General features: G+C 46.2%; 2 protein-coding genes and 1 non-coding gene across 4 annotated transcripts; 2 read left to right on the top strand and 1 right to left on the bottom strand.

The window, feature by feature from the left end:
- The first annotated feature begins 14,729 nt into the window (after window positions 1-14,729).
- On the top strand, window positions 14,730-14,802 carry Trnaa-ggc (transfer RNA alanine (anticodon GGC)). Its single transcript has one exon. It is a non-coding gene; the product is annotated as a tRNA-Ala (tRNA).
- Window positions 14,803-24,617: 9,815 nt separating this feature from the next.
- On the top strand, window positions 24,618-27,735 carry LOC135392229 (uncharacterized). The gene is made up of 2 exons (XM_064622950.1): window positions 24,618-24,761; window positions 25,738-27,735. Exons 1-2 carry the CDS (start codon window positions 24,618-24,620, stop codon window positions 27,733-27,735), a joined length of 2,142 nt encoding a protein of 713 aa, XP_064479020.1.
- A 5,933-nt stretch (window positions 27,736-33,668) lies between these two features.
- On the bottom strand, window positions 33,669-63,204 carry LOC135391362 (serine hydroxymethyltransferase-like). 2 transcript variants are annotated; one of them, XM_064621613.1, is made up of 8 exons: window positions 63,096-63,204; window positions 57,346-57,555; window positions 51,657-52,015; window positions 48,822-49,034; window positions 46,063-46,176; window positions 45,845-45,967; window positions 41,499-41,726; window positions 33,669-34,287 (listed from the first exon to the last, which is right to left on the bottom strand). In XM_064621613.1, the coding sequence occupies exons 2-8, from the start codon at window positions 57,540-57,542 to the stop codon at window positions 34,121-34,123; spliced, it is 1,401 nt and encodes a 466-aa protein (XP_064477683.1). In that variant the 5' UTR covers window positions 57,543-57,555; window positions 63,096-63,204; the 3' UTR covers window positions 33,669-34,120. The 2 variants fall into 2 exon arrangements, with proteins under 2 accessions (XP_064477683.1, XP_064477682.1); XM_064621612.1 differs by having other exon boundaries at window positions 57,346-57,550.
- Between the last annotated feature and the right edge of the window lie 6,553 nt (window positions 63,205-69,757).

The raw sequence follows: 69,757 nt of genomic DNA, 5'->3' as shown, positions 1-69,757 counted from the left end.
CAACCAAATATATTATTACTAGTAAAAACATCAGGATCCGCACTTCGATACCCAGAAAGTATCGATTACGTAAACGGCGTTACGTACAACACTGTTCCCGCTCGTGTATCATCGTCGTCTTTTCCCCCTCTTCCCACTTTTCTCGCGGCTGTGTGCAAGTGAGTGGTCGTGCACATGGACAAAAACTGTCGTTGTTGTTGCCCAACCAGCAATATTAATTACTAGTAAAAGTATCAGGATCAGCACTTCGATACCCAGAAAATATCGATTACGGAAACGGCGTTAGTACAACACTGCTCCCTCTCGTGTGTCATCGTCGTCTTTTCCCCCGCTTCCCACTTTTCTCGCGGGTGTGTGTGAGTGTGCGGTCGTGCACATGGACAAAAACTCTCGTTGTTGTTGCCGAACCAACAATATTAATTACTAGTAAAAGTATCAGGATCCGCACTTCGATACCGAGAAAGTATCGATTAGGGAAACGACATTACGTACAACACTGTTCCCGCTCGTGTATCATCGTCGTCTTTCCCCACTCTTCCCACTTTTCTCGCGGGTGTGTGCGAGTGTGCGGTCGTGCACATGGACAAAAACTGTCGTTGTTGTTGCCCAACCAGCAATATTATTTACTAGTAAAAGTATCAGGATCCGCACTTCGATACCCAGAAAGTATCGATTACGGAAACGGCGTTACGTACAATACTGCTCCCTCTCGTGTATCATCGTCGTCTTTTCCCCCTCTTCCCGCTTTTCTCGCGGGTGTGTTAGAGTGTGCGGTCGTGCACCTGGACAAAAACTATCGTTGTTGTTGTCCAATCAAATATATTATTACTAGTAAAAACATCAGGATCCGCACTTCGATACCCAGAAAGTATCGATTACGTAAACGGCGTTACGTACAACACTGTTCCCGCTCGTGTATCATCGTCGTCTTTTCCTCCTCTTCCCACTTTTCTCGCGGGTGTGTGCAAGTGAGTGGTCGTGCACATGGACAAAAACTGTCATTGTTGTTGCCATCCCAGCAATATTAATTACTAGTAAAAGTATCAGGATCAGCACTTCGATACCCAGAAAATATCGATTACGGAAACGGCGTTACGTACAACACTGCTCCCTCTCGTGTATCAACGTCGTCTTTTCCCCCTCTTCCCGCATTTCTGGAGGCTGTGTGAGTGTGCGGTCGTGCACATGGACAAAAACTGTCGTTGTTGTTGCCGAACCAACAATATTAATTACTAGTAAAAGTATCAGGATCAGCACTTCAATACCCAGAAAATATCGATTACGGAAACGGCGTTACGTACAACACTGTTCCCGCTCGTGTATCATCGTCGTCTTTTCCCCCTCTTCCCGCTTTTCTCGCGGGTGTGTGCGAGTGTGCGGTCGTGCACATGGACAAAAACTTTCGTTGTTGTTGCCCAACCAACAATATTAATTACTAGTAAAAATATCGGGATCCGCACTTCGATACCGATAAAGTATCGATTACGGAAACGGCGTTACGTACAACACTGCTCCCTCTGGTGTATCATCGTCGTCTTTTCCCCCTCTTCCCGCTTTTCTCGCGGGTGTGTGTGAGTGTGCGGTCGTGCACATCGACAAAAACTGTCGTTGTTGTTGCCCAACCAACAATATTAATTACTAGTAAAAGTATCAGGATCCGCACTTCGATACCCAGAAAGTATCAATTACGGAAACGGCGTTACGTATAACACTGCTCCCTCTCGTGTATCATCGTCGTCTTTTCCCCTTCTTCCCGCTTTTCTCGCGGGTGTGTGCGAGTGTGCGGTCGTGCACATTGACAAAAACTGTCGTTGTTGTTGCCCAACCAAATATATTATTACTAGTAAAAGTATCAGGATCCGCACTTCGATACCCAGAAAGTATCGATTACGGAAACGGCGTTACGTACAACACTGCTCCCTCTCGTGTATCATCGTTGTCTTTTCCCCCTCTTCCCGTTTTTCTCGCGGGTGTGTCTGAGTGTGCCGTCGTGCACATGGACAAAAACTCTCGTTGTTGTTGCCCAACTAACAACATTAATTACTAGTAAAAGTATCTGGATCCGCACTTCGATACCCAGAAAGTATCGATTACAGTAACGGCGTTACGTACAACACTGCTCCTTCTCATGTATCATCGTCGTCTTTTCCCCCTCTTCCCGCATTTCTCAAGGCTGTGTGCGAGTGTGCGGTCGTGCACATGGACAAAAACTTTCGTTGTTGTTGCCCAACCAACAATAGTAATTACTAGTAAAAATATCGGGATCCGCACTTCGATACCGAGAAAGTATCGATTACGGAAACGGCGTTACGTGCAACACTGCTCCCTCTCGTCTATTATCGTCGTCTTTTCCTTTCTTCCCGCTTTTCTCGCGGGTGTGTGTGAGTGTGCGGTCGTGCACCTGGACAAAAACTGTCGTTGTTGTTGCCCAACCAACAATAGTATTTGCTAGTAAAAATATCGGGAACCGCACTTCGATAACGAGAAAGTATCGATTACGGAAACGGCGTTACGTACAACACTGCTCCCTCTCGTGTATCATCGTCGTCTTTTCCCCCTCTTCCCGCATTTCTGGAGGCTGTGTGTGAGTGTGCGGTCGTGCACCTGGACAAAAACTTTCGTTGTTGTTGCCCAACCAACAACATTAATTACTAGTAAAAGTATCAGGATCCGCACTTCGATACCCAGAAAGTATCGATTACGGAAACGGCGTTACGTACAACACTGTTCCCTCTCGTGTATCATCGTCGTCTTTTCCCCCTCTTCCCACTTTTCTCGCGGGTGTGTGCAAGTTAGTGGTCGTGCACATGGATAAAAACTGTCGTTGTTGTTGCCCAACCAGCAATATTAATTACTAGTAAAAGTTTCAGGATCAGCACTTCAATACTAAGAAAATATCGATTACGGAAACGGCGTTACGTACAACACTGCTCCCTCTCCTGTGTCATCGTCGTCTTTTCCCCCTCTTCCCGTTTTTCTCGCGGGTGTGTGCGAGTGTGCCTTCGTGCACATAGACAAAAACTTTCGTTGTTGTTGCCCAACCAACAACATTAATTACTAGTAAAAGTATCAGGATCCGCACTTCGATACCCAGAAAGTATCGATTACGGAAACGGCGTTACGTACAACACTGTTCCCTCTCGTGTATCATCGTCGTCTTTTCCCCCTCTTCCCACTTTTCTCGCGGGTGTGTGCAAGTTAGTGGTCGTGCACATGGACAAAAACTGTCGTTGTTGTTGCCCAACCAGCAATATTAATTACTAGTAAAAGTTTCAGGATCAGCACTTCAATACTAAGAAAATATCGATTACGGAAACGGCGTTACGTACAACACTGCTCCCTCTCCTGTGTCATCGTCGTCTTTTCCCCCTCTTCCCGCTTTTCTGGCGGGTGTGTGCGAGTGTGCCTTCGTGCACATAGACAAAAACTTTCGTTGTTGTTGCCCAACCAACAATATTAATAACTAGTAAAAATATCGGGATCAGCACTTCGATACCGAGAAAGTATCGATTACGAAAACGGCGTTACGTGCAACACTGCTCCCTCTCGTGTATCATCGTCGTCTTTCCCCCTCTTCCCGCTTTTCTCGCGGGTGTGTGTGAGTGTGCGGTCGTGCACCTGGACAAAAACTGTCGTTGTTGCCCAACCAGCAATATTAATTACTAGTAAAAGTATCAGGATCAGCACTTCGATACCCAGAAAATATCGATTACGGAAACGGCGTTAGTACAACACTGCTCCCTCTCGTGTGTCATCGTCGTCTTTTCCCCAGCTTCCCACTTTTCTCGCGGGTGTGTGTGAGTGTGCGGTCGTGCACATGGACAAAAACTCTCGTTGTTGTTGCTGAACCAACAATATTCATTACTAGTAAAAGTATCAGGATCCGCACTTCGATACCCAGGAAGTATCGATTACGGAAACGGCGTTACGTACAACACTGCTCCCTATCGTGTATCATCGTCGTCTTTCCCCCTTCCCGCTTTTCTGGCGGGTGTGTGTGAGTGCGCGGTCGTACACATGGACAAAAACTGTCGTTGTTGTTGTCCAACCAAATATATTATTACTAGTAAAAACATCAGGATCCGCACTTCGATACCCAGAAAGTATCGATTACGTAAACGGCGTTACGTACAACACTGTTCCCGCTCGTGTATCATCGTCGTCTTTTCCCCCTCTTCCCACTTTTCTCGCGGCTGTGTGCAAGTGAGTGGTCGTGCACATGGACAAAAACTGTCGTTGTTGTTGCCCAACCAGCAATATTAATTACTAGTAAAAGTATCAGGATCAGCACTTCGATACCCAGAAAATATCGATTACGGAAACGGCGTTAGTACAACACTGCTCCCTCTCGTGTGTCATCGTCGTCTTTTCCCCCGCTTCCCACTTTTCTCGCGGGTGTGTGTGAGTGTGCGGTCGTGCACATGGACAAAAACTCTCGTTGTTGTTGCCGAACCAACAATATTAATTACTAGTAAAAGTATCAGGATCCGCACTTCGATACCGAGAAAGTATCGATTAGGGAAACGACATTACGTACAACACTGTTCCCGCTCGTGTATCATCGTCGTCTTTCCCCACTCTTCCCACTTTTCTCGCGGGTGTGTGCGAGTGTGCGGTCGTGCACATGGACAAAAACTGTCGTTGTTGTTGCCCAACCAGCAATATTATTTACTAGTAAAAGTATCAGGATCCGCACTTCGATACCCAGAAAGTATCGATTACGGAAACGGCGTTACGTACAATACTGCTCCCTCTCGTGTATCATCGTCGTCTTTTCCCCCTCTTCCCGCTTTTCTCGCGGGTGTGTTAGAGTGTGCGGTCGTGCACCTGGACAAAAACTATCGTTGTTGTTGTCCAATCAAATATATTATTACTAGTAAAAACATCAGGATCCGCACTTCGATACCCAGAAAGTATCGATTACGTAAACGGCGTTACGTACAACACTGTTCCCGCTCGTGTATCATCGTCGTCTTTTCCTCCTCTTCCCACTTTTCTCGCGGGTGTGTGCAAGTGAGTGGTCGTGCACATGGACAAAAACTGTCATTGTTGTTGCCATCCCAGCAATATTAATTACTAGTAAAAGTATCAGGATCAGCACTTCGATACCCAGAAAATATCGATTACGGAAACGGCGTTAGTACAACACTGCTCCCTCTCGTGTGTCATCGTCGTCTTTTCCCCCGCTTCCCACTTTTCTCGCGGGTGTGTGTGAGTGTGCGGTCGTGCACATGGACAAAAACTCTCGTTGTTGTTGCCAAACCAACAATATTAATTACTAGTAAGAGTATCAGGATCAGCACTTCGATACCGAGAAAATATCGATTACAGAAACGGCGTTACGTACAACACTGCTCCCTCTCTTGTATCATCGTCGTCTTTTCCCCCTCTTCCCGCTTTTCTCGCGTGTGAGTGTGAGTGCGCGGTCGTGCACATGGACAAAAACTGTCGTTGTTGTTGCCCAACCAAATATATTATTACTAGTAAAAGTATCAGGATCCGCACTTCGGTACCCAGGAAGTATCGATTACGGAAACGGCGTTACGTACAACACTGCTCCCTCTCGTGTATCATCGTCGTCTTTTCCCCCTCTTCCCGCTTTCCTCGCGGATGTGTGTGAGTGTGCGGTCGTGCACCTGGATAAAAACTGTCGTTGTTGTTGCCCAACCAACAATAGTAATTACTAGTAAAAATATCGGGATCCGCACTTCGATACCCAGAAAGTATCGATTACGGAAACGGCGTTACGTACAACACTGCTCCCTCTCGTGTATCATCGTCGTCTTTTCCCCCTCTTCCCGCTTTTCTCGCGGGTGTGTGTGAGGGTGCGGGCGTGCAGATGGACAAAAACTGTCGTTGTTGTTGCCCAACCAACAATAGTAATTACTAGTAAAAATATCGGGATCCGCACTTCGATACCGAGAAAGTATCGATTAGGGAAACGACATTACGTACAACACTGCTCCCTCTCGTGTATCATCGTCGTCTTTTCCCCCTCTTCCCGCTTTTCTCGCGGGTGTGTGCGAGTGTGCGGTCGTGCAGATGGACAAAAACTGTCGTTGTTGTTGCCCAACCAAATCTATTATTACTAGTAAAAGTATCAGGATCCGCACTTCGATACCCAGAAAGAATCGATTTCGGAAACGGCGTTACGTACAACACTGTTCCCGCTCGTGTATCATCGTCGTCTTTCCCCCCTCTTCCCACTTTTCTCGCGGGTGTGTGCGAGTATGTGGTCGTGCACATGGACAAAAACTGTCGTTGTTGTTGCCCAACCAGCAATATTATTTACTAGTAAAAGTATTAGGATCCGCACTTCGATACCCAGAAAGTATCGATTACGGAAACGGCGTTACGTACAATACTGCTCCCTCTCGTGTATCATCGTCGTCTTTTCCCCCTCTTCCCGCTTTTCTCGCGGGTGTGTTAGAGTGTGCGGTCGTGCACCTGGACAAAAACTATCGTTGTTGTTGTCCAATCAAATATATTATTACTAGTAAAAACATCAGGATCCGCACTTCGATACCCAGAAAGTATCGATTACGTAAACGGCGTTACGTACAACACTGTTCCCGCTCGTGTATCATCGTCGTCTTTTCCTCCTCTTCCCACTTTTCTCGCGGGTGTGTGCAAGTGAGTGGTCGTGCACATGGACAAAAACTGTCGTTGTTGTTGCCCAACCAGCAATATTAATTACTAGTAAAAGTATCAGGATCAGCACTTCGATACCCAGAAAATATCGATTACGGAAACGGCGTTAGTACAACACTGCTCCCTCTCGTGTGTCATCGTCGTCTTTTCCCCCGCTTCCCACTTTTCTCGCGGGTGTGTGTGAGTGTGCGGTCGTGCACATGGACAAAAACTCTCGTTGTTGTTGCCGAACCAACAATATTAATTACTAGTAAGAGTATCAGGATCAGCACTTCGATACCGAGAAAATATCGATTACAGAAACGGCGTTACGTACAACACTGCTCCCTCTCTTGTATCATCGTCGTCTTTTCCCCCTCTTCCCGCTTTTCTCGCGTGTGAGTGTGAGTGCGCGGTCGTGCACATGGACAAAAACTGTCGTTGTTGTTGCCCAACCAAATATATTATTACTAGTAAAAGTATCAGGATCCGCACTTCGGTACCCAGGAACTATCGATTACGGAAACGGCGTTACGTACAACACTGCTCCCTCTCGTGTATCATCGTCGTCTTTTCCCCCTCTTCCCGCTTTCCTCGCGGATGTGTGTGAGTGTGCGGTCGTGCACCTGGATAAAAACTGTCGTTGTTGTTGCCCAACCAACAATAGTAATTACTAGTAAAAATATCGGGATCCGCACTTCGATACCCAGAAAGTATCGATTACGGAAACGGCGTTACGTACAACACCGCTCCCTCTCGTGTATCATCGTCGTCTTTTCCCCCTCTTCCCGCTTTTCTCGCGGGTGTGTGTGAGGGTGCGGGCGTGCAGATGGACAAAAACTGTCGTTGTTGTTGCCCAACCAACAATAGTAATTACTAGTGAAAATATCGGGATCCGCACTTCGATACCGAGAATGTATCGATTAGGGAAACGACATTACGTACACACTGCTCCCTCTCGTGTATCATCGTCGTCTTTTCCCCCTCTTCCCGCTTTTCTCGCGGGTGTGTGCGAGTGTGCGGTCGTGCACATGGACAAAAACTCTCGTTGTTGTTGCCGAACCAACAATATTAATTACTAGTAAAAGTATCAGGATCCGCACTTCGATACCGAGAAAGTATCGATTAGGGAAACGACATTACGTACAACACTGTTCCCGCTCGTGTATCATCGTCGTCTTTCCCCACTCTTCCCACTTTTCTCGCGGGTGTGTGCGAGTGTGCGGTCGTGCACATGGACAAAAACTGTCGTTGTTGTTGCCCAACCAGCAATATTATTTACTAGTAAAAGTATCAGGATCCGCACTTCGATACCCAGAAAGTATCGATTACGGAAACGGCGTTACGTACAATACTGCTCCCTCTCGTGTATCATCGTCGTCTTTTCCCCCTCTTCCCGCTTTTCTCGCGGGTGTGTTAGAGTGTGCGGTCGTGCACCTGGACAAAAACTATCGTTGTTGTTGTCCAATCAAATATATTATTACTAGTAAAAACATCAGGATCCGCACTTCGATACCCAGAAAGTATCGATTACGTAAACGGCGTTACGTACAACACTGTTCCCGCTCGTGTATCATCGTCGTCTTTTCCTCCTCTTCCCACTTTTCTCGCGGGTGTGTGCAAGTGAGTGGTCGTGCACATGGACAAAAACTGTCATTGTTGTTGCCATCCCAGCAATATTAATTACTAGTAAAAGTATCAGGATCAGCACTTCGATACCCAGAAAATATCGATTACGGAAACGGCGTTAGTACAACACTGCTCCCTCTCGTGTGTCATCGTCGTCTTTTCCCCCGCTTCCCACTTTTCTCGCGGGTGTGTGTGAGTGTGCGGTCGTGCACATGGACAAAAACTCTCGTTGTTGTTGCCAAACCAACAATATTAATTACTAGTAAGAGTATCAGGATCAGCACTTCGATACCGAGAAAATATCGATTACAGAAACGGCGTTACGTACAACACTGCTCCCTCTCTTGTATCATCGTCGTCTTTTCCCCCTCTTCCCGCTTTTCTCGCGTGTGAGTGTGAGTGCGCGGTCGTGCACATGGACAAAAACTGTCGTTGTTGTTGCCCAACCAAATATATTATTACTAGTAAAAGTATCAGGATCCGCACTTCGGTACCCAGGAAGTATCGATTACGGAAACGGCGTTACGTACAACACTGCTCCCTCTCGTGTATCATCGTCGTCTTTTCCCCCTCTTCCCGCTTTCCTCGCGGATGTGTGTGAGTGTGCGGTCGTGCACCTGGATAAAAACTGTCGTTGTTGTTGCCCAACCAACAATAGTAATTACTAGTAAAAATATCGGGATCCGCACTTCGATACCCAGAAAGTATCGATTACGGAAACGGCGTTACGTACAACACTGCTCCCTCTCGTGTATCATCGTCGTCTTTTCCCCCTCTTCCCGCTTTTCTCGCGGGTGTGTGTGAGGGTGCGGGCGTGCAGATGGACAAAAACTGTCGTTGTTGTTGCCCAACCAACAATAGTAATTACTAGTAAAAATATCGGGATCCGCACTTCGATACCGAGAAAGTATCGATTAGGGAAACGACATTACGTACAACACTGCTCCCTCTCGTGTATCATCGTCGTCTTTTCCCCCTCTTCCCGCTTTTCTCGCGGGTGTGTGCGAGTGTGCGGTCGTGCAGATGGACAAAAACTGTCGTTGTTGTTGCCCAACCAAATCTATTATTACTAGTAAAAGTATCAGGATCCGCACTTCGATACCCAGAAAGAATCGATTTCGGAAACGGCGTTACGTACAACACTGTTCCCGCTCGTGTATCATCGTCGTCTTTCCCCCCTCTTCCCACTTTTCTCGCGGGTGTGTGCGAGTATGTGGTCGTGCACATGGACAAAAACTGTCGTTGTTGTTGCCCAACCAGCAATATTATTTACTAGTAAAAGTATTAGGATCCGCACTTCGATACCCAGAAAGTATCGATTACGGAAACGGCGTTACGTACAATACTGCTCCCTCTCGTGTATCATCGTCGTCTTTTCCCCCTCTTCCCGCTTTTCTCGCGGGTGTGTTAGAGTGTGCGGTCGTGCACCTGGACAAAAACTATCGTTGTTGTTGTCCAATCAAATATATTATTACTAGTAAAAACATCAGGATCCGCACTTCGATACCCAGAAAGTATCGATTACGTAAACGGCGTTACGTACAACACTGTTCCCGCTCGTGTATCATCGTCGTCTTTTCCTCCTCTTCCCACTTTTCTCGCGGGTGTGTGCAAGTGAGTGGTCGTGCACATGGACAAAAACTGTCGTTGTTGTTGCCCAACCAGCAATATTAATTACTAGTAAAAGTATCAGGATCAGCACTTCGATACCCAGAAAATATCGATTACGGAAACGGCGTTAGTACAACACTGCTCCCTCTCGTGTGTCATCGTCGTCTTTTCCCCCGCTTCCCACTTTTCTCGCGGGTGTGTGTGAGTGTGCGGTCGTGCACATGGACAAAAACTCTCGTTGTTGTTGCCGAACCAACAATATTAATTACTAGTAAGAGTATCAGGATCAGCACTTCGATACCGAGAAAATATCGATTACAGAAACGGCGTTACGTACAACACTGCTCCCTCTCTTGTATCATCGTCGTCTTTTCCCCCTCTTCCCGCTTTTCTCGCGTGTGAGTGTGAGTGCGCGGTCGTGCACATGGACAAAAACTGTCGTTGTTGTTGCCCAACCAAATATATTATTACTAGTAAAAGTATCAGGATCCGCACTTCGGTACCCAGGAAGTATCGATTACGGAAACGGCGTTACGTACAACACTGCTCCCTCTCGTGTATCATCGTCGTCTTTTCCCCCTCTTCCCGCTTTCCTCGCGGATGTGTGTGAGTGTGCGGTCGTGCACCTGGATAAAAACTGTCGTTGTTGTTGCCCAACCAACAATAGTAATTACTAGTAAAAATATCGGGATCCGCACTTCGATACCCAGAAAGTATCGATTACGGAAACGGCGTTACGTACAACACCGCTCCCTCTCGTGTATCATCGTCGTCTTTTCCCCCTCTTCCCGCTTTTCTCGCGGGTGTGTGTGAGGGTGCGGGCGTGCAGATGGACAAAAACTGTCGTTGTTGTTGCCCAACCAACAATAGTAATTACTAGTGAAAATATCGGGATCCGCACTTCGATACCGAGAATGTATCGATTAGGGAAACGACATTACGTACACACTGCTCCCTCTCGTGTATCATCGTCGTCTTTTCCCCCTCTTCCCGCTTTTCTCGCGGGTGTGTGCGAGTGTGCGGTCGTGCACATGGACAAAAACTGTCGTTGTTGTTGCCCAACCAAATCTATTATTACTAGTAAAAGTATCAGGATCCGCACTTCGATACCCAGAAAGAATCGATTTCGGAAACGGCGTTAGGTACAATACTGCTCCCTCTCGTGTATCATCGTCGTCTTTTCCCCCTCTTCCCGCTTTTCTCGCGGGTGTGTGTGAGTGTGCGGTCGTGCACCTGGACAAAAACTGTCGTTGTTGTTGCCCAACCAATAATAGTAATTACTAGTAAAAATATCGGGATCCGCACTTCGATACCGAGAAAGTATCGATTACGGAAACGGCGTTACGTGCAACACTGCTCCCTCTCGTGTATGATCGTCGTCTTTTCCCCTTCTTCCCGCTTTTCTCGCGGGTGTGTGTGAGTGTACGCTCGTGCATATGGACAAAAACTGTCGTTGTTGTTGCCGAACCAAATCTATTATTACTAGTAAAAGTATCAGGATCCGCACTTCGATACCCAGAAAGAATCGATTTCGGAAACGGCGTTACGTACAACACTGTTCCCGCTCGTGTATCATCGTCGTCTTTTCCCCCTCTTCCCACTTTTCTCGCGGGTGTGTGCGAGTGTGTGGTCGTGCACATGGACAAAAACTGTCGTTGTTGTTGCCCAACCAGCAATATTAATGACTAGTAAAAGTATCAGGATCCGCACTTCGATACCCAGAAAGTATCGATTACGGAAACGGCGTTATGTACAGTACTGCTCCCTCTCGTGTATCATCGTCGTCTTTTCCCCCTCTTCCCGCTTTTCTCGCGGGTGTGTGTGAGTGTGCGGTCGTGCACCTGGACAAAAACTGTCGTTGTTGTTGCCCAACCAATAATAGTAATTACTAGTAAAAATATCGGGATCCGCACTTCGATACCGAGAAAGTATCGATTAGGGAAACGACATTACGTACAACACTGCTCCCTCTCGTGTATCATCGTCGTCTTTTCCCCCTCTTCCCGCTTTTCTCGCGGGTGTGTCTGAGTGTGCGGTCGTGCACATGGACAAAAACTGTCGTTGTTGTTGCCCAACTGACAACATTAATTACCTTCGCCGGCTTGGTTTCTTGTTATTATGAGAGTCTATGGCTCCATGACGTGGCACGCGCGTGCACGCGCATCACGGACTAGAAACACCGATGCACGAGCTGAAACGACGTTCGCTGGTTAGCGCCGAAGCAAGAAAGAGTTCGATATAATTTCTATTGTTGATCCGTAACGGAATCAAAATTTTGAATTGTGATAAAAAGGTCGAAATTGACATAGTGTGTAACGTAATTTCAAGTAAACTTGTTTCTGCATTTTAGTGCCCCTTTAAAGTCTCATAACTTAAAAAACCGAGACTGGGGGACAAAAAACGGCAACACAGACAAGGTCTCAACCTTGAGACCTCAACACTTTTGAGTCCTTGTCTGTGTTGTTGTTTTTTTATATGAATCTATACCACTAGCTCGCTTGCTACCTCTCTATCCTCTTTAAAGGGACCATGAATTGTTTTTCCCTCACTATCGTATACACATCGACTTTTAACCGTATTCAGTACAACAGGGGCGCAGTTATCAGACAAAAATAGCAGGGCGCGTGACCGCTGGATATATACCTTCGAAGCGGGCTTACGTCATCGCCATCCAATTCTCTCAGCCAACTGTGAACGACGAGGACACACCCCGCGGGACCTTGTGGGTGCATGGTTTTGGTTTGGACAACAACGACGTCGTATATCCGCCGTCGAAATCACTTGAAATATGGCAAAAGGCGAATTGTTAACAATGGAGGAAGAGATTGTGCGACACACACAGCGTCTATTGATCATTCGGTACTCAATAGCTCGTAAAATGTCACCGACGGAGGTATGTTCCGACGAAGAAGTTCAAAGAGGAAAACGTGCTCCGGTAACCATGCTGACAGTCAACGGCTATATTACGTTTCTCGTAGGATTCTGTGTCAACGGTTAGATACAATCTTGTCTCCAGGTCAAATAAAGTCATATTTCATGGCGAAGTATGCAAGCTTGTTCGAAAATTTTGCTGTTTGCTCGCAAAAGCCCGTCCACGAATCGGCAATATGTTCTGTGTATGATGTCACGGCCAGTTCGCCTCGGAGGCAGGCCGTAGCAGCTGCCGTTCACGCCCGTGGTTAATATACGAATATATTCGCTATTTGAACCATTTTCAACTTCATATTTCACAGGGTGAATGCTTTAGCACAGGGACACAAATTAAAAATGATGGTGGGCTTGTCAAATATCCTTTCATGGTCCCTTTAAAGTCTGTCCACTTCTTCTTCTGCAAAGAGAGACGCAGTGATGTGCTCCGAAGCCCTTTGTTTGTTTTGGGTTCCTTCTGTATCGCCAGTGGCGTCGATAGTGTTTGTTTGTTTCGTACCCTTCCAGATGGTGTGGGGAGACGCCAGATCAATGGTGGTTGTGCATGCGGTCCTGAACGACGCTCTTAACGGAAAAGTAAGTGGATTGAGAGGTGTCATAGAGCACGGCATGGGAAAGATAAAGAAATATGTGTGTGAAAGATAAAGAACGTTGAGGAGAACGCGTGCGTGACAATGTGCACGATACCGGACGTCACGAGACAACGGATAGGTACAGAAGGGATGGTGGTTGAAGCTAATCCGATAATTAAAGAGCTATGTGGCAACCTGTGGTATGAGGTATGTGACGATTAGATAGAGCAGCGCATCAGGGCCACAGAGGGCAGCCGTGCTCCGGGGGGGGGGTATGCCCGATAGGAAGTAGGCTCGGACGCAGGGCCGTAGCTTTTCCGGGGGCTCCACGTGCTCTCCGAGCCACAGGATAGACCAGGAGGCAAGTAGCGGTGCAATTCTGCGGCTAGATAAGTAATTAATGGAGCGACAGCAATGTTGAAAATATCCGAGGGGGATCAAGTGGCGGGGAAGTGAAACAAAGGCACAGGAGAAGAAAGGGGCGAGGTAATGACCGTATAGGTTTCTTGAACGTGCAGGGGGGAAGATATAAGGCAAAGCGGGAGGAACTGTATGAAACACTCGAAAAAGATTGCATAAGCATCTTCGGGGTCATGGAAACTCATCTACGGGAAGGGGAGCAACCACCGTGTAACCCATTGTATGTATGGGAGGGGTGCAATAGAATACCAGAAGAACGAAAGTGGAGAGGAATTGGAACACTAGTACATAAAGACCTGGATCTAAAAAGGGCACGGACGCAATGCAGCGAACACGTTTGGCTTGAAGGGCAATGGCGATCCAAAAGAATAGCCATAGCACCCAAGCAGCACAATGTACTGAAAGTCGAGTGCAATAGGGGTGGACGGGTAAGTGGAAGGCCTTGAAGAGACTCTTGAACCTAAAGAACTTTGATAAGACACATACTGTCCACCCCTATTGCACTTGACTTTCAGTACATTGTGCTGCTTGGGCAGTAGTGTACATGTGGACGGAAAAAAACGCAGCAGAAAAGAATGCGTCATTGCTCGAGTGCCGAGCCGGGATGTAGAAGTGCGTGGTCGTGATCGAGAACTGATACTAGTGGGCGATATGAATGCACGCGTCAAGGAGCTCGATGGTCGCACTGACAATGCAAGCAGATTGCTTTTGGATTTTTGCAATAGACACGCGCTGGTCATAGTAAATATGAAAGAATATGAATGTTCCAGCCTCGGAACATCAGTTCTTTCATATTCAACAGTTGCCGCCTGCGTCGACCCCGTCGTATGAATGTGTATATGAGTGAGCAAAAATGTAAGAGTGAAAGGAGGATGAGTGAGAGAGAGTGGCTGGTTTGTCCCTTCAGATGACGCACCCTGGAAGTCGCTGAGAAGGTGTGTTAGCTTAGCTCAGTTGGTAGAGCCCTGGACCGGCAATCCAGAAGGTGTGGGTTCGAGTCCTACAGCTGGCTAACCTTTTCAGTGACTTTCTTCTTTCATCATAGTAAATGCCTCCTCAAAGTGCGAAGGCGAAATCACGTGGGAAATGGGCAACTCCCATTCTTCTATCGATTACTGTCTAATGGTCGGATTCACAACCAAGTTCGTAAGATTCGCTACGATGTCGTAGTCTGCAAACGTCTGCAAGACATCGTAGCAAATCGCAGGGTTCAGTATTCACGAAAGGATCGTGAGGGAGAGGGAGGTTCATGATGGGCAGAACGAGCCAGAAAGAGCAGCTGACGTGCTTCCTGAAATGTGTTCTGAAGTTGACATGGAAGACACTCATTGGACCTCAAAGCGTGTCCACCGGCATAATTTTACGAAGCGGGAGATAGAGACCCTCGTTGAAAGGTATGAAACAAACAAAAACACCATCGACGCCACTGCCGATGGAGCAGAAGGAGCCCAAGACAACCAAAGGGCTTCTGGGCACATCTCTGCGTCGCTCTTCGCGGTTTCGGGAACTACACGAAACTTTGAGAAGTACAGAAGTAGAAGTGGACAGACTTGAAAAGTTCGAGCAAATGAGAGGTAAGGTGTGGAAGTACGCAGGAACAGCACAATGGCATGGTTTCTTGGGAATTACGATAGTTGTTAGGGTGGATATTACAGAGAGGAAAGGCAAGGTCGGATAAGAAATTTCATAACATTCACACATATATTGATTTCAAACATCAGGAGCAAGTCTAGGCCGCAGCGCAGCCAGGACCGGTGATGATTCCCCGGATGTGCCACCAGTGACGCCACTGGAGGAAAGAGCGGTTGGGGCCATTTTCCGAGCTGCTGTCCATGATATTCCTGGCAGTTTCGGTACTGGTTTGTGTGTGTGGGGGGGGGGGAATGACCCGAACAACATTCTCACCACAAATTTGTGCCACTTAATTCGCTGAGAATGTTGTGCTTAGCTCTGGCTCTGCACAGGAACTCAGCAATCCAGGCCTATCGACCAGGTCGAACGACGACTCTTTCAGGGGATACGCTTTCTCCCATGTGTGTACCACTGATCTCTATCTATAAAGGCTGGATGGCGCATGGGAGAGGGGCTCGCGGGGGAGAGGCGTGCATTCGGGCCGCCACGTTGGGAGGCCCTAAAGCCATGGAGGTAAGAAACTAAGGAGATGCCCTAAGCGCCTCTCCCAATGCAAGCGAGCGTGCTGTGACCCGCGCATGGCATTGTGGTTAGTTGCCCACACACGTGACCCATAAACGTCACGGCAAGACGTCATGAAACATGGCGTCCTCCATGTCCGCGGCGTATCTTACCTGAATACAGAGACGAGCTGCGGCCGAATAACTTGTTTCCGCTTTCATAACATCTTAGAAGTTATCACACCCGTTGAAACACAAGATAGATCATCTCAGTGTGGAAGGAATGGATCACAAATCGCTAGAAGACGTACGTACGTCATCGTGACATTGCCTGGCTTCTCTTCTGTTTTGCTCAACTTTTGTTGTGATTTATCACGCGGCAAATGTTGAAACAACCCATAACCTTCAAAGTATTGTGCGAATGGACTCCTTGAAGGTAAGACGTTTGCTGAAGATGAGGTTTGCTAAACTTCCAATCCTCCGAGCAGACCGCCATAACGCCGAAACATGTGGGGATCACGTGACCGGGCAACTAGATGGGCGTGGTATTGCCAGGAGCGACCGCTAGAGGGGTCCCACGGCCCTCCGATCTCCGATCTTATAGCCCTCTCCTTAGTTTCTTACCTCTGTAGAGGAGGTGGAGTTCCTCTACCTGAGCCCCGACCGGCGATGATGGTATGCCACGGAGAGGCGATGACGGTGGCCTATCTCCATGGCCGCGCCGGTGGAACTGAGGCAGGTGCTCCAGGCGCGTGGCCATCTTCGTCGTTGTCCACGGCCCGCTACATGGCTCCCCCCTCAGACGCGGAGCGGCGATAAGAAAGATGGAAGAATCACGTCTATACCGGAGGGAGAGAGCTAAAGTGACCGTGGACGACGCGCACTACTGGACGTATTCGTGGAATGGCACAATACCCGTTACGAGAAGCTCTCGATGAGCGGGCAGATGAAGGGCGAATCGTTGGGCGTCAGAGTCGTGGCCTGGGGTGCCGGAACCGGCACGGGAGCGTGAGCTCATAGGGTCCCAGGAAGTGATGCTGCGTACCCGTGAGGACTGCTGTGAAAACTGCCGAGACGCCGGCTAATGCGGGCCGTGGCGTCGGCGGCCGCAACTGCCGAAACCGGCAGGCGAGCACTTTGCTCTGTTGTCGCGGCCGGCTGCGAATGAGCGTCGAGAGGCGGAAGGGAAGTGGCGGGTAGTGAGTGTGCCGGGGTCCGTGCACAGCGCAGGGCGGTCCCCGGGATCCGTCAACCGATGGTCGGTTAGAGGATCGTATGACCAGTGACCGGTCGGAGCGTTGCATGGTCGTCCAAATCGGTACGGTGGAGGGTGACGGTACGTGAGCTTCGGCGCGTCAGTTGACAGGAGAAGGGCAGTCGTGATGCTGTCGTCGTGAGCCGGACGGTGAAATGCTGCACGGCTGAAGAGGTGGGCGGGGCCGTGCTGGACGGTGAGGCCGCAGGTGGAAAGGCGCCGGGTACGTTAACGGCGAGGTTTGCTGGCGGTGGGTCCATGTATAGAGCGCTGTGTTAGTGCTCGTCGAAGGCGTCGTCAGGAATTTGGGATAGTAAAGAGCCGAATTGCTCCGAACATGGTGTTCGTTGTTCGGGTCACCAGGCGCGTGGCCATCTTCGTCGTTGTCCACGGCCCGCTACACCAGGCTCCAACAGCTCCCCATAGAGCCCATAGTTTGAGATAATTCACACAACACTGGGCACACGACCAATGAAATTGCGACGTGGTGGATATTATGCACAACCAGTCGGCCAATCAGGAGCCTCCATGTCTGGCCGGCTTTTCGGTCGGTCCTGGCTAGCATCGACTTCTACTGGATTTCATACCTGCCGCCGTTACTCGGTATTCAAAATAACTAAAGCGATTTTGGGGTAAAATAGATTTATTTGATACAAAGCACTAATTCAAAGATCTGATACATGGGTGCACTGTGCGTACAAAGCCCACTGCGTTGCTGACACACTGGGTCAAAGTTCGAACATGAAGCAGAACGAACACACCGTTCAACTCCTAATACCGAGGCAGTCTCATGAGTGCGTACCATTTCATGATGAGCACCTTCTTTCGCTGCCTGCGGTGCATCCATTATAGCGAAGCGAAAAGCGCTTGTGTGGCACGTAATCCTGTCTTTGTTGGCAGTCCTCGAAGTCCAACGGCGCTCGAACTTGTTCTTCACGCTCCAACTCATGAAGCATTCCGGTACCGCAGTCGACAAATTGTTCGTGGGATAACAATTGTGTCCACAAACAGCACAACACGCGTCGACTCACAAGGACGAACCAATAAACCCGCGAACATATTTCTGCAAACTGTTCTGTCGATTGACACCACCGAACACAGGAGGACGATATGCCGGGCATGCTATTTCGAAACTATGCTGAAACGCTGAAACGGCCGAGACGTTGTACGCACATGCGCGCTACAAAATGCGATTTCAAAACGTTCTCGGCCAATCGGAGCGCGCGCACAGTCTAGGCCAATGGGCTTGCAACATGGTGTATGGGCGCAGTGGTACATACTCTACAGCCGCGTCCGCGGGTACCTGAGGAGGACTGGCTACACCTCCATGCCTAAAGCGCAGTGTGCGCCCATAGAAAACAATGGGAGGCAACGGAGATTGTGAGTATTTATAGCGCTGCAGGCGTTGATCGTTGCTTGTCATCACACAATTTTGTAAGGTGCCAGTATACTGATGTATCCTAACAGTGTTTCACAGGTGTCCTGCCGTTCGATTCTTAATTACGTTATGTTTTGCATTCCGAAACTAGACCGTCACAGCAGTGCAGCGCTGGGGATTGTACTACAGTACGTTTCCCAGCCAATATTTCAACAAGAAACGATGTGAGGTTAACAACCACCATGTATGTAATATCCCGTGCTGCGTTCTGGAAAAAAATTGTTCCATGAAGAATGGTCCGGGAAATGATATACTCGCATGGCAGAAAGAGATCGTTCTGTAGAATCACTGCCGTTGTTTTAGCCGTGTATCGGATTCGTATGATTTATATCAAGCACCGCCGCAGGAAGTGTCTTTTAGTGAACGACTGCGGTGCTTTGCCTCGCAAATATGGACATACCGAAGCAGCCCAAATACGTTGTGAGCGTAATTTCATTGCTTCACGCAATTAGAACACGCTCGTTAGGACAGTTAATCAGGTAGTGATGTAAGCTTAATCAATTAAGTTACTTAAAAGTGGTAACACCTCCTTGAGACACAAGATTTACCTCTTTTTGAAGTACAGCCCTTCTATGTTTGTTTGTTTCTTCCTTCATTTGTTCTGATTATTTGCAGGCGCGGTTGTGCCAAACTGAATGTCCTTCTCGAGTACTCACATGCTTTTGCTGAATACAACTGCAGCGTGAGCAAAGCTGCTTAGGAACGGGAGCCTGCTATCCAGTGCTGACTTTGTCATGCTTGTTATGTGGAGCACGTTCGAAAAAATGCAGCTGCACATCTGAAACTCCAATGAGTATCATCGTCATCTAAACGAGAGCGTCGTAGCACCGTTGTGAGACCAGACACGCTTTCTGAATATCTACTATGGCACCTTCCGCAGTTTGCACAATTTTGTTCAGCATCGAAGTCTCTCATAGGAACCACTTTGCATTAACTGTGACTCCCATCTTACATTTTGATGTGCAAGGGCCTTCTTGCACTACACACGTATGGTCTGCAACAGGATAATTGCAGCAGGACGATTTAAAGCTTGAAACAGTTGTGATTTTGTCATTTTGGCCCTCGTGTACCCCGTCTGTGAAACGTAAACAAAAAAAAATCTAACACGATATGCTTTTGTAAAGAAGGTCACTGATGGTGAGTAAAGACAATATACAAGTTCAAGTTTATTCAACATTTTATATCAAGTTTATACAACATCAAGTTTATTCAAGTTATTTCTTGCACTTATGCGTTTCAGGATACAATGAACGAGACTACATTTATTGTTTTATGACCTTGCTACAATGACAATATATATTTTAGGAATGACAATGGACAGGTACTCTCTCTAAATTTGTAGCACTCAATTTTAGGTTAGAATGAGCAATGAATAGCAACTTCCCTCCTGATATTTTCTCATATATGATGAATTTTGAATTTAATGTGATCAAATATGTGTTAATATAATAATATATATAAGAATATAATATGTGATAAATGAATGTGATCAACAGTAGATGTAAACAACGCCAGTAGCCAGAGAAGTGCATTCTCAAGAAATAATTTTCTTCTTATAGCATATATGTGCATGCCTATTAACTGAAACAATTATCACGGTTTTAATTTCTGAGAGTGTTCTGTAGAGACGGCTTAGATCTACAACAGTTAATACAAGGTATTATATACTGTGAATACATTTAAAAATCCCATGTGACACATACTTTCTGGAGGTGCTGTGGTAATCAAAGTTTGTGGGCATTACGCAGGTTCTGCACCCATTTCTTGAGTATGTCGAGGCAGCTGTGAAGTAACCTGCATTGATGATGATTATTCCAATTTTTATGGTGCATCGACAACAAAGAAAATAATACATCAGAACATTGGTTTGGGTGCAACCAGTTAAAAATGAATATGTTGTTTAATAAATGCATTGGACAAATGTTAAAACATCAGTTTAAAACATGGTTTACAATCCCTGTATCTTCTAAAAATTGAAAAGATGAAAAACTATTCTAAAAAGAATATGGGGAACTCTTCTAAAAAGAATTATAATCTCTAATTATTATATTGCTGGGTGAAGGAGCCTAAAGTGTAAGGTGTGTTTCTGACGTGAACATGTAAGAAAATATGCAAAACTGAGAGAGGCTAACCACAGTGCGTGCACTGAGGTTGTTCCTTCCTGTAAAGTAGAAACCAGTGGATGAGGAACGTGATACTTACCTGTACACCCAGCCGTATCACACTACACAGATTATTCACTGGGTAGCCCTCATGACGAAACCTGTATTGAGAGACCACTTTTGCCTTAAAAACTGCTTCAAATAGCACGGCACGCCACAAATTATTACTATCGTAACAAGCTGACGATACAGCTCAGACAAAGGCGTTATTCAAGTCGCGCCACACCACCGTTACGTGGGATTCTTTGTCACAAATCAAACCAAGGCACAAAACAATACCAATACATGAAAAAAGGTGACAGTCTTGGTCTCATTATTTATGACGTAATACCGAACTTGTGCGCGAAGGTAATTCAAAGAAATGAATGTGGCACTTGCTTCCGCAGAGAACACCGTGTACCACGCTAGCAATGCATGCAAAAAAGCGCTCGAGTGCTTGCACATATATTGATGACAACACTACCTGTGTAGTGTAACGTGTTCTTTCAAGCATATTATGCACTCAAACTGTATTTGCCGCCGGGTAAAATGCAAGTGTGCTCGATTGAACGTCGGAAGAGCGATCAAGCAACCTGCATCCAGTGCTCGTTTTGGGCAAAAAAACACTTCATAATGGTCAACTAAATATACAGAATGAACGCCTATTTATTCCTCGATAAAGAGTGACTCACCTGTATAAATTTAGACCCTGTAACCTTGCCAGTACGGTTGGTACGACCGTAATTGCAAGAAGTTGCCATGATCGCTGCGGCGGCTGTTGTGGGCACCGTAAGATGGCGGCCGGTTTCTTCACGCTCGCGCTCCCTATCCGCTATCCAGCCTTTTACAATCGAGATCAGTGGTGTGTACTTACCTTCAGAGAAAGCAATTGTTAATTACATCTATGTATTATCTGCTCAGCAGCCTCAGGCATCCTCCTCATGGTCAAGGGAGGACTCATGTTGGAGCAAGGGCATTCGGGGTAGAACCACGAGGCAGAGGTACACAAGCAGACTGTACCTCCTTAGGCTTCCTCACGTGCATTCACAGTCTACATTCAATCATCCTCCGCCTGTCTTCTCAGATTAGTATATTCATGGCATATCATGACGGCGTCAAGATGACAGCTGCAGTGGAGCAGAGGAAGTTTTGGAGACTCACAAGAAAATTGAGAAACATTTAGTAGGCCTGTTTATTGTGCAAAGGCGAATGCTACCCATGAAGCAGTATAAGTATGGGATGTCTATGGGGTGTATGTATGGGGTGTATAAGTATGTCGAATTTTCATTTAAGAGGGGTGTTCAAGTCAAACCGGGACTTTTCATTTTTCGCAAAAGTAAATGAACTTACAGGCGAGAAATTAGTTTTATTTTTCAACATAATCTCCAGCTTCACATTTGTCCCAGCGTTTCACGAGGGCACACTCTGTGTCTGTGTTTCACGAGGGCTTAGATGCCAGCAGCATAGAAATCCTTACCGGAGCGTATAGCAGCCATGGTCGGACCGCATTCTTGGCCTCGTCGTCGCAGCTGAAGTGGCGGTCCCCAAGGAACGCCTTCAGTGGCAATCTGCGCCAATCTGTGGCAATCTGCGAGTGGAAATCTCTGGGGGCGAGGTCTGGACTGTAAGGGTGATGTGGCAGCAACTCCCAGCCAAGTTACTGCAAGGTGCATGTCGTGAGATGCGCGGTATGCGGGCGTGCATTGTCCTCTAGGAGGAGGACTCTTTTGGTGATGAGGCCCTGCCGCTTTTGCTTCAGCGCCCTATGCCCATCCCTGAGAACCTGGCAGTAATATGCACTATTGATGATGGTGCCACTGGGCGGAAAATCAACATGAACGACGCCAGCCTTGTCCCAGAAAACCGTGGCCAAGACCTTACCCGCAGACGGGGTGCTTCGGAACATCTTGGGAGCTGGCGAACCCGGGTGCTTCCACTGTTTTGATGCGTGTTCAGACTCAGGAGTCAAATTTCATAGCCGGACTTGCTTTTCCTTTCTGTAATATCCACCCTAACAACTATCGTAATTCCCAATAAAGTATGTCATTTTGCTGTTCCTGCGCGCGTACGTCCACACCTTACCACTCTATTGCTCGAACTTTTAAAGCCTGCCCACTTCTACTTCTGCAAAGTTCCGTGTAATTCCCGAAACCGCGAAGGGGGGCGCAGTGATGTGCTCCGAAGTCTTTTCCTTGTGTTGAGCTTCCTCTGCTCCATCGCCGATGGCGTCGATAGCGTTTTTGTTTGTTTCGTACCATTCCCAAAGGGTCTTCCCCTTCGGCCGGTGGGCATGTTTTCAAGCCCGATGAGTGTCTTCCATATCAACTTCAAAACACACTTCTGAAAATACCACGCGGTTTTGTTGACAAACACCGTGGCATGTTCCACAGGATACAACGGGTCCCATTGGTTGAGATGACGTCGTTGCCATAACAATAACATACCCTCGGGTCCCCTCGCTCACGAATCTCACGGTCACATTTCAAGAAGCGCGTCAGCCGCTCTTTCTTGTTCGTTCTGCACATCATGAACCTCTCTCTCGTGAATACTGAACCCTGCGATTTGCGACGATGTCTTACGACGGTTGTAGACTACGACATCGTAGCGAATCTTACGAACTTGGTTGTGAATCCAACCCCCGACCCCCGGTCACAACAGTTGCGTGAAACCAGTGCCATGCATTAAAAGGGATTCTGGCCATTAATGGGACCTGCATATACCTGAGGCTCCACCCACTTTTTTAGGTATCTACCCAATCACAGGTTGAAATACAGTTCCGTATTTTACAGGACATCCAGTAGTTATACCTCTACCTTATGTACTGGGTGCCACCATTTTGGAGAAACTAGGTTAATTTGATTTGAAACGGATATTACTGGTGACAGACCATACGACAGATTTTGCACCCTCTTTTATCAACGCCATCTGCATGGAGAGAGGCATGTTGGGAAGACTCAGCACTGCAGAAATTGTTGCTTGTACTTTACTGTTTGTGTTTACTGTTACTTGTACTTTTGATCACGCAATTAACATAAGTAGATGGAATCAAAAATGCCCAAAGATGTATGTATAGATAAAATTCAATTATATAATGCAAAATCTTACGCATCAGTGGAGTCTTTCGTGCTATTTCATTGAGATCGCGGTCTTCACTTGGCCTAACGGTAGTGACGAAACACATCATTTTTGTGGAGCAAAAATTGAAGCCAATTTTGCAGCTATAGTTACAATTAAACTTGGGCGCATTTAATTGGTTGTCGTTTTCCACATGGGCCGCAATGACACCAAAATTTCTCAAAAATGGATCATGGTGCTTGGAGCGGCGAGGCGGAGATTTCGTGACTTTTTTTTTTTTTCATAAACTGCTCTAATTTTATTCTGTGAGTATACAACCTCTTGACAGATGAAAGAAGGAAGTCACTGAAAATGTTATCCAGCTGTTAGCCAACTGTCCTACAACTGACTAACCGTTTCAGTGACTTCCTTCCGTCATCATTAATTTCTTATAGGCACTTGAGGCTTTGTATGTACTTGTCCTTTCTATGTGTTCCATCCTCAGAACATTAATAGAGTTGCCCAAGAGCTACGTCATTGTGACGTGATCTGCCTACTGATGGGCAAAACAAACGCACGTGATTATATACGCCAGCACACGCGAATAGTTCTACGTGCGACCGACGCCCACCACTGTGACGCTTCAGTCGCTGCATTGTTTACATAACACGGGGAGGTCTTTTGCCATCATGTTAATTGACAGGTCAAGCCTCTTAGGCTCCTCCTAATGGCCAGACTCCCTTGTAATACCGGGCACTGCAAACCCTCTCATCACCTCAGCCGCACGGGCGCAGCGCCCTGGCAGTCATGGTCATTCCAGTCATTCCAGCGTGCGCACTCGCTGAATGCAATGCTCCGAAGACACAGCAACAGTGGCAACAGTACCACAGCACGTTGTGCGGGGCACGCCTGCGACCTCTGGCGCGATTTGTACATGCTGCGCGCAGTGAGGTGTGCGTGGATCATGTCGTATTGATGCGCGGACGTCAATAGGGAGTCACTTTTACTGTACACCTACGGAGCAGGTGGATTAGGGACTGGACTCACGAAGCAGCAAACAAGCGGCCTATACTTACCAGAGAAAGAAAATCTTGGTCAACCTTTGTGTTTATGAATCCTCCCCTGCTTTCCTGGGAACCGTAATACTTCCTACCAGTCTTCAGAATTTTGTGCTTGCATGTGATTTGCGAGATTTTACAACCCGTGATTGGATGGCATCTTCACACGTCAGTTTTTGGCGATGTGATTGACACAGAACTTGAGAAAGTGATTTTGTCCCCAATTTGTGATGTCACTATATGTGTGCCGGACATGATATACTTTCCGTCATGGTGCCTTTAAATGGAGAAACTTGGCTTTATGTAAATACTCTGGATCTCAACTTGAAGTCTAGTCTAAATTGCTGTCTACATCGATCCTCGGCTGACTCTTCGTTGACCACGTCCACATCGGAACCTGTCCGGAACTGGTGCTGACATCATCTGGGTCCATCCACAATCGTAGGGCCACAACACTACGGGCAACTTCATCATCATCATTCTTCATTCACCTGTATTTCTTCAGCGCCTTACGCGATTCTTTCGCGTTTTTGTGCCTAGGGGTGAGCAAATCATGCGAGTAAATACGGTTCTTTAGTCCGGGGATTGTCCCCTCCCAGTGTGATGTACACCATCCCCCCCTTTTTTTTTATTTGCAACACCCCGTGAAATTTCTGAGATTGCACAATACAGCTCCGCTACAAATACATATACCAATATACAAACACATCAACCCCAGAGGTCCATTTGTGAGGAAATTACTGATTCGATCATATCAAACAAAGTAAAAACATACAGGTCCGGACAAAAGGTTACGGAACATTGGAGTGGTGTTACAGGAAGGAAACTCGGAAACCCGCTGTCATGAATATGGTCCCATTTTATTCCAGAGGGGCGGAACCAAACTGCCTGAACGAAGGTACAGCCCCGAGTGCGCGCCCCACAGCGCCGTCGTCGCAACTCTGCAAGAATCTGGTGCAGGCGCCCGAGCCGTCTCCTGGGTCCGGGACTTCCTATCTGATCGCACCCTTTTTGTGCGCACTGCCCACGGCGACACAGCTCCCTTCCCGGTAAGCCGCGGGGTGCCACAGGGCAGTGTGTTGAGTCCATTGCTGTTCAACCTTGTCATCGCCTCACTCCCCGCACACCTACCTGCCAACGTCAAGATCACCATTTACGCAGACGATGTCTGTATTTGGACTTCAGGCACCCGGAGAGACGCGATTCAGCGGCGCCTGCAGCAAGCCCTCGACGTCATTGAGATATATCTCGCCGACAGAGGCCTACGTGTCTCCACAAGCAAAACAGTCGCCATGACGTTCACCAACCGCTCATTTAAAAACTACCCACTCTACGTCGCGGGAACGCCACTTGATTTCGTCACCCGCTACAAATATCTCGGGGTCATCGTAGACAAACGGCTGTCATGGTTCCAGCACATCAAGGCCCTCTCTACCAAGACGAAGAAATTCGTGAACGTGCTACGGCGCATCTCTGGAGCGTCGTGGGGTCCCTCGTGCAGTGACCTCCGACACGTCCATAACGCACTTGTGCTGGGGCTACTACGGTACCACCTCCCAGCGCTCCACGGGATCAGTAGGACGGGTGAGCGAGACCTCCTCAATGCCCAAGCGCGCGGCCTCCGGGTATGCCTTGGACTGCCACGCACGGCTGAAACCTACACCGTACTTGCGGAGGCGCAAGAGACGCCCGTGCATATTCTACGGGACCGAGAGACGCTCCGCATCTTTGCGCGCTTCGTCACGCAGCACCCTTGCCACTACCTGCTGTCCATTGAGGATGCCCGCCCCGCATCGGCCTTTGGCGGAGCCGTCCGCCGTCTTAAGGCTATCCTCCCGGATCGCTCCTCAGGTGTATCCTACGCCCCTCCTTTATGGGCCCTTGCCAAGCCCCAGGTATTGACCAGCGTCCCTGGCCTAGGCCGAAAGAGGGAGACGCCGTTAGCCGTTGCGCGTCAGCTCGTCCTCGAATACCTATCGACGCATCATCAACACCGTCAAGCGATCTATACAGACGGATCCGTAACACTTGATGGGGCCACTGCAGCCATCTACGTTCCTCAAGGTAACATCGAGCAAGCTTTCAGGCTCTCCCATACCACCTCCTCCGCCGAAGCCGAGCTCTTCGCAATCCACGCGGCCCTCCGGCACATCACGACATCGCCCCCAGGAACCTGGACGATCCTGTCGGACAGCAAGGCGGCACTGGAGACACTCGACTCATACTGCACCAAAACAACGGACGACCTGCACACAATGGCAATGTCCCTAACCAACACCGCCCTTGCTTCTGGGCACAATATATGTCTGCAGTGGATACCCAGCCACATTGGCCTCGGCGGGAACGATCGAGCAGATGCTGCGGCCAGGCGCGCACACGAACAACCCGACGCCGCGGCGCGCATACCGCTGACCCCTTCGGCTTGCCGCATCCAGATCCGCCGCTGGGCCGCCCAAGAGGCGCAGAGATTCATTCGAGAATCCGCCCGTTCCAATGACTTCCTTCGCTCCATCGACCCGGCGGTGGAGTTCTCCCCACCACGACGTCTCCAAAGACCACAAGAGACACTCCTCCACCGACTGCGCCTCAACTTGGCATACACGCCACCGGTCCAGCGCATGATGGGGAGGCAGATCTCGGCCCTCTGCGATGCTTGCGAAGTGGTTGCGGACACATCACACCTCCTGCTGACCTGCCCCAAGTACACCAACCATCGCGATACCCTTTTCCGCTGCCTCGAACGTTTCGGGCACAACCAGCTCACGCTGGCCGCACTTCTTGGCCCTGTGCCTCAGCACCAACAGTGGGCCGTCACAACCGCCTTACTGCACTTTCTGAAGTGCACTGGCCTGGCCTCTAAGCTCTGAGCTGCGCGCTCCAGGAGCCTCACCTTCGTTTTCTTTCTTCTTCTTTTTTTTCTTCTCTTTCTTCTTTCTCCGTTGCTATTTTTTTTTTCCTTCCCTTCTTTCTTTTCGTTTTTGTTTTTCCTCCTTTTACGGAGACTCACCTTTTCTTCGTCCTTTCCTTTCTATTTATTCTTCGTTTTCTTTTTATTTTTTTAATGGAATAGCATGCCGACCTTGGTCTGGCAGACCTTTCCTTTCAATAAATATATATTCCCCCCCCCCCCGAGTGCCGCGCTCGCTATTCCTCCTTCTCTTTCGGTACTCGCGTGGATCTTGTCACTCGCGGTGTGTCCGCTCAGCGACTCGCCGCTGAACCCCTATGGTGGCACGGCCCACACTGGCTCACCATGCAGGCAGACTCCTGGCCTTCTCGGCCCTCTTTAACCTTCACTCCAGTCCCCCAAGATGAAGAACGCGTCACGTAGACCACTGTCTGCCCCGCTCCCTCGCTCAGTTTACCGTCTATTTTCGATTTGGACCGCTACGGCAATCTAAGCACGGTTCTCCGGATCACCGCTTGGGTACGCCGCTTCGTCGCTAACGCTCGCCACATGGCGTCGCCGATACGCGGTCCCCTAACCGCACGCGAGCTTGATCAGGCAGAAATCTACTGGCTTCGGCAGTCGCAAGGTGACGTCTTTGTCGGCGAGATTTCAGTGCTTCAGCACGGCGAGCAGCTCGCTCGATCATCAGCCATCAGACTCTTCCGACCTATACTGGACGGTGACGGCATTCTCCGTGTCGGTGGTCGCCTTGAAGCCCTTCCCGACCCAAGTGACCTAAAACACCCTATCCTGCTTCCAAGCCATCACCGCTTCACGGCCCTCATTATCATGTATGCCCACCTCCGCCTCTGCCATGCAAGCATTCATACAACGCTCCTCGATCTCCGCGACAGATACTGGCTGCTCAAGGGACGACACACTGTTAAACGCGTACTTCGTTAGTGCCTGCGGTGCCGCCGCACGAGACTTCGTCAAGAATCCGCGCCTGTCGCCCCACTACCTCGCGAGCAGATAACACCGACCACCGCCTTCGACGTCACTGGCGTGGACTTCTGCGGCCCGCTGTATGTCCGAGTCAGCTCAAGCGCCTCATCTAAAGCATACGCGGCCCTCTTTACGTGTGCGGTGACTCGAGCGATTCACCTCGAGCTCGTCACAAACGTGACCGCCCCGGCTTCTTCTTTCTTCTTCTCGCTTTCCGCCGTTTCGTCGCCCGACGCGGTGTTCCATCACTTGTATACTCCGACAATGCCCGCACTCTCCACCGATGCGCTCATCTCCTCACTCTCCTGTCCACGGAACCTGTCCAAGATTTCGCCAGCAACCTCCGCATCACTTGGAGGTTTAACCCCCCCTTCCGTCCCCTGGTGGGGTGGGTGGTGGGAGCGCATGATCCGCACAGTGAAGTCATCGCTAAGACTGACCCTCGGTCATAGTCGCAAGACATTCGAAGAACTCGCCACCATCCTTCACGAAGTCGAAGCGGCCGTAAACAGCAGACCCCTCACTAGCGTATCCACTGATCCTGAAGAGGTGCTCCCTCTTACCCCGTCTCATTTCCTTCTCGGGAGTCGTATTGCCAAGCTGCGGCTTTTCGAGAACGTCCAGCAAGAGAGCACGCCCTTGACGTTACGCAGACGGAGCGAACGACGCCAGCAAGCCATTGAAGTGTTCTGGAAGCGCTGGAAAAGGGAATATCTCCTCCAGCTCCGTTCTGCGCACCAAGGTGTTGGCGGATTTCCTACGACTCTGAAGCATGGTGATCTTGTCATCGTTGAAGACGACCGCCTCCCAGCACTGTTGTGGAAAACCGCCATCGTTGTAGCCACACACACGGGGCGCGACGGGATCGTCACGAGCTTCACTATCAGACTCGCAAACGGAAGAGAATCGTCGCATCCTGCTCAGCGTCTGTACCTGCTAGAGGCCCACGAGGACTCCACGGCCGCAACCGGAAGGATGTGGGGAATCGACGAGGACGTTTCTGCCCACGCGAGTACCGAAAGAGAAGGAGGAATCGCGAGCCCGGCACTCGGAGCTGTACCTTCATTCAGGCAGTTTGGTTCCGCCCCTCTGGAATAAAGTGGGACCATATTCAGGACAGCGGGTCTCCGAGTTTCCTTCCTGTAACATATATTTGTTGATTCCTGAGGGTCGGAACCAACAAATATATGTTACAGGTCGGAAACTCGGAGAATTGGATGCCGCTCTGAACCGCTGCGTGGCGCCGGTGTTTCCACTGGATTGGTGGAAGGTCACCGACCGTCGAACCTCTATTACCTTCCTCATCATGCAGTCATACGCCAAGATATGCCGTGACAACGAAGGCCCATTTGCCTTCGCAACATTGCCATTGCTGAGGCCGTTCCTTCATGTACCTAACGTGCTCCACCTGCGGCGAGCATCACCTTTCCCTCCTCTGCGACATCCAACGCGCCAGTTCTGAACGCTCCTCGCACACCCCCACCACGACGGCTACGTGCACTCGCCCTGCCACGCACGTCCTCCTCCAAACCGCTCGCGTCAGGGAACTTGGACGGCAAGCCAACCATCTGTGCTCTTTGATACCGGCAGCCATCGCAGCACTTAGGTGATATATCATCTTCGGAGCGACATCTGTTGCGGACAGGTGACGAGGTATTCCATGCACCTCTCAATGGGTGTGTCCACTCCCGTGCGGTGCTACAGGGTGTTGCACTGATCAAGAAATATGTCGCAATAGTGTCCCGTCAACTTTTTCCGGGACCTGTTGAACTGCAATACAATACACTCCGAATTAAGTTGCTGCTGCAGTGCGAAGAATCTGCAGATCTTTACCTATCCCAAACCGTACTCCACGTGTAAAGTTTATTTTACGTGGCGTGCTCCCTATACGCTTCGCAAGTCCGCGAGGTCAATGCGCATGACGTCACGGTGACATTTCTAGGATGCTACCCAAGAACACACACAGTCCTCAGGATGTCCCCACAGTGTCATCGTGTCCTCATCCTTCGATGTCTGTCCCCAGAGCGTCCTGAGGATGAGACTCGCGGATTGTCCGTGGACAGTCATTCAAGTACGTCCTGTGCCCGTCCCTAGGGGAAGCTAGAGGGACGGGAATATTACTTTACATTCAGTTTACCTGCTAAGACTCCCAAAATATTGAGTGACACATTTGTTTTGTTTTTCGGGCCAATCCTACGGGTTGAATGCCATTTTTCAGAAAAAAGAAAAAGAAAGAAAACACTTCTCTATCACCAGAAAGGGTGACTGTCCATGACATGGAGCATTTATCGCTGAAAATCCAAGCGCGCAATTCTGACGCACTGTTTTTGACTTTCGAACGCCATACCCCAATGCCTCATCCCAACAGCAATAAAAAACATGGACTTTGCTGTAAGGGAGAGTCGAGACTTCAAGCAATTCCTCGCTTGAATGTTGTTTGTTTCTGTAATCGAAATAAACTCTGACAGCTCACCGTTTGTGTTGAGTGGGAGGCTAGCAAGACTATCGAAGAACTATCGAAGACTATCGAACTTCACAGAAGGTCGCATAGCAAGTAATAACTAGTATCTGTTGTCTTTTCGGAAAGGAGCTTCGGTACCTTTCGAAGTGAATTTCTCGGACTTTGTCACTGGTGTGCCTGGGAAGGCTTTTTGTTGATCTTTTATATTTCTCCTCTTGCTTTTTATTGAGCCGTGCCCATTGTCCGTTGGGGACAAAGGAACAGCTAGACATTATAGCGGCAGCTTATCAGGACAAATGGACAGTAATCGGTGAAACAGAATGTAGTGGCCTCTGACAGAAACAAATAAGGTACAGTAAAAGGAATCTAGAGTTTGTCCCTGATGTGCCATCACACTCTTCTAAAAGTGTCCTTAAGGATGGCCTGTGGACATTCTGAGTACACTGTGGGGACGCGGTATAGTGCAAAATTGACACATTGAGGACGATTTGAGGATCAGATTTGACCCTCCTGAGGACGTCACCCCGTCCGTGAATGATATGCTTAGGCTATCCCAAGGATGACAATGTGTTTTTGCGGCTCCTGATTGGCCGGAGAACCATGCGCGCGCTTCAAGAAGGTAAGCAAAGGAACATTCGGTGCGTAGCGTCCCCCAGAGGGCTAAAACAGCTCTGATTTCTGTATTAGAGGTTCCACTTTTCGTTGGGAATTATCTTGGTTTATCGACGTAAGACAAACGCATGTTTAACTCATACATGTTTGCTGAAGTTTGAACTATTCGGCTGTCGCATAAGTTCGCTCCTGCGAGCATCGTGCAAACATTTTTCCCATTTTGTTCAAATTATGGTCTCGCGGAGTAGACTGCAATCTAGGGCGAACTGCGAGAGTCCTCGTAGAAATGGTAAATTTAGTCACATGGCAACTACAATAGTCTAAACTACCGTGAACGACAGGACGACGACAACCGTGCCTCAGTACTTCCGTACGAACTTGCGTCTTCCACTGTGAGGCAACTGGAACCTGATACTATACGGCGGTGGCACCCGAACGGACAATATGATCAGACTCGTTCCTGGTAAAGTGTGTGAATCCACTGTTATTAGACGTTAGTACGTCTGTGGGGTCACTCAGGTCACACTGTGACCTGCAGTGGTGCTCTTCGTTTCCGCCACAAAGGCATATATTGCACCATGTTTGAACTGTTTCTTTAGCCATCGTAAAACACAGCACAACACAAAAGCACACAAACACTCCCCCAGCCGTAGAATACCGTTTGGACCCGCAGCCAAAGGCGGAGGTTTTTCAATCTGCCGGAAGGGCGGGGCACAACGCCCCCCCCCCCCCCCCCCCTTTTCATGCACAGAGGTCGGGCACGGTGTCGGGAATTCCGTGTTGCGATGTTGTGAGGCAAACTTTTACAGGATTTTCATGATTACTCACATGAAAGACGCGATTCTTAGGATATCCCTCGAAACTTTCATCTTGAGTGTCAGCTGGGTAGACTTCCCGGAGGGGGCCTGCCCCCCCCCCCCCCCCCCGAGCTTTCAGAACGAACGAGCTTTCAGCGGTTGTGGCCATGCAGACGAACCACCGTTGTCTGCGAGTAGTGATTGAACGTCCCCACGTACTAAATGGGAAATCTTTAAACTAAAGCGCAAAACGGCCCCATATCTTTCTCAAGACTGATTTTCTGGAAAGCGTGTTGCATTTTTTGTCTACAGGTTCCAAGTTAGCTGATAGCATTTTGCGATTTTTTGACTTCGCTGAACAGCGAATCGCAGTAGCAGACAAATTCTGACTGTATATGTCCAGGTAGCGAGTTAGGGAGAAGCGGCAATAAGCAGGCCTTCTGTATATAAGTGGCGTTGCCTTCGGCGAATGGGAGCGCGGCACGCCGCCGCACGCGTCATTTTACACCCTCGCCCTCGTCTGCTGCGCGGAAACGTACTTGCGGAGCGTATTAGCAGCAGGAGTGCACATACATACCATTTGAAGGCAAAAATGAGGGTGCCAATCGTACTGAGATTGCTCACACTCTGAACTTTCTAACAATTGTTTTATCGCGTTGCTCCCATCCTGCATCGGGACGGCAAATACTGTGCTCATTCAGCTGGTAAGGACGCATCAAAGTACCGAGCTTCCCTCTGCTGCCTTTCCAGAAGCTCGCATGCTAATGTCACATCGACTGCATGTGGTTCTAGCACATTTTGCTCTACCTTCCTGTGTTTCTTTGCGTCATCTGTGCTTTTGCACCAGGACTGGGAGTTGACTTGAACCCAGGTGCAAGCCGTATAATTTGAAGTGTATTCCTGCAGATGCTCCCAGAAAAATGTAGGCGCTATAGCCCAATCACGCAGCTACCTACGACCACCTTCCAACAGAGAGCCTCCCCACCAGTAATGAAATGCATCACACCAAAGGCAACACATATCATTGACACAAAATACTAAAATGTTGGTGCAGTTTATTTAGCAGAATATAGAACTATAAAAATGTGCACTTCTCCTTGGTACAGGACATTTCAAGGCAGCGTCGTACAAAAATAAACATCTGCGCTGTGGATCCACTAGCGTTCAATTTGTACATGAATAAAAATTCCTCCTCCTGTCCTTTTCACATTCTCATTATAGATCTTATTTCAATTAGAGCAGAACAATGCATAACTGATAGATACACAACAGTGAAGAAAGATGTGTGAGAAATGCTTAAGAGACCTTGCCTGGAATGTGATAACATTTGCATGCTACAATAACTTGCATGCTGTATGCTAACAATAACGTAAAAATATATGTTGAAGACTGTAAAAGAAAATTGGGGAAGGACTCTCAGATCCCACCCGAGTTCCTGTAGTGACCCACTGAACAATTATGACATATGATTGTCTCACTACATCATTTCACACTTTCTCATATCCTGGCATGTAGAACTTGAGTGCAAAAGATTCCACTTCATCACGTATTTCCTTTAGTTTCTGCTGACACTGAGGATCTGTGTCCAAATGTGCTTTGTATTCTTTCAAGGTGGGTCCTGCCAAGCCTTTCACTTCTAGAGCAAAGGAGAGGCCTGAAAAAGTCAAATCATAGTCAGTTACTGTGTGGCAGAGCAGGCCTTTGTGTGGATAATTTATAGGATTTGCAGTGGTATACAGGGTGCCCCAGAAAACGTGTCACTGAATTGAGCAGTCTTCACTAGGCTTTCTGGCTTTTTACTCTCTCCCATCCAGGAAAAATTAAATTGAATTATTATTTTAAAAACTATGCCACCTAGAATCACACAGTCAAGAACATTTATTCTTACTAAGCTTTTCTACTAGGCAGATGTAAATGTCATCTAATTTAAGTTTTATTATGTCAGTTTTTACAAACTGAACTAAAAAATTTGCCAAGTAAAGGTAAGTTTTTTATCCTGTCAATGTGAAGTGCGTGCAAGCAAATTTTGTGAAGTTCATGATAATTGACGGAGATATTGAGGAGCTATGCCGGAGGAAAAAATAGCTGAACATCATGCTTTTCGAAGCACCAAGAGCATAGCGCTAGACTACCTTTTGAGAGCCCTCGTTGTCAGTCCGACAAAAGGAAGTTGTTAAACCCAGCCCACAGAGGGATAGTAGAATAAGTGACAGTTCTTGAAACTAGGAGAGGGAAGCCATGATCCCAGAGGTATCTGAATGCAATAAGCCATGCCTGTCTTATCTCCTTCTCTACCATTCCGCTGTGGGCTGAGCTTAGCAACCTCCTTCTGCTGAACTGACAAAGAGGGCGTACAAAAGTCGTCGAACGTTAGGCTATTTGCATTCCCAAACGCATGATGTTGGGATATTTTTTGCAAATGGATAGCTCCTCAATATCCATGTCAATTACCATGAACTTGAGTAAATTCGGCACGCGTTCACAATGGTGGGGTAAAAAAGCGACATTTACATGGCAAATTTTCGAGTTCACTTCATAAAATTCATAATAAATATGTCATAAAAATTGACATAAAACTTAAGTTAGATGACATTCACATCAGAAGGTGGCAAAAACCTAGTACAAACAAACATCATTGACCACGTGATTCTGGGTGGTGCAGTTTTTTTATTATTATTATTATTATTATTATCCAATGACACGTTTTCTGGAACACACTGCAGTAGCAAAACCAGTAATGATGATTCTTGCAGGAGGCAGAATCAAGGCAAGCGGAAGGCCATTTTTAATTTTTATTTCCAATGGAAAGTGGTGGTATAGGTACACTGCAAAAGGCAGCTTGACCCGAGACACTAAGGAGGAAGCAGGACAAGTTCATGGACATAAGACATATGCATCAGCAAGAAATCTGGGCTATGCCTTGAAAATCAAGGATCATTTTTTTAAGCTGTGGGTTGACCGTGCGCGTAATTTACTAATTTACGGACTGCTGTGACTTGTGGTGACTTTTCCCCTTTGACCGTGATATCCGTGCCTGTAATTCATGGAGGTACGGTTTCATGAAGTGAAGACTGCTGGTCGTTGTGATTTGTGATTACCGTAATTTCACGCGTATAAGCCGCACCGCAGATAAGCCGCAGGTCGCGTTTTTAGGAACGTTTTGAAAATTTTCTGGCAGATAAGCCGCACTCGCAGATAAGCCGCGTGCAATACGAGAAGACTGATTTGCGCGACAAAGGAGACCATAGAGAAGGTCACAAACCTTGTGGTCCATACTCTAGGGCCGACATAGTGTAACACAAAAGAGGTCAGCTCTAGAGTTCTACAAAGATCGGATTGTGCCCTTGTTGGGCGTTTTTCATGGATTGATGGGTCAGTGGTCTTCCAGAAGACGTGAATCACTGTCACCACTTTCGTTAAAGTTGCTTGGAGGAATGCACCAGGAAGATCAATCTATTCGAATGTGGACCCGTCCCTGTTACGCACTGTTCGTGCATCGGCAAGGCGGTGCTGTACCAGAGACACTGTCAGCCCTTTAGTTAAAACCGGCGTATCGGGAAAATGCCAGGAAAAAATAGTCATCAGATAAGCCGCACCGGTGGATAAGCCGCAGAGCGCCCGTGAGAAAAAAAAATCGCGCATAAGCCGCGGCTAATACGCGTGAAATTACGGTACTTTTTTTTTCTTTGACCTTGATATCCGGACGTGTATATTACGGATGCGAACGGATTACGGATGCTCAACGACCAGCAGTCTTCACTTTATGAAACCATACCTCCGTGAATTACAGACACGGATATCACGGTCAAAGGGGAAAAATCACCACAAGTCACAGCAGTCCGTAAATTAGTAAATTACGCGCACGGTCAAAACGATCCAGATAAACGATCGATCTCTCCGATGGCGACACCGAGCAGGCGCACGCGATCTTAACAGGTAAGTCATACCACGATCCTTCGTTCAACACCATGCTCGCCTACAGCGCCACCGCAACTTCTCTCGGCATTGCATATCATCCCCGAGCGCCACCACACTTCCGGAAGTCGTGTCCAAAGCCCCGCGCGAGACTTCGCCCACTACATTGTATTGCTCCTCTAACCGCTGCCGAAATGCCCGCTCCCCATGGCGCGCTCTCATTGGCTCATTTTGGAGCGACCACGCCCCCCTCCCGTGACTCTGCCCCCTCTCCCGGTTCCGCCCCCCCTTGGGTGCAGCGCGCCCTTACGCCCATTCCTGGGATGAACTCCGGAAGTTCTCTTTCTACCAATGAGAGCCCTCCGAAAATTGCTACTGCTCGTAGCCACAATCCACTTGAGAACACTTAACTTAGGGCGTTCGTCGAAGTGTTTGTGCAAGCCACTTAACTGCAACCCTAAACCTAGTGCACTAACGCGTTAGTGCAACACTTGTTAAGTGTTACGCTTAGGAAGGTTTCGTGCAAGCGGGCCCTGGTTTCATTTGAAAACTGCAGCCCGCCTAACTGCCCCAGTAATGCAAATTCATTATACTGCACTGCCAAAATGTTACACTATCAATGACGTTGTGCTCTGCATTGCCTGTCTCTTGTCCATGTTAAATTTTCAATTTATCTTGCTGCATTTTTTGTACCTCAAGATGTCACAGCAACAACCCCATTTTAGTACCCTCGTGCACCATCAACATCAGTAACGCTGCATTCCTGCGAACTACAGAGGCATCCACAGATGCATTTGTTTCTACGTGTTCCACCAAAATAACTTGATTAAAAGTATCACTACCATCATAGATTGCTCGTGTGAGATGTGTAAAATAAGGATTTTACATTGCGTTGTGAGACCATAACAGTCCCCAGTTTGCAAATAAGAATGGTAAAGCTTTCAGAAGTTACTGGCTTTGGTGACATCTTGTTCTCAACTGTCAAGTTTTACACGCGCATTGGCATAAGCCTTGCTGGTTTCGATTGTAGACTGCTGTGGGAGATGCAACAGCACTATATTGCCATAAGTATTACTAGGGCCCCAGCTTTCCGCAGTTCAGCGAAAGCTCACAGAAATCCCATCTTTCGCTCGAAATTTTGCAAAATTCTTGGTTTCACATGGAAGTTTGCAGAAATCTAATTGGGTCGAAGGACACAATTGGCGCAATGTGGATGGTTACTACGACACGCAGCATCTCAGGAGAAGTACTGCACACTCACACAAAATACTGTCAGATAAATGTGTGTACTGCACACGCTCCCAAGTGCTCCAAGGCACACCTGACCAGAGGTGGGCACCCTCACGAGGGCGTGCGAGGGTGAGCGTTTCCTCATCCTCACCTCACTTTACGATATTTGAGGTGAGATGAGGTGAGGAAGAATTTTTAAAAATTTGAGGAGAGGACAGAGGAGAGGACAGAGGAGAGGACAGAGGAGAGGAGAGGACAGAGGAGAGGACAGAGGAGAGGAGAGGGGAGGAGAGGAGAGGAGAGGAGAGGAGAGAGGAGAGGAGAGGAGAGGGGAGAGGAGAGGGGAGGGGAGGGGGGAGGGGAGGGGAGGGGGGAGGGGAGAGGAGAGGGGAGGGGAGGGGAAAACTTTATGAACGCGCACTTTATGAAAACTTTTTCGGCGCGTACACGGGATATCTTTCCTTCTTTTCGCAGCTTCTGTCTCTCACCTGCTCGGGGACTGCCCTCCTCTCTCGCCGCTGATCTGACGCCCAACTTTGTGCGTCGTTCGCATACCCACCACTAAACCTCAATTTTCGCGCAATTTTTACGGGTATAACAGTCGTTCCACGAAGCGTTTTTTGCGATTGATTACGCCAAATCTGCCAGCAAAAAAAAAAAAACGTTACATTGACTAAGAAATTTCACGAGTTCAATTTCGGAAATTAAATTTATTTCAATGGCAAATTGATGAAACTATTTTTATTTGGTGGCAAACTGAATGTCCAGAAGAAAGTTGTTTACCCCATATTTTTTCCGTTAAGCCGCTTTCTTATAATGGTCAAATGACACGTTTCGTGCCGCACGCTGTATGCACTCACGCTTGAGGTATATGCATTTACATTGGCAGTCACTCAAAGCCAATGCAACTTTAATGATGAAGATTCTGCAATCCCTGTGAACGTCACATCAAATACATAAATAGCTTTAAAAAATTGAGGTGAGGAGAGGAAAAATTCGAAAAACATTTTTGGGGTGAGGTGAGGCGACGAAAATTTTTCTCCCAGAAAATTTAGGTGAGGGCAAGGCTCGTGAGGACAAACGCGCACCTCTGCACGTGACCACGGAGAACTTATGTTTACAACAGTGTTGCGCGCATGACTTGATCTAAGTATGCTTTCGTTTCGCACGGACAGCCCGTGTATCCGTGTACCTCCTGCCGCATGTTCCGAATACATATTGCCACGCTTCTTGTTTGATAACGACAGTAACACGCGGCAGACATCAATGTCAATGACAATCAGCACTACGTGAATTTTCGTGTGCAATCTGTCTGTGGTGCGAGCCATCAACGTTGTGCACGCTAGGACACCTGAACCTTGACAATGCGCGTGGTCCCTTCTCGATTTTTCCCTGCCGGGAAGGGGCAGATACAGACCCTCGGTCTGTCGGGTATAAAATGATTGTAAGCCCCACGCCGGGGCATTCAAAGAGTCGAGTGTGCTCTTGTGCTCATCTCAGCAAGAGCTCCAGTATTCTACCTGTTGCATAGCAGTATTTGGCAAAAAGATTGCAAGTCTACTGAGGGCCAGCTGAGGGTCAGCAAGTTGCCTTCCCACAAGGTGTTCAATGCCATGTTTGAATTATGGGGCTATAAAGCCACATCGCTGGAGAATTATGTTGCCTTAATGAGGCAGGAAGGAGTAGAAGACGAAGAAGCTATCCACGTGGGAGAAAAGCTAAAAAAAGGCATGCAGCTCAGAAAGCATAAGTGATCCTTCAAAACAGTGAGAGCTGGCAGTTCTTCAAAAGCATGTGAGCCTTGGACCCAATACAGGCCAAGTTTGTGTCACATGGAATTCACAGAATTCGAGAACATTCCACCCATAGAAGCAGAAGGTGCAAACCTCCTGGCAGAACAGCTACTTTATCTGAAGTCTGTGGACCGTGACTTGGCTCCATCAGTGCCTAAGCAGATCAGCCCACCTCCACAAGCCTTCAACATAATTGGGTTTTGGAACAGAATGCAGTGACTGCGCTCGCGCAATGCAGTGATTAACGTCAATATCGGCTCTACTGAAAGCCTATATGACCGGCATGCTAAAGTTTTGAAATTTTATGCCGTTTGAAAATCGTAATGAACGTTCCCGTCCGGTCTCCGCACCCCCAGCCTTTCAGACCTTGATTCGGAGAAAATGTGCACAAATTATGTGAATAAATACGGGAATTGGGTTTTGGAATGGAATCAGGGTGCCTGCTCCAAATTTAGCGTCTATTGCAATCAAGTACTTGCCAATTCCTATAAACTCTGCAGATGCTGAAAGATCTTTCAGCAGGTATAAAATGATTGTAGGTAACAGACTGCATTCTCTGTCAGAGGAGAACACAAAATATCATGTAACGCTGTGCCACAACAGTGCTTCTGTAATTTGATAAAATATTTTTGTTTCTACACTATCCAAGAAAATAGTGTGTTTCTCATTTCAAGCAGCTCTTGACTCCTTGCCGAAAAAAAATTGCAAATTACAAGTCTGTGAGGCGGAATTTTGAATTTTCCGCAGCAGAAAACCAGAGGCCTTAAGCATTACCCATAAGCTTGGATCCTAATCCAACCACCAATTTATGTGTACACATGTCTTTTTCCTACAAAAATTCGATGCAAACATTGACAATTGCATCTTGAACAATTGCAAACATTGACAACTAATAAAACTGGGCTAGGTGGTTTACAATAAACATCTCAACGGTGCTAAAGGAACACAGGAACACAGAAACATGGACAAGCGCCTTCTAACAACTGGATTTATTCAAGGGCAAATAACAGTTAAATGAGCTCCCCACTCCCCAGATGGCACGAGCCTGAACTTCCGGCAGTCCCCTTTCAGTCCCCCAGAACAGCCCCCTTGCATGAGCAGCCCTTTGGAGGAACCTAGAAAGCGTGAATTGGCTTTCAGGGTGAAGGAAAGGGGACTTTCTGAAGTTCAGGCACCTGCCACCAGGGGTCTGGGGAGGTTATTTAACAGTTGTTTGTCCTTGAATAAATCCAGTTGTTAGCCCTTGTCTGGTTTCCTGTGCGTTTCTTCAGAACTGTCAAGATGTTTATTAACAATTGACATCACTGTTATTTGCTGTTGAAAATTTCAGGACATTGATGCTGTATTGTAATACCCCAAACGCACTGACACAGGATCCACATCGCACACAATCGCAATTAGGCAGAGATTTTGATCACCCTCAGGTGTGGGCAAAGCGAGTCTCGGTGACATCAACAATCAGGACACATGTCCCATGTGCAAACGTGATTACGCACTTCAAGGAGCGTTGGCTCCCTTTCTCCCTCGCTTATTCGTACTGCCGGTTCCGGGCAGGCAAGATGGTGGCGGGCTGCACAAAGAAAGCAACAGAGACAACTTGCCCAACTAGCTGTCCTCGTTCAACACAGACAAACTTCGGGACAGCTGAAATGGCATTAGGTTTCAAATGAATTTCATTGAAGCAGACATCCTGAACCAATGTTTCCTTTAACTTGAAACATCAGTGGGTATTGTGCCAAGCTCTCACTGGACAGCGTCAAATGAAAACCTGTATCACAAATGTGAAGTGTGGACAACGCAGGCGTGTCCAGCGGGATTGTGCCAACCAGGATTATGCACAGATACAGATTGTGTACGGCAGGAAATTTGAGTATAACAGTTGTACTGCCCATTAAAAGCAACATGCTAATTGATCGTTGTCTCTTACCTCTGTGGATGAACTTCGCTACAGTGACAATGTCATCTTCCCGAAGCCCTCTGGTGGTGAGTGCTGGGGTACCCAAACGAATGCCGCCTGGGTTCAGAGCGCTCTTGTCACCTGGTACAGTGTTCTTGTTGCACGCAATAGATATAAGTTCTAACACTCGTTCAGCACGGGACCCATTGAGCCCTGTGGGACGTAGGTCCACCCACACCAAGTGGTTATCTGTACCACCTGAAAGACAAATCTGTATGTCAGAAATATGTTTTAATGCCCAGATTTGCAGTCAATTAACACAACCCTATACGTGGTGCAAGATGTAACCACATCCTTCGTAAAAGAGGTCATTTGTTGAGTATTGGGTAGGCTGCCTTACTTTCCTGCCTGTCGTATTGGCTAACTGCCACTCGTAGCAACGTTGCTGTGGCGTGGACACTTCACCACTGTTTGGCACACACCGTTTGCTGCACATCGTCACAGCACATGTCTGATTTTCCCTGATGTCAGCTGCTTTTTGTCTAGTTCCCTGACAAGCCCCTGACTTTTCCAGTCGCATCAAAATTCCCTGATAGTTCCCGGTTATCTAGGTACTGCAGGCTGGTAGACATCCTGAATGATTATATTGTACACATAGGGCCAGATGTTTTTTGGGTATTACACTAATTTAACTCCGAAATGACACCGGAAGTGATTGGGTTTAACCAGCTTTCTACCGGTCAGTTGCGGCCGAAGCGCGCCCATGCTTGTTGGCACCAGCTTTTCATGGGTCTGGTCTGTTGCACGTGGATTTATTTTGTTTCACGTGACATCTTTGGTAAGCGTCCACGCATCTCCTATGCATTGTTTCTAGTCGCTGCCCTTTGTCATGAACCAGAAAAGGAACCAACTGGAAGATTGAATGGTGCAGTGCTGAACGGTGCATACGCCGTCAGTGTTGTTGCAGTGTTGGTAACTCACCGCCGAAGTGAAAGAACAGTGGAAAAAGCCCAACAATGACTTTGTGGTTATCCTTGAAGGACTGATAGTGGTATTGCAGCCTCTCAACACTTTCATTAACAACCCTTTTCAAACAAACGTGTGCGCGGTTTACAAAAAATTGGCCAGCAGCTGAGTGCGGATACAGACCAGAGAGATATGAAAGGCGTTTCCAGGGGTCATCGCACAGTGGGTACTATATGACGCGTACAAGGACATACAGAAAGAAATTATTGAACAATCAGTGAAGTGCACCATAAGCAACGCGTTGGGTGGCCCCAAAAGCGATAAACTTTGCGAGCATGACAATCTTCGAGTCAGAGTCAGCCACGTCAACAGATAGCGGTGGCCACTCTAGAAGTAAGAGTAAAAACCGGGACTAGTTTTCCCCATCCCACTTTAAGTTTATCCCATCCCATCCTAAGTTTATCCCACTTTTTTCCCCAAAAGGGGAAAAAAAGTGGGATATATACTTAGGATGCTTGACGTTTCGAGCGGATGCTCTTCATCAGAAAAGGGGGAAACAGAAAGCTAGTGTCGGAGGACGTTAAACATACTGCCCAGCCCGCTGAGGGGCTGCACGTGACAGTGTTAACTAGGGCAGCATGTGTAACACCGGTCGACAGTTGATTAGAAGCCTAAAACCAGTCTTTTGTTTAGGCCCATTGGATGGGTAGTGTTCAGATAATGTACAGTCAAACTCCTTTACAACGAAACTCAGGGGACAGCAAAAAAAATTCGCAGTAAAGGTATTTTCGTTAAAAAGGATGTCTATTATTGGGCCTATAGGCTCCAGCGGGACCGCAAAAAAATTTGCTGTAGTGGTATTTTCGTTAAAAAGGTGTTCGCTATAAAGGAGTTTGACTGTATCAGGAGACTCTCTTCCCGTTTTCGCGCATTTGTGAAATGGAAACCTGAGCAGAGAACAACAACGTGAATGTTATCAAAAGTGTGGCAGAGATTCAAGAAATGTTTAGAAACCAAGGTTATCTGGTGGTTGCTGATACCTTCACAAATTTTTAAATGTACGAGTCAACGATGTTCCCAGAACCTTTCATGAAGCTTTCGTTCGGATTCACCTATATAAAGAATGTTGGGACAGATCGAACAAAAGATAGCGTAGACTATGTTAGTGGTTTTATATGCCTAACGACCAGACGTATTAACGCACCGGGCACTGGAAATATGAAGGCGGTGGTGGCATGGCAGGATTTGACGTACGGAAACGACAGAAACCCACATTCTAAGTGTCCGCTCTTTGCTATAAGCGGTACCCTGGAATTTTTTTGTTTGCTATATCAGAAAATGAAACCATTGGGTCTATAGTAATTCAGTCAGGACCACAGTTTTCTTTTACTATAAGCGGAGTTTTACTACAAGCAGAGTTACTATAACAAGGTTCTACTGTATTTCAATCTGTTTCCTGTGGTTCTTTTGCATTAATGCAGTCCGAAAACTAAAAGCTTTTTCAGTTGATGAGAAACTTGCGATGATCAATTAAGTGTCCAAGTGCAAAAAGAAAAGTGATATTGCTATCTGCGAGTCAGGAACATTTTGTGCTTGCATCAGAAAGAACTGTTCAGGCAAAACTTTTTTATACGCTCCTGAATGATACCGTAAATACAGCGATCACGTTTGTGCTCAATAAAACTTTCATGATATTCAAGAATAAGAATGTCGTTTGGATTTTTAAGCCAGTCTTATGACAAAACAATGTACTCTAGAATGACTGCGCGGGTCGGCACTTGGACCATTTTTTCTCAACAAGTTTGATTCCAAAAATTATTCTATTTACCAAACTAAAGTGTGGTAATTTCCAATTTTGTTATATAGTGAAGCTCCTTTATAACAAAACTCAGAGGCTACAAAAAGAATTTGTTGTAAAAGTAAATTTGTTAAAGAAGATATGCATCATATCGCTGCAATACAAAATCGTAGTTTTATGTAGTAGTGTACTGTAAAAGCAGTATACTGTTGAAAAACTGCTTGGTACCTACCTGGAGCGCAAAATTTCTAAGTGTACAGCTTCTTGTTCGCATTTGAGTAAAAAAGGTAGTGTGCTCAAAGGATCAGTCACATATTCGTGCATGATACGATACCTACTTGACGGACAGACTTCCGCTGCCACACAGTCAAGGAATTCTTTCGCAAGTTTCTCTGGCATAAATTCTTCACTATGTGGCAGCGGAAGTTTGTCCGTCAAGCAGGTATCGCATCACGCCCGAAAATGTGACTGAAGAGCACATACGTCTTGCATCTGTAGCGTGGCAGCTAAACCAAGACTGAGATGAGATAGATGTTATAGATGCTCATGTATTAGCACATTCAAAACACAATTCTTATTGTCGGTACCTTCTTACAACTAAGTTAGCAGGATCCGAGGCAACTAAGTTAGCAGGAGGAATGCACCCATCGTTTCGCCGGATTTGTTTGCTTGGTACTGTGGTTCGGCGTCCCCGGCAAGTGGTGTCGCCAGTACCACATTGAGCAGTTTCGGTTTCGATATGTTTCAGTGTCGTAAGAAATACATAAAAAGGGCGTCCAGGGAACGGGTGGTATCTCCGAATTATACTACGGTGTTCATGTTCTTGATCGTGGAAGTGGATAAGAAAAGTGGATAGCGTCGACGTACTAATGCCGAAGTCGTTGGCAATGTCACGCTTTTTGTGTCTGCAGTCAACAGCCCTCAGCACTGCTATCTTCTTATCCAGGGTAATTTGCTTCCGCTTTGCACTCACTAGTTCACTGCGTGTCGTCGATGGGCCTCACATTTTCCCGTGTAGGCTCGCAACTACATAGGCACACTGCTCCACGTCTTATGTACATATCGCGCATGACATCACGGGAGAGTCTGACAGTAATGGTCACAAGTGAGTTTTTACCAGTCGCTCTTTGTGATGATACACCCCGGGAAGTGGCATGCCACATTCCTTACTTCGGATGCGTTATCGCAGGTGCGTTAACCTTGAGAAAAGGGGGAAATTCAGTCTCCTAGAAGGATGTTGTGCGGCAGCGCGGCATTCGTCGTTCCGACTCACAATTTTGTTGTAAAAGTTTTACATGTGGTGGAAAAGACAAAAAAATCACTTCGCTATTCCGATATACCCGTCATAAAGAAATTTGTTGTAAACGTCCGAAATTTGGCCTTATGGGTGTTTGACAAGACCAAAAAAAATTTGTTGTAGCAGTTTTTTCGTTAAAAGGTGTTCGTTCTAAAGAAGTTTGACTGTATGGAGGTTTAACTATTCAGTTTGAAAGAGAACTTGTCTCAATTCAAAATTTGAATATACAATTTCATGTTAGATTCGGAATACAAATCAAATATGTATCCAATTATCTGGGTATTCACACTGTCCTAGTATTCTAGCAAATCGTACCAGATACACAAGTGTATCCAGATGCCTGGAGTTCCCTGGCAAGGGTCTTTGCATTCTTCACGACCTGTTCCTGGTATGCACGGAACTCTGGAGTGGTGCACTGTTTCAGAGCTGTTGCAATGCCTGCCAAAAAAGGTAAGGAATGCACAATGTTACAGCTGTCAATTGGCAAGGAATGCAACAACATGTTACAAAATAAGTGTATGGCGTAAACATACCAGCAATGACATTGTTGTGAGGCCCTCCTTGTAGACCAGGAAAGACAGCTTGCTTGATCTTGTCTTCAAGGTCATACATCACCTTTTGTCCAGTCTTGCTCACAGACCTCACACCTGGTAAAGAAACATTGGTACAGAAATACCACAGGAATGGCGCCCTGCTGAATTTCAGGATCTAAAGGCCCAATATTGTGGAAGCCGCTGACATAACTTCTTTAACGGTGCATCATTCAGCTTAGCAAAGCTAGAAGTGCATTAGTGGACATGTGTCACTTCAACTGCTGAAGCAAACAAATACAACATGAATTATTGTAGGTAGTATGTGATATTACTTATATTAAAGCACAGCAACCACTAATCTACTATACATTATCCCTACAGTTCATGATAATGTGTCAAGTCCAGACCATTTAAAACCATTTGACATACTGTATTTACTCATATGTAGGACACACATTTTTTACCCAGAGACACAGCACTATTGAGGGGGTTCGTTCAATATGTGGGAAAAAATTGGAACCCAAACACTTAGGGACCACTTAAAATTCTTATTTCATTCTGATATATCTGAGTCGATCTCACCGGAATCGAAAATTACAGTTCTCCCACGCCAAATAGTCTTCTGTTCCATGAAGCGTGGATGAAATACGGGTCGCTTTAAAGCTTTCCATTACAATGTTGGGAGGTATCACGGCCCACGCCTGAATGACCAACTCGAACTATTTGTATCGCCCGTGGTCGTCATCAGTGATGGGCAAAGTACCTCAAAATTATACTTCAAGTAAAGTACCAAGTACCTGGCGTGATTAGTACTTCAAGTACAGTACAAAGTACCCAGTTCCAAATGTACTTCAAGTAAAGTACAAACTACTAGGCAAAGTACTTCAAGTATGCATAAAGTGCATTGCAAATTTAATTTGCATCACTTTGCATTTCACCGTTTGGTATCTGTGTCTTGCTTTTCTTGCAAAACTTTAGCGAGCATTCTTGACAAATTCTCTAAAGCCATAAGTCCTAGGTTAAGTGCTAACCCATAATATGAACTTAATCAGATGACATAATTTGCAGTTACATGTAGAGAGGTAATCAGTCAGCTGTGCTCTAATTATGTATTATACCCTGACTGATCCAAGATCACCCGCCTAGTGTGGTGTTCCGGTACTAATCTTCTGCTACAGGCTAGGAAATTTCGAGGAAACAAAAGTACAGGCCAACGGATATTATATATTTCTGGGCATTCTATACTGCTTTTTGAAGTACAACATGTTTAGAAAAAGAATATGAAGAAAGTAAAAAAAGGATGAAGCACAATGTAAGTCACAATTTTTATATGACTGTGGTCTGCAGCAATGTAATCCACATGACCAATTAAAAAAACGTAAAATGTCAAAATGAAAGCATGTGTGTCTTTCAGTGTGTTTATCGTGTAATGCAATCACGCATTGTGATATAAATCGATTATTAATTGCCAACGAAGGAAACAATATAAAAAAGCATAGAACCCTGCATTGGGAGAACTGAAATGACAATTGACCAAGTCAGTGCGCTGCCGGTTGCAGTGTCATAATGTGTGTGTGTCTCTGCATTCCATTCGTTTTACATAATCATAGAACCGCTGATACTTTTTCAACATTTCAAGCCTCTCAACAGTAAATTTGCTTCAACAAAGATGCTCTGTAACGGCACAGAAATCCTTTTCCGTAAAATGTCAAACTGGGACTCTTGGTACTGCATCCCACTAAAAGCGCTAAAATGACAACAAGAAAACGAAAACACGCAGATAGCGCTATCTGTGTGTTTTTGTTTTCTTGTTGTCATTTTAGCACTTTTAGTAGGGTGCATTTTTGACACTCTTTTGTGATTTTTTGTCTGGAGTCCAAGTTTGGGTACTTGAGTACTTGATGGGAGAGTACTCGGAAAAAAGTACTTTAAGTGTGGTACAAAGTACACGATTTAAAATGTACTTAAAGTAAAGTACAAGTGCACAGAAATGTACTTAAAGTACTACTTGAGTACTTGGTACTTCAAGTACTGCCCGTCACTGGTCGTCATCCACCCCATGTACAGCCACTGGATGTCATCTCTAAACGGTTTGTTGATCGATCATGACTGAATCATGATTTCTATGATCCTCCGTATGCAGTACTATATATGCTTGATTGCCATCAACTTATATTTGCATGAATAGTAGCCTGCACATTTGTCAATTGGTTGCTGAGAAAAACAAAGGTGCAGCTGAGAACAAGAACAAACCGCCACACTTTCAAAACCACAAGTACTCCGAAGTACGCCTGCCAACTCTGCTCCGCTGATCACCGCTCATTGGTTGCCTGGCGCCACCCCCTGCTCCATGTTAGTCACTCGTCACTCTGGCGTCACACGCTTGTTCTCCCTGACTGCATGATAAGAGTGACTGCGCGATACGATCCAGCTGTGCTGCGTAGGTTGGGGTGCGTTTAAAATGTGCCGAACAAAAAGTATCACAATTTCAGTGCTAAATTTGGGGATGCATTCAATACGCGAGTGTGTTCAATATGGGAGTAAATACGCTACTTTTTTTATTTGGGTTCAACTGCACAGTTCAACAACCAAAAAAAAGAAAAAACAGCAATCAGCATATATGCCACAACAGCAGGACTTAATGGCCTTTAGGCTGATTGACACCTAGACCATGCCATATAAATCATAAAAGTGTCAAAAGAGACCACAGTGCACTTGCAGAGGTCTAAGCTTAATTACATCCGAGAATGACTACCAACCTTTCCTGTAGAAGATAAGACCTGCACGTGGCCCTCTGAGAGTTTTATGAGTCGTCGTTGTAACAATGTCGCAATATTCGAAAGGGTTAGGTGCCACTTGTGCTGCCACCAGTCCACTGACATGGGCCATGTCAGCCATAAGCAGTGCATTGTTTTCATCAGCTATCTCACGGAAACGCTTGTAATCGAGGTCTCGAGGGTAGCAACTTACACCTGAAAATAGTTGAGAGATGTCAGAAATTGAGTTATATCCTTATTTTAAGTCACAGCAATGTTGCCATACACCATGCATTTTGTCATCAAGTATTTAAGGGAAAAATCTGAATCCAAAATTCAGGGTGGCCGCTTAGAAGAAAAATTTCTTTACACCACAACTAGCTCTAATGTTTATTTTTTAACTGACACGCTCTCATTGTTTGGTTTGTAAGAACTGGGTGATCGCACTTCCTTCATGCACGACGTGCACTGTCTGCTATGACAATGAAGCTCTTCAAACTAAAAAAAAAGAAAAAAACAGTACTTTGGATTTTATTTTGGAACATTTGATGCTAAAAGAAACTGCCACTAAAAGAAATGCTACCATACAGTTGGAATTGCAAAAAATGTAGCGATTTAGCTCAGCCGAAAATCACAAGCTGGAACCATTTGGAAACTCAAGTGTTTCCATTTAAGCTGGCTTTATGGAACCAATCCAAGCAGAGGCAAGCTCAGATGGGTCCACCTGAAACCAACTGGAACCAGTCTTAATGGATCCAGCTGGAACCCTGTCAACAGGGTATTATTCAGCCTGAACCAATTGTGCATGTACTCCAGTTCTGCTGAAACCATCTCAGCTGGACTCCCATGGAAAGCTGCAACCAGTTCAAACCCACAGGAACCTGCAGGGACCTTTGGAGGACCCTTTAGCAGGGAGTTGTTTCCCCCTGGGTCCTCGACCTGTATATTATGTCCATGTGTACTTTAATTCGATGTGACAATAAAATTCAAGATTCGAAACCATTCAGGACCAGCACGATACCTAACTGGTTCCAGCCTGTGATTTTCGACTGAGTGGCTCTTAGAAATTGTGCTCAACTTATTATTTCCTTTTCTATAGGCCTCTTTCCGTTTACAAACAAAAGACGCCATTGTTGTGTGGGCAACCACACGAACGAGACTCCCTATTGTCATATGTAATTGCAGATTGATTCAGGTGTTGTTGAATGGTAATTTCTGGCAAACTGTGTCACATTATTCTCATTGTGCCGGACTCTCTGTTAATTTGTTTTGCCCACACCGGTCTTGTGACGTCACCCGCGGAAACTGGTCTATTAGGTCCCTCGCATCAATTTTATATTTCATGGACAGAATGTGGGTAAAGGCTCAGTCCAACTCAACTCCTATGTCTTAATGTCCAGGTGCCCACCCGACTTCTACATCCAATAGTAATACCGCTGTTGCACGGCCATAAAACCAATGCCCATTGAACACCTCAAGCACCACTGACAATGTGCCGCTGCAGCAAGGCCCAGTCCAATGAGAAGCTGACACAAGGATGTCTATCAAAATAAGCTTTAGCAGGCGAAGGTGTTAAGAAAAAAAAAATATGTATTTTGTAATTTAAGTAGTGTTTGAGTTGTCCATAGTACATAACCACTGATTTAATATGACTTGTTGTACGACAGTGCGTCATGTCAATACTGTGCCAGTACGTCATGTCGAAAGTAAAAATAAATTTTGCAAATGGCAGCCACATCTAATAACAGTGTGAATTGCTATACACTCAAGTTTCATGACGTTTCATTAAGCTTGCCATAGTTTTCTTTTGTGCTTTTGTTCAGTGCTTAGCTGAGAGCACGAGGCTGCACTTTCCAAGAAATTCTTACTGCCTCAACGGTGTTTCATGAGTTTCCACAAAGTCGAGGAGCACCTGCGCCAATGGTAACTCAAAATGGTTGTGTGGCAGTGGCCAATGACCATTCAGTTCAATCGTATTAATTTCAGTGACCACCAAAATGCCCGCGTGACAGTAGTACAGTGAACTCCCGTTAAGACGAACACGAGGGGACCGCGGAAATTTGTTCGTCTTATCAGAAGTTCATCTTAACAGAAGGACCCAAAAGTGTCATAGAAAATGTCAAAAACAGGGTAGCAATTGTGAAACGGCATATTGGCAACATGGCAGCATACAATAGCTTACTTCCTGCCAGTTTGGCCACCTACTGAAGCGTTATTAAGCCGCTGGTTGCCCACTGCTGCGCACGCGGATAGAATGGGCCCTAACAGCACGCGAACGGCAGTTCCCCCGGAGACTGCACGCGCATTGCGCAATCGCACGTGCGCATGTCAACGTATTCCGAATGCCTGCACATCAAAAGACACCACAAAGTTTGGGTTTCATGTTATGGTGCACTTGTTTGCTAAACGCTCGTGCTCCCCGGTTGACGGCCAATGCGCGTGACGGAATGAGCGCGCAAATTTTGAAAAATAGCTATAACGATCGCTATGTGCAGATCAAGATTGAGCCCCCAAACGATCACAGAGTGTTTCTGCGTGGCGGGGGTGGTAGAAGCTGAGCCCCAAAGGTGCCGTGTGCACAGCATCACGTGCCTTCCTCGCTTCCGTGCGTGCGGCGAAGCCCGTTTACAGGCGCCGCGGGCGCCGGAAAAGTTTGGGTTATCCCAATTGCCCGCGGTGTCTGTTCGTGTTAAGCGGATTTTTTTTACATGGCGTCTATGGGAAAACAAACAAATGTCCGTAATTTGTTCGGCATAACCGGAAATTCGGCTTAAGCGAGTTCGGCTTAACGGGAGCCCACTGTATTATGAACACACCCGTCCCAACGAAAGTGCATACCAGCAATGATGAGCTTGGGCTTGAATAGTTGTGCGGTCTGTTGAAGCTTGTCGTAGTCAATCAGGCCAGTCTGAGGGTTAACCTTGTAAGGCATGGACTCAAAGAAAATGGAGGTGGCAGAAATCTTCTTGCGTTCCGTAAAGAAGCCGTGAGTGAGATGTCCCCCATCAGGCAGGTCGAGACCCATGATGCGCCCATGAGGCTCAACCACGCCAGTGTATACAGCAAAGTTGGCTGGAGATCCAGAGTATGGTTGGACATTGACACCCCACTGCTCTGGGTCCAGACGGAAAGCCTCCAGTGCTCTTTTCTGACACAGCAACTCGATCTCGTCGATGAATTCATTGCCTCCGTAGTATCTGCATTAATTTTCATTCTCATTAATACTCTAGCTGTGATTCATCCTGTTGTTCAGTGACGTAATATTTCATAATATTTTGTCACTTTAAGCAGTTACATTGAGCAAGATTGAGAATTCCCCATGCACTGTGCAGAGCAGCATGAAAACGAATCTGTGATCTGCAGTGTGCAGGTCATCTGTGTGTGCCTGTACACTCAGTGGAATGTGACTGAATGCTGCTAGAGCTATATGATACACTTACATCCATCTGATTGAAGTGATAACTTTGTGCGCAAAAGCAATTAAATTCTTTGGAAATTCACATGTTTATCATCGTACTGCTCCCCTTTTAACGAAATGCAGTATATCAAAGATAGCTGCAATCTTTTAATACAAACTTGGTCTATACTTAACAAATATTGGTACTGAGCAATACAGACGATCAATTACATACAAACTAAGAGAGCAAAAACCATATTTGGCTCCACAAATACAACACTGCTCGGGAAAACAGAAATTTGATTATCGGGTTGCGTATTTTCTCAGTAACACTGAAGCATGCGTGCAGGAACCACTTAAATTGCAGCAATATATAAACACCAACTAAAACTTCTATCAAATTTTTCATTCCACCTATGGATTAGTGAATGTCACTGTTTCCTCCTTATGTTTACATGCATATACTTCTGATTTTTCTCTCACCATTATCTGCGTAATTATGGCTATTTGTCACCATGTAAATAATGTTGTGGTGATATGACCTGTAATTATAACGGTTATATGTATAAGTGCTTCTGTACCTGTCCTAACGGGCTTTGGAGCCTCGTCAGGCTGATGCCTTTTGCTCCAGAGACCCTCAGTGCAGAGGTCGGCACTTGCTCACTCTCATGCTCAACTCATTTGCAACAATGAGCATATGAGTATCTTACCCATCGCTCAGGCTTGCCTATCGTGGAATTTATCCACCAGCTAGCCTGCATTTACGCCATTCTGTCATATGAGTGAGCTTTGCAGGAGTATGCCTCAGTGTACTAAAAAAATAAAAAGACAAGCCTGTGAAGGATGTACTTTAGTAACAATCCCACGGCAGATGGCGCTTAAAAGGATAGGTGTAGATTTAGCAGTGTGGTACGATGATGTCATTGTTGCCAGACAATACGCTTGAATACAGACGTTCAGTGTACGTAACGAAATGAGCAGTTGCTTTTGGAGGGCAGAAGAGAGTTGTAAGGGGAGTTGGATCTCCAGGGTCACCAGTGGTACAAAATAGAAAATTGTATTCCAAGGACTTTACCCAAGAAACAGACACATGTTGAGTGTAGATTTTCTGTGGTGTAGATGTGTGGAATACATCTTTCAAAATAGAAATATTCGAAGAAATGCTGGAAATTGTGAACAGAGAGATGGAAAAATCGGGAAAAAGTGGTGTCATTTCAAGTTACTACGTTTTGCATGTTTAGTCTCAGTGACAGAAGCTACATTCTGTACATTATGTACGGCCCAGACACAGTGCATGTAAAATATGAATCTGTGAGAGAGTTGATGTAAGCTGCATCTACCACGACTGAGGTTAGGTTAGGCCAGGTGAATACATGTACAACATGTCGAGAGAGTTCATGATGGTACACGATGGGCGTTTGCGGAGCTGTTGCAAGATATGTCATCTGCCTTACTCTCGTTATGGTTAGATACGTTCAAAAACTTTTAATTTTCTCCTAGAACTTTCTGCCATTATGAGTAATATATGTTTATTTACTGCTTATGAGAGAAAGTAGGTCACAAAATACGAACCATGTAGTTCATAATCATGAACCCAAACGCATGTCGTTTTGTGGGTTTGTACATTTTCCTTTTCTGAAAGCCGCTGGATCAATACTGAAGTTTTCCCCTGTAAATTCTACAAAATGTGTGTTTTCTGAAAGTACATTGCTGTAACATCCCAAAAGCCTTCTCCCAAACTTCTATGAAAATCAATAGCTTGATGGCCAGGCAGCTTCACAAGCGTGCTGTTTCTGTCGTTCATTCTTGCACCATTCCTAATCTGAAATATTCTTTGAGGCTCCTTATTTCGGTGATGCTATTGGTTGCGTTAAGTAGGCGCGCCGGAGTGAGAGTGTTTCAGATTCCACTCACTTAACGTGACACAAGCACCACTCGCACACCCGGGAGCGCGAGATTCCGAGCCGCTCCCTGTGCACCCGTTTTGAAATGGGGGCTTTGAAGCATATGATAAGCACCTGGGTGCTTGAGAATTTCCGTGACGTACTTCCTGTTGAGCACCGGCAGGACGACCTTCGAAGTGTGGGCTCGGAAGCAGAATAGAAACTTACTATGTCACTACCGCATGTGCTGTGTCCCTCTCTTAGGTCTTCGTCTTTCCAGTGCTCAGCAGCAATATGGTTATGTTACCCCCTATGCTCTCATTTCAGGAAACTGTAGTATTTCGATAACTGGTGTTGTTTTTATTTTTTTCTATTAGTGGACAACGTCCACACAGATATTGGCAGTTATTTGCGGGAAATGCAGTGCTTTGTTGCAGACATCGTCACGCCATGCAGTCATTTTCACAGTAAACAGCTCCAACGGAGTCTGTTACAAATTCCCATCTTTTCCGTTTCTTTTGCCGTTACATGAAAAAGTCTCCACAACTGTCATCATCTTTTCCAACGTTGCTAGAGGTTCAAACTAAGCCAACGTGTCCTCCGTCTGTGCACTGCATGAGCAGACAACAGGAAGCGGCATTACCGAGCCAGCAGTGTAGCAGCGTTGCTTTTCGCTGTTTAGTGGTCGCTCCAGGTGTCTCATACTCCCGATCTGAGTGCGCCAAAAGAGGGGTGCCTACTTAACGCAACCACTGCCACCAATGGGCTCGTACTGCTATCCTTTACCCGAGACCACGGAGTAAAAAAGACAGGAGGTGAAACTCCCAATGGAAGGAAGCGGCAGTCCACGACCAGCTAGTTTAAATTTAGGAGAGGGAGAAAAGCAGTTTCCCATCATTTTTGCGCTTTCGCATAGAATCATATGGGAAAACTGTGCACTTTTTTAGCTTTACAGCAGCTTACACCGTGCTAAACAGATAAAAATCTTGTAAGAAACATGTATGATGGTTGTACTTACAACACATATCCAGGTGTGAGCTGCATGACGCGCTTTGTTTTCTGCAATCAACGAGCAACAAGTCCGCTCCGCCGGCTCAGATGGGCAGAAAATGTGGCACGGCGACGGGCAGACATGGCGAACAGGGAAACGGAAGGCGGCTACGAAGAACGGACGGAGCAGCCAATGATCGCCAAGCCACTACAGCATCACGTGACAACATAATTTTCCGGGTACGCCCTACAGATGGCGCAGCACTTCAGATTTCCTGTCTCCACTTTATCTGGTCGTGGGAGAGAGCGAGGTTACACCTCCTGTCCTTCCTACTCTGTGCCCGATATGCAGGTAAAAACAGGCATTAAAGGAGTACAGAGGGTCACCCCAAAAATTTTCAGATTAAGACGTCTGATGAAAGTGTGTGTGTCATTTTACCGGATAGCGTGAAAGGTCTTGATGTGTGCAATTTGTTTCCCAGAAGAAAAAAAACTTCCATAAACACGGCTCCGGGAGTTCACCCTTAACTCGCCACTCCGGGTATAACGAGAAGGAGAAGTGATGCCACGTCACCGATGACATTACAGGGGCAACTCATTCTGGTTTGCTGGTCAGTGAGGGTCAGCACCCTGTCCCTTTGCCACCGTAAACCAGTTTTGCCAGTTCCCCCGGAGAATTGGGGATAGAAGGAGCGACCGAATCATGACCGAGACAGGAGCAATGCTTTTTCAGAACCCCGAACAGCCGAGTAGCAGACGACAACTGAGTAGCACACAACATTTCTCTGGTCCAATCAGCGAGTGTGGCCCATGTAGCGTCAGCACAAGGTCCCAGGCAGAGCACAGGCTGGTACTGCTCTCCACCGCTGTTGCGCAAAGGTCACTTTTTGTGACGTACTTTAAATTCAATTTCTGCGATAACTATGACTATGGGGTGAACCCAGAGAGTTCTGTGTGTTCAAATTCCCCCAAAATTGTACCATTGGTAGTGCATTTGGGAGAGGGAAATAAGGGGGAAATCCTCCTCTTCCATATACAGTCCCCGTAGAACCCCTCCCAAAATATTTTTCTGGCTACACCGCTGCATGGTGGGTATCCTTCAGCGTAAGCTACGAGAAAATGTCCCGTTCAGTTGGCGCAGTTGAGTAGATGAAGGCCAGGAGAATGGTTTTCTTCCTTTGGTGGATCCATTTCCAGCGCACCAGACCAGGTGATGGCACAACGTGACAGTCAGCCCCAGCCTTGTGTAACAGATTACGTTGTAGTGTAGTGCCTTGTTTTAGTGACATTCTCTGGTTGTGCAAGGGAATGAGGTATCACCTTCTGCCCCCTTTTCTCCAAATTTGGTGTCACCCGAAGTGAGCAAAATGGTTACCATTGAATTTTAGCGAGCCATGCACGTCTGGTTATTGTTTATGAAACTGTGCCAGATTACTGTGTGCTTTGCTCCAAATCGAATTTGGAGCAAATTTACACGCAAGTTTAAGATAACGATGAGAGATCATGACAAATGATTAAGCAATCCATGTACTGCTGGTATTTAAACAAATAAATTTGCAAATGTCAGCAGTGCTGGTGCGTGTATGTCTGCTGGGTATTTCTGACTGCATCAATTACTGAAAGTTATCTAGCATGCTCACAGTAGCTATGTTTTTCTTGCAGACCTTGGCATCACTGACTCTGTCAAATAAAAGTTTCAAACCACTGTTGAGACAATGCAACTTTCTTTTGTACTGCTTTAACAAATGGAGACTTTGCTCTAGTCCAAGCTCTAGCTTAGCTCTATCTCGAGTATCCTTATCCTTTGAATGTGCAAGTCGTCAAGGTATCTACCACACTGACCCGCCTGCTCCAACACATTCAGCCAAACTATGATGTAAGAAAACCTCCAAAGTCACAATGTGGCAGGTCGTATTTTCTTCTTGCAGTGCGCAACAAGCATATCCTTTCTGAGGTGTACATGTGCACAACAAACGTTTGCAACCACAGCATACATTTACAAGTCATCCTATTTCCTTCTGTCTCGTTGCACCATCCCCCTCAGCCCCAATGTTGCCGCACACACTTTATTAAAGCACCTCAGATGAGCAGCCCCCCGATATTTTCAAACTTTCTGTTGCACTGTTGTTTGCACCCACAGAGACTTTTTGAAATATTGGTGGCTCCTTGCCTGAGACTTCTGCTTTAATCTACTTGCTCAGGATCGTTGGGTTTTCTACTTTTCGACATGCACACTTTACACCACCAATGATATTACCTTTGTCCTGGGTAACCTTCAGAATACTTGTTGGTAAGGCAGGTGCCCAGGCATTCCGTGACAGACAAACTAGTGAAATTCTCTGATGCAATCATCTCTAGGCCTCGTAGCTGCCGCTGCTTTTCTTGAGTCACAAGACTGTACAGGTCAGGATCAGACTGTGCCAGTGTTTGCTGCAGGAGCTCTATGTGTGCCATTGTGAATGCTGCACTTAAAAGAGAACAATAACTGCCATCACAAAAGCATTCCAATTGGTCCACTAAACTTTAAAAAACAAAAACTGCAGTAACTTGTTACATGTGCACAAAATCAAGCTTCCTTTCAGCACTGGTCTAATGGTCCTTCAGCTATGTGGCTACTTTTCGTGCCATCTAGCTGAGGGAACCACTGGATTGGGACCAAGACACTCCCAATCCGACACTAATTTGGGATCGGGACCAAGATTGGTCCTACTGAAATCCTATCCGTCAAGTGGTCCCACTTCCTGACTAGTTCCAGATCCCAAGCAGACCCCATTCCAGAGTGGTTACCTATGAGAACCACCTGCGAATGGGGACCAGCATGAGACCCGTCTCAAAAGCCACTTTGAACTGGTTCCACTCTAGATTTTTGTCTGGGTATGCTTGTTTCCTTCCTTGACTTCCTATAAATTTTAAAACAATCCGAAGAGTTCGCCTTTCTTAAATTCAGTTATAATGTGGACTCTGCAAAATAATTTCTCTTTTCATTTCTCTTTGTTCCCAGAATCTTCTAGAAGCGGCAAAGGTGTAGAAAAGCTTGTCAAAAGCATCTAGAGCTTTTCCTCGGAGTTAATACCTAGCGAGCCAGTTGAGTTTAGACTTTACCTAGAGCCATGTGATCTAGTAGCAACGCACAGATTGAGAATGAAACGTCATGGAATTAAGACGTAGTAGATAGAAAAAAATACTATAGAGTTAATATTTAACAGATTTTATATAATACAAATACATATTTTAATCCATAACTTAAAAACCCGAGACTGGGGGACAAAAAAACGACAACACAGACAAGGTATCAGAATAGAAAGACAGTCTTGAGACCTTGTCTGTGTTGTTGTTTTTTTTGTCCCCCAGTCTCGGGTTTAAGTTATGGATCTATACCACCAGCTCGCTTGCTACCTCTCTATCCTCTCGTTTACATATTTTAATATGGTATATGTAGGGAGTTACTTTTTTGGGTTAAATAGCTTTCTCAGATTCGGGGGGTAAAAATCGGGCGCTATTTTTAAATCTGTAATTCGGGGAGAAATCCGGCGATAATTGTGCCTTCGGGTGTTTTCGGGTGTTTTTGTTTCTCCTCTTGTCTATTAAGACCTTTCCTGATATATCTTTTTTTGCTTTTTTGCGGGGTCGTGACCTTCCAGCGGTAATCCCCGAAGGCACAGGCAGTGTTGACACACCTGGGTGTATTGCTGGGAACGTAAGTGACCCATTCTTACATGTGTTACACATGGTGACCTTTGTTCGTCTTCAGTGGAAACGTGACTTCAGGATTTCATAGTGACTGGAATTCGGGGAGAAATCGGGTTAAACCCGAATTGGTCGGAGGTCACTTCCGGGGGGAATAACCGGGCGGAATCGGGTTTAACCCGAAAAAGCCACTCCCTAAGTATATGGTTAAACACAGCAAACCTGTTTTAATCTTCATCATCTTCAACCTTCATTGTAACTTAATGTAGTGCACCGAAAAGCTGTTAAAGAAAAGGAACTCATTCAAATGCAAATTTGCAGAGATGCCAAACCACATGTTCTTCTGAAGTGAAAGAAACTTTTTTTCTCTCTCTCACCCGATGTTGCACTATTTGACAGCTGTTAAAAAAAAAAAAAAAGTTTTTACCCCTCTAATTTTTCAAAAAATATATAAACCAAAAACATAAGGGCCGTACTATACTGCACAAGCTTACAGTATAGTGTAAAGTATAAACAACAGTGTATGTTGAGTACAATGCATTTATTCAAAAAATTTGCTGTGTCCCTAGGTATTCCGCCAAACGCATTTAAATGTCGTAGCTTTGAGTGCCCCCAGTGTCATCTTAACCTTCTTTTCTTTCTCCACAACTCCTATGGAAGAGCCTACAACACTATCGACGTTGTTGGGCCTTATGGAGCTATCACTGAAGATGATGTTGACAGCGGTACCAGAGAAAATTAAACGAAAACTTTTTGTTTGTTAGTTTGGAAGAGAAAAATTAAACTATTTTCTGAAGGATAAACTGTTTATGCACCATCTAGTGCTCTGTACCACTCGCTTAATTTTTTGTCAGGTGCATGCAACGCAGTAGCCTTGCATGGATAACAAATCTAACTCGTGAAAAACCTCATGCAGCTCATAATGAACTTTGTTTTCTGCACTATCTTGTAAACGCTATCTACGTCTTTCCACTATCTTGCCACATGTCTCAAAGACCTCATAAACTGATGCCACGTGGGTCATAGGCATTGCAAACTGATGCCGCAAGTTCCACAGACAATTGAGGACCGTGCCTCGATGAGTCAGAGCAATGTACCTTTCTGCGAGTATCTTGAGGACACCCACATCTATTTATAGATTATGCGTATAGGTGATCATGTCTCAGGGACACAATCTAGGTAGCACTCAAATACTGCTTGCATAAACATTCAAAGTTTGCCTTGTTTGGGAACACAGTTAAATCGCAGATACTGTAGATCAGGAAAAGATGGGAAGAGAAAAACATAGCATTGTCTTCAGGATTTAAAAAAAAAAGAAATGAATATGTAATTACTGCAGCAAGCTAATAATGAATAATATGTTAGACTAAAGGCAACAATACCACCAAACTGCTGTCTTTTTACGAAATATGCATTGTGTGCATGTGAGTGTGTGCGAGGGGCTCTTGATCTCATCCTTCCATTGGCCACAGCCACTATTACATTAATAATAACCACTCTAGGAGATGATCATTATTTCTGGGCTCTGTAGTTGTTCGGAATATTGCTTCTTATGTACCAGTATTTTTCATAATGTCTCGCAGCTCTCCGAAACATGAGAAACAATGTAAAAATGAATGAACGGAGACTGATATTAGAGAATGTGTGTGCACTAGACATGCTAGGTGTGCCAAGCCACTGAAGAGATAAGCCACTTCTTATCTGCCCCAAGGGAGTTGCTCAAGGTTCTTCAGATAAGCAGGGTCATGCCATCCAAGCTGCACCAGACCATTACCAAATATACATGTCTGAAACGTCTAGTGCTGTCTTGGAAGCACCTGATATGACGAAAGCTTGATTAAACACTTGCAGACGTGTGTTTCACCGATAATTGCATGTCGTCTGCTGGGGCAAGTTACTATTGAGTAAGGAAGAGAATGCACCCCTCAGCAAGTCTGGTAGTATCCTTACCACGTTTATCGGAAAAAAAAGATAAAAGAGGTACATAGATCTCATAAGTGCACTACGCCACTCTACTAGGCTTTCTCTTTTCTTTTCTTTTTTCCCCTAATGCTGGCAAATTTCTGGTCTTATTCTAGTATTATTCTGGTAAAAAAGTCTGGTAGTATTCTTACCACATTTATCGGAAAAAAAAGATAAAAGGTGTACACAGATCTCATAAGTGCGCTATGCCATTCCACTAGACTTTCTCTTTTCTTTTTCCCCTAATGCTGGAAAACTTTCCGTTTCCAAATTTCTTTGCTCCAACATGTCTCAAATCAACCGCAATGTAGAAAATCTTCACAAAACGATCAGTGCTCCCACACCTAATTGGTGGAAATAAACTGAAAGCCCATTTCCAAGTGAAGATTCTTTTAAACTAAAATGCAGCTTTACATCATGAGGCAGCTATGAGCTTGAGCAATGCCATAGTGGTCAAGTTGCAGATTAACTTCACAACCTGAGGGTTCTTTAAAGACATGTACTCAAGGGCAACTAGGCTAGGCTCCTGAAATTAGTTTTCCTGCTGTATTTAAGCAAGGAAAGTCAGTGTGATGGGTTAGGTGCTGCAAGGAAGTGCTGCATGATGGTCTGTAACTGCATGACTGGAAATGGCACTGTACATGTAAAACATTAATGCGCTTTGCAATCAGAACAAGTTACGGATGTGGTGGGAGATTTAATTAAACTTGGAAATATACGCACATCTTGTGGTGCTATTGACACTGTGGTTTTCCCAACTATCCGTTTGACTAGGGATGGACTAGATTCCCCATTAGCTCCGTCATCAAGATCAAGGAGAGCATGGTTTCTTATACATGTCTGCACATTACATTCTTCTGCTCATTAGATAATTACAATTGATGCTACAAGAGGTAAAACACAGACACAAATCCTGCACATCTTATTTATTTAGCAATACTACTTGCTCCGACAGGCGCTATAGTAAGAGCCAGGGATGTAGTGGTAGGGGCAGGATAGATTCCCCCCCCCCCCCCTAAAAAAAATGTGGTCCACCCTTTATGTATAGCTCCATTTCTTCACAGCGGCTCATGTTGACCCGCTGAAGTGTTAAAGAAATGTGATCGCCACTGGCTGGTGATCACAATTTTGCCTCATAAATGTGAAAGCAAACATACATTTTGTGTGTATGTGTGCCACCTCTGCACCCCACACCAAAAAAAAAAACACTCTGGCACTGCACCCCTTTTAGGAATGCAAGTGTATGTTACACTGTTTTCTCTTTTTGACACAGAACGTGTTGGAATAATGCAAGAACATCTATACTTCCTCGTTCTGAATCGTTCGAAATCACCTGTCCGTCACTCAACAAACTGCGAGTTTGCAAGCAATATTTGTGAACAGGATCTACGTACAAGTATGCTTCGTTATTGATGTTGTGCTTACTGTAACTCGGGCCAGCGAGAGGGGAGGGGCAGCCAGGGAAGGAGCCCCGGGACTCTTTAGCGGTCCTGCACCGGTTGCTAGCACCAGAAGACGTGAGGAGGGGACACAGGCAGGACTAATTTCTCTTGCTGGTCCTGCCTGTAACTATAACCTAGCCATGGCTTTTCCCTTCGCTATCATGTCATTGCCCTCGTACCACATTACCGCCAGCAATGGCAAAGAGTATCGCCCTTGGCGATGAAACCCCCCCTCATCAACAGTAAAAAAAAGGTTGTTTCTCCTCGTCACTAGCTTTCGGACTAAGATGGTGATGAACCAAATGATCCAACCCACACTATGGTCGCTTCCCCGCTCATATGCTTTATCATGCACTTTACGATTCCCCCGGGCAATGATCTGCGACGTTGGAAAAGCTATACACCTCGCTGAGAATCACTCAAACGAGCCGCGGTAATCATTCGAGACCTGTTGGGCCTCCGACTAACCGGTTAGAACTGCCGGCGCGACGACAGTCTATGTGAAGAAGAAAAAAGAAGAAAAAAGGGGGGGGGGGGGGGTATTCTCTTCAGCTTGTTGACTGCTAAGAAACCTGAGTATGGGACGGTTGCACAGCAAAATAAACCTTCCGACAGGCGGTGCTTTTTCCTTATTCCGAAAAGAGGAGAGCACAAAAAACAGCAGACGACACGAACAAGCTCAAACTATACCTTGTTTCATCAATTACCACACGACCTTGTTTCTAGTTCACACGTAAACAACCGCGTAACACAAGTTACTCAACCACGTGCAACTATTGGAGAAAACGAACCTACACAGTTTGCTGTAACATGACGCTAAAGCACTTCGGCACTTCTAGTAAAATGCACTCTGGCAACAATTAACTTTCTACAATATCATCTCATAATTGCGACAGTAGTTTTTCATATAGGTTACCTTGAGCAGTAGTGGTTTCCGAAACTCAGATCAACAGACTCCTTGCACCACCCGACCTAACGCTCGTCTGCTCTCTGACGTTGACTTCGACCCCTCTTGTTTTTACATTTTCCCTCCCGTCCGACACGTGATGTAAGATGAAAGAAGCGGAAACTCCTTACGTCCTTACGTCCCTTCCGTGCTCCAAACCGAAACTGGTGGGTGCGCCATCCTTTATCGACAAATGAAGTTGCAGTTCGCTGAAAGCGGTCGATTCAAATTCTTCAGTGGCACGCCGCAAATTTTTTACCTGCCTAGTCGCGATTGGGGGGCCTCAACGCAAAAAATTGAGGATGTTTTTTTTCCTTCGTGCTCATGTGTCTGTGATGGTGAGGTAAAGATGAGTGACGAGATTTTTGTCTTTACTAGGGCCTGGATCTTTGTGCATTTGCCTATAAATACCGAAAAGCGCCCAAACGCGACATTTTCGAGTTTGTCTGCCTTTTTGTCAGTCTCAGTCCGTAATTGCCTATCTTTTAGCCTTGCCAGGCCGTCTGTGTCCACCTCTTCGCGTGTATATTCACGCACAAAAACTACAACGAACGTGTCAAATATGCTCAACACACAGCGCTGTTCGTGCAGCAAGCGGGGCAACGCCACCAAGATGCAGAAGGCCTGCTTATTACCTGCTGTCCCTCCTTCGCTATGTCCACATCACGACCTACTGGATTAGAATGACCATGTCATAATCAGCAACCCCTATGGGGAGCCCGTCCCACGATCCGCTAGGGGCGTTCCTCATCGACCCGCTAGATCTACATCATTCGCCATTCGACAGAGTTCAAGCTCAAGTAACAGTAGCGTGCCTCCGTGCAACGGGTATAACAGTACGGACACTATGTCTGGTGCCGAACATATATTGACTGATGGCACAGCCCAAGTTCGTTTGGCCAATATTCTGAGCTCTCCCAGGTCTATAGGAGGGCTCCTGCAGGGCTCAAATTCGACGAGGAACTTCGAAAACGTCATGTGGGGTTGGCTCTTGAATTTCATGCGCAGCTAATTATGTCACCCTTCGGCGTGATTGTTTGTGCGGAGATCGTCCTCATCCGCAAACAAATTCCAGAGATTAACGTTGGTAAGCCACAACCGCTCGAAGTAGTCTACGTAAAGGCAAAGGGCCGCAAGTTTCCTTTCAGATCCCTAGATGTTTCCAAGAAAGATCACTGACATTGGGAAACGCGGTACTTAGCGAGAACACAGTTATAGAAAACAACACATCGTTAACTGGACGGTCACTGTAGGTCAGCGGTCCTGTGAGCGGGTTTGTGTTTTCTGTGATTCCCCGTTTGATCGATAATTCATTTGCTTTCATGAATACAGTCACCAGCCATTCGCCCAGTGTCAAAATGGCCTGTGCTTTCATGAATGCAGCCAGGCAGTCGCCTGCCGAAAGGAGCAGAGCCTTTGGGAATTCCCCCATTTGGACGAAATGGGCTATTGGACGGTACGGGTATTGGACGCGCTGGGCAAGTTTCTCCCCGCCTGTTCATTTCGTCCAAGTGTCCAGTACGTCCGATTTTTTTCGGACGAATTAAATATTTGGACGTTGCTTCCTGCTAGCCAACAGAGGACCGCTCCGATGAAGTGCAAGCCAATAGGCGCATTGATATGGTGTCCAGCTGGAATTTATGTTGTATTTTGGAACGATGTATTGTTAACGATCAACAAGACCAGTAAAAGCATCCAAAACTGAACCTAAACCGTGTTTTTGGCTCACTGAGGTTACTGAAGAGCTAAGTTTCCTTGAGGTGTGAAACAAAGCTTTATAAAATGAATCAACCAAGTTACGTGATCTAACTGGCGTATACTGGAAGATATGAAGGCAGAAAAATAGGCAATGTCAAGTTGCCGGTGGTAAGTAAATCAAAGAGTGATATTAAACGATAGGGTCAACTTATTTATTTACACATGGTAACGAGACTTTCTTGCATGAGACTGCACCTGTTCAGGTTACAAAAATATAAACATGGTACAGGAACATATATATAGTTGACGGGGGTGTTTTGGCATGAGAGGGTAACGGTGATGGAAAGGATGCAAATACAGGTAAAAATGGAAAGAACATAAATACAAACGCAGGGGTATCAGAAGCTCAACATAACGAGAGGGTAGGAGCTCATATCCTCCGAACGCCCATTTCCACCGACGTCCCAAATCAACCAAAAGCTCATTTCCTCCGAAAAAATATTCGGAGGTTCTGGGCTTTCGGTTGATCTGGGCACGCAGGTGGCAGTAACCCATATTCCCCAAGTGCTCTTTTCATCCAAGAGCCCAGAACCACAGAAAGCAGGAGACTGAAAAGGACACGCTTCGCCCTGTTTGTCAGGGAGAGGTATGGGTGAGCGGTTCTTGGGTGTGCGAGAATCGAATGTACTTCCTGCAACTGACTCAGAAGTGAACTTTGCAAAGGAAAGGTATTATTGATGTCGATCGCGTTCAAGAAGTGATCCGATTCGAATAGGGAGATATTTTCCATGTGAGTGACTGGAGTCCAGGCACTGTGTAGGTCATCACAGTGGAAAACGAATAGTAATAAAACGCCCACGGCACAGGTCCCGAAAAAGGTTACAGAAAGGACGGATCTAGCAGTTTTAGGATCAGGATCAGGCTCGCCTCATCCCTTTTGAATCAGGGCAGAGTTCGTACACTTGGATCAAACAAGGGGCATCGCGGTCGCACGTCTTCGGGTTTAATCGTCTCCTAAATTACGTGACCCATATCCCCCAAATGCTCTTTTCATCCGAGCGTCCAGAACCACCGAAAGCGGGATACTTGAAAGGGCATGCTTCCCCCATTTTTCAGGTAGAGGAGGAAAGGTGAGCGGTTCCCAAGTGTGCGGGAATCCAATGTACAGCTCGAAGCAGAATTAACTCGAACGCCACTTCGATTGGCGGAGCTAAAGTCGGGAAGAGAGCAACCCTAGCGGCTCTTACGAGAAATAGGGGCAAATAGTGTTTCGACTGTCCCACTTGAGCTGCGGGGGTGTCCGCCATACAATGAGCTGTTGACTCGTCATTGCCCACAGCTATGTTTATCATTGCGATGTTGTTTGTGTTTGCGGCGATTATGTGAAGGTGTATTCCGGCCGATATGCGATATGCCGGGATGCGACGCCTTTATCTCATTGATACACGCGAAGGTGGTCGCGTTCGCTCAGCGGGGTATTTTTAGATTTGTGATAAAACAAATGAGGATGCACGGAGTCTAGTAGCAAATTTATTGGATATGCTGTCCACGTTTGCGTGTATCAGTGAGATAACAGCATCGCATCCGCGTGATATCGGCCGGCATACACCTTTATATAATCGCCTCAAACCCAAACAAACGCCGCGATGATAACTACAGTTGAGCGTGCCGAGTCAACAACTCATGCCAAGGCGGACACCCTTGCAGCATAATGGCAAATTCGGGTGGTCATTTCGTGGCAACTTTTTTTGACAGATTCCGAGCAGTCATGTTCACTTGGTTAAACCAAAGCAATCTCGCATGTTCGCGTGGCGCTTTCCGAGCGCCAGGAATTTGCCAGCTAGCTCTTTTTTCGCCCGGTCTCGAAACGATCGAGCAGCGGGTTGCCCAACTATATCCGGTGTCGTCAAATCCGTACTGCAACGGTGGCGAGTGCCCTCATTGGCCCGCACGTCGAAGTTCACGCACACGAGGGAACCCGAAGACGGGCGACTGCGATCACATATCCCTGAGACATCCCAGGAATGTCGCAAACGTCACAGACGTCTCGTACGTCATATGGATGTTGCATGGATATACACAATCGGACGTTATAGGTACTCGTATCTTGTACATCCTTGCGACATCCCATGGATATGGAGCACAGGATGGAGACGGATATGTCACAACAAGAAGAATGACTCAACTTTAAAGAAATAAGTTCAATAAATTTGATTCAATTGAGTTTTGGAATGATTCTGTGTAGGTGCGTGGCATATGTAATGGGAGTAATATACGTAAGTAATGCAAATAAGTAATGTATGTAATGGTTTGCATGTGCTGCACAATCTTTGGGTATCGAATACTGGACTAACTATGCATGAAATAATAGCAAGTCAAAAATTTAACTTGTAAGAGTATGAAGTACGGGGGATTAGTAAGAGCATTAGATATTTCTATCATTCACGTGCTGCTGAATGTACAAAATATTTACGTAAACACTTCAAGCAAACGAGGAGAGTTATCGGCATTACAGCTGCATCCAGCCGATAATCACATTAGCTTGAATAAAAAAAACTGGAAAGGATAGCTTGAATTAAAAACACAGTATATGATAGGCAGAGATGTCGGAAATGTTAAATGAGTAATTAAGCGTCGTCGTGGTGGTGGTGGTGACGAAAAACCGGCTTGGGTGGGTAGAAATGACACGACACTCGGTGTGTACAAATGAGATCGCGTTCAAGAAGTGATCTGAACAGAGAGATATTTCGAAAATGAATTTTATTCGTATGCACGTTGGCTGACGGGAGAAGCACTATCTTCGGAAGCTCAGCGAGGTCCGCGTCATGAGGCACGGAAAAAGAACATGGTGGGAATGGTAGGTTTTGTATCTGGAAAATATAGAGGGACGGCGAAAACCACACAAACCTCAAGCACCTAAATTTGAGGAGATTGACAGTTCAGACGATATGTTGCATGCATTCATGCTGCTTGAAACCTTTTTTCTAGTGGTTGTTTCAGCCGGTTAATATTTTTGTTGTTTCAGCCGGTTTGTTTCAGCCGGCGTATTTTCTGAACGTCTGAACTGCATTAAAGGGACTGTCGCATCCGGAACCGTGGTTACGAATCCAATACCAATGTGTTCGGCACACTACCACGAGCTATTTGCCAAATTTTCTCCTTCCAAAACGGACCGGGTGATGAGGAATCGAATTTAAAAGATCCGGTTTCGTTTTGATCCTCGAAAGCGCAAGCGCCAACAACATCGCGTGACGCAAGGTCGAATCTGGCTAATCCGCTGCGAAGGACGCTGTCGTCTGCCGCCAAGTCTGGGGCTGCTTTGTTTTTTTCCGGCACGTCGCCCGTATTCACATGTGACACTTTCTAGTGACTCGGATACTATCGCTACGCTTGCATCCTTCGCGTGGGATGTCGTTTGGAAACCGACGCAGCGTTCCCGACTCCAGGAAAACTTCCTTCGAAAACCTCGATGTTTGATTTCGCACGCCAAGGATACAGCTACAGCCAGACCCCAGACGAAGCGAAAGTTGGAAGCAGCTACATCACTAGCGGGTATCCAGATGAAGCAAGGAGTGTTCATGCTGTCCGTGTATGCTCCTCGCATTTCACCGATAATGTGTACCTGGATGAGAACATCATGGAAGTGCAACTTGGATTGACACAAAAAAGGAACGAATTGAAACTTGACGCCGTTCCGACAGTGTTCCACGAACAAAGCGAGCCAGCAACTTCGACAGTAAGTCACAATGTCTATGTAGTTTCCCAATCGGGTCTGTCACTCTTGCGCGTGAGTAACTTAGCAGCAAAAGACGAAATCGGTACAACGTAAGGTATCCCCTAACCTATGATTTAATAACTAGATAAATAAAATACAATAAACAAGTTCAAGTGATGTCATTCATATGAACGTGATTGACTTTTCTCGTTGTCGGACGCGTTATCATGAAACTTTCACTGTTACTGAACCTGTGACTTTTGTGGAATGTGGTAGACATGATTGGTTTTCATGTGTGTTACAGCTGAAGGCAGTTCGACAGGGTCAAGCGCAAGTGGTACGTATATTACTTAAATACATATAATGTGTTTACAATTTTTGGACACAGAACAATTCGCAAACTATGAACCCCGATCACTAGAAGGAAGAACTGACGCTGTTTGTGTGCTGGTGTTAGAAACAGGCACTATACAAACAGTACCTCTGTCCGTAACATAAGTGCCATAACCCACTTCCCAGTTACCTTTTATCTCTCTGTTTGTGAACTGTTTGTGTGCTGTAGGGCGGCGGTTTTTGCTGTTGTCGTAGCCAACTTGAGGTGCACTTTTGACGTTCTGTGTTATAGAAGGACCAGGTGCTGCTGATCAAGTCCCATTCATCCATGAAACGGCATCAAACAATGTACGTGTGTGCACGGCAATTTTGCTGAGAGACCTGGTTTTTACACTAATGCCTTTATGACGCCTCTGACAAATTAGGATCTTCCAGAACAGTGCTTTCTTCATCCAAGTTCAAGAACTAAAGAGAATGACTTCATGGCTTCTACTGACATCTCACAGCTACATGCCAAGACAAAATAACTTGACAGCAGGAAATGAAAAGAACAAAAAAAAGGTCCGTTTCAGGTCCACCCAAATCTTTGTGCAGAGGCTGACAACAACAACGCTATTGTGAGATGATGAATGATGCTGATGCAGCGTTGAGATTAAGCCCTTGTTTCCTTTTTTGCAATGCTATACATTACTGCTGGTTAAATGTAAAACGATGCACCTACCTCCAGACATTAAAGGGGCTACCAGAGATGTAGTGTCAATTCAACAGAAAACCTGCATGTTCTACGAGGCACTGTCACATAAGCATTGGCCAAATTTGCTGTCCTGTGAGCTTTGATAGGATATGCCGTAGATAGTAAGAGGCCTCTTACTGTAAAAGGGAGGTG

This window comes from Ornithodoros turicata, chromosome 4 (genome assembly GCF_037126465.1).
Source record: "Ornithodoros turicata isolate Travis chromosome 4, ASM3712646v1, whole genome shotgun sequence".
NCBI classification, from domain to species: Eukaryota; Metazoa; Arthropoda; class Arachnida; order Ixodida; family Argasidae; genus Ornithodoros; species Ornithodoros turicata.
The sequence above is the reverse complement of the archived record's forward strand: the minus strand, read 5'-3'. Positions and strand labels throughout refer to the sequence as shown.

What these genes read in the sequence shown, in the direction of transcription:
- LOC135391362 (XM_064621613.1), bottom strand. Translation starts at nt 57,542, where the DNA reads ATGGCACACATAGAGCTCCTGCAGCAAACACTGGCACAGTCTGATCCT. An exon ending in GCCCAAGCTCATCATTGCTG is followed by an intron (nt 49,035 to 51,656) that starts GTATGCACTTTC and finishes AACTATTTTCAG; the next exon opens with GTGTAAGTTGCTACCCTCGA. An exon ending in TCTTATCTTCTACAGGAAAG is followed by an intron (nt 46,177 to 48,821) that starts GTTGGTAGTCAT and finishes TTTCTTTACCAG; the next exon opens with GTGTGAGGTCTGTGAGCAAG.
- LOC135392229 (XM_064622950.1), top strand. Translation starts at nt 24,618, where the DNA reads ATGGTCATTCCAGTCATTCCAGCGTGCGCACTCGCTGAATGCAATGCT. An exon ending in TACATGCTGCGCGCAGTGAG is followed by an intron (nt 24,762 to 25,737) that starts GTGTGCGTGGAT and finishes ATTTTATTCCAG; the next exon opens with AGGGGCGGAACCAAACTGCC.